We start from the raw sequence: 72,089 nt of genomic DNA, 5'->3' as shown, positions 1-72,089 counted from the left end.
CTTTATTTTGCTTCCCAACTCAGCCCACAACACCTAGTTTTCCTCCACGCGCCCTGCTTTAGTAACATTTAGATCCCTTCTCATTTCGAGGTGAAATGTTTACAGCAAGCACTACGCGCTCTCTCGTACCATTTGAACCCCTTTTGAATTTGAGGAGAAAGATTTACATCTTGCACGTACCTTTATTTAGGTGATATTATGTGTTAATGAAATAAATAAATGTATAAATTTTTTTTATGATTCTTTTTTTGTTAGGTATTGTTTATATTTAATTTTAAATAAAAATTTAAAATAATTTTTAACTGTACGAAATAAATATCGATGAACTGATAAGATGTGAAAAATGATCAAAATCCAAATTCAAATTCGAGGTCGAGGTGGCGCGAGAGTGTTGGGTATGGTTTAGGGGGCGAGTGGGTTTGAATTTTGGAAAGAGAAACTTGCAGAAAGAGAAGTCTAGGAAAATGCCCTTTTCCAGTGCAAACTATAAAGGCCTACGGACTACGACCTACGAGAGAGAAGGAGAGAGGAAGGAGAGGGGTGGGCCCTATCTTTTACACGCGGCACGATGAATGTGGGTTATGAGCAACAGGGTTTAGTCACGGACGGTTGTTCCAGATCTGGGAATTTTTTCCCTCTATATTCTCCCTTAAGGCTCTGTATGGCAGATCAGATAAAAAATTGGATAGGATTAGTTATACGGATTCAAGTGTTTGGTGTTCATTTGTACTTAATAAGTACCGGATTAATTTAACCGGTCGAATAGGATAACACGGTATACACCCGCTTAATAAAACCAACCAAAACGTTTGGATTATTTAGTCGGGGAAGAAGAACATGAGAGAGAAAGGGAGTGAGTTTGGAGGGTGTGGTGGAGAGAGCTGGGGAACAATTATTTGGGATTCTTCTGCAATGGGAAGAAGGAGGGTGTTTGGGGGTGCGGAGAGATCTAGGAACAAAAAAATGATTTCATTTTTTTTAAATTTTTTTTTTTTTTAAGTTTGATTCCTTTTATTTAGTATAATACCAAACACGGTATAAATAATACAGTCACTAGTCCGATACTGTACCAAACATCAGATTAATTTAGTCAGTACTATCCGGTGGCTATTTATCCTATCTGACAGAAATAGTCAGTACAGTCCGAACTGACAAATAAGGCCTAAAAGTCCTCAGCACCCCTCCTTTCCATTTTTTATTTTCTCTTTCATTCAACTTTGACTCTAGTGTCAATTTGGGACCTTAGGTTACTTTCTTATGATTTCATTCAAGTTTGTGTCTAACTTAGGGGCAATTTTAAGTCACCCCCCATTAAAATTAAAAAACCGAGAACCGAAAAAATCTAGCCAAATTAAACAAAATCTAACAGAAATGGTTTGATTTTAATGGTTCGAAAACCAAATCAAATTGAATCGAACCAAATTAAATATAATTACTTTTATTTATTTATTTATTTTTGTTGGATATTTATTTTCTAAGCCCAATTTCAAATCAATCATTAATATAATTTTAGGTCTGAATATGTTGAAAACTTCAAGTCAAATAGAAATCCCAAACAAGGAAAAGACCAAAACAAAGAATATTTTTCAGCTTTTCTCCTTAGCACCTGCAATTTCCCTCTCCTCAAGCGCGCTTGGAAAAACGAGTGGTGCGACCAAACGAAGAAGGGGCTACTAAGGTGGATTGGCAGAGCTTTCTTTGTAGGTATTCATCTGCAAGAAACTTTAATTATACACATGTTTTCTTGGATTTTTTTTTTATGCCTAATTGGATTATTAATTCTCGTAACGACGGAGTAGTTGGAAGATAGCTCATATGGTAAAAAAAAAAAAAAAAAAACCCAGGATTTAAGCTCCTATGGTCAAGTTTGTTAGGATTTATGTCCAAAATTGAAAATTCTATCAACTTTCTAACATGTGAGCCACACATATTAGGCTAAAACGGAACGCTCTGTACATATATTAGGCTAAAACAAAACTCTCTGCTAATTGTTAGCACGTGAGGCTGGCTCACATGCTAATAATTGATCGAAAGTTTACAGAATTTTTAATTTTGGGCATAAATCCTAATAAACTTCACCACGGGGTTATTTTCCAACTACCCTATCACCACAGAAACTATTAATTCAATTAAGCTTGTTTTTTATTTTTATTTTTTTATTATACCGGGAGATTTGGATGGTTGTGGCTCAATGATCTCCTCCATTGCCATTGAGTGAACAGCTCCATTACAGTTGAGTTCCATTTTTTTCCTACTCTCTCCCCACACCCCCCAAAAAAGCCACGTCTTTCTTCTCGTGAATTTTTAGATTTAAAAGAAAAACATCTTAAGGTTTATAAAAATAAAAATAAAAAACCGAACGGATAATAAACTGAAAAAGATCGAATCGAATCAAACAAAAATTTCGGTTTCGATTTTTATTTTGGCAAAAGTTGAACCGATTGAAATCAAACCCACCCCCATCACAAATCAATATAAAATATGATTTATATGTTGGAGGCCTATTTAACTGAAAATTATAGAGAGGGAGAGAGTGGTGCGACAAGGAATGGAGAGAAATTTGGTGAATCCTGATATGTATAATATCTCACTCCATTGTGCCTTGACAGCAGTAAGGAAGAGAGAATCCTTGCCTTTCAAGTAATACAACTGAAATAGAACAATATCCAAAAGATATTATAGAATCTTAATCGGATTTACACAATCATATTCTTAACTAAATTAGACTGCAACACTCTCTCTTGAGTGTGTAAATCACTCAAGATGTCGCATTAGGTCTTCAGCGGTGAAGTAAGTTCAGTTGATGATCATTCTAACGAGCGAATGTGAGTCTTAAATCATTGGGAATAATTCATAAGTAGTAAAACTAATAGAACCTCGCTATGGTTAAAACCATTATGGGAGAAAAATTCATAGTCTAAAAGAAACGTGAGAAGTTGTATTAAGGGTAGTACTGTTCACACACCACTTTTTACCTCTCATATATCCCTCGTTAATTTTTGTCCATTGTTCAATTCAATCCGATCCGATGATCGAAAATTGTGAGGTCGTGTGAGAAGTAAATGGTGTGTGTATAGCACAACCCTTGCATTAACCCTTGCATTTAGTCAAACTATACATCTTCAGAACGTAAGTACAACGTTGACAAGAATATGACCAACTCAGGATGTGTGCATTTTAAAACCTAGTCAAATAGCAAAAACCTAAAGGAAAAAGTGCTCCTAACCGTAGGAAAAAAAAGTACATTAAGATGGAGTGTGTATACTTCTAGATACTCCCCCCCGAGTTTGACAAAACTTCAAAATAAGAACTACAAGCAATTCAAACTAGATAATTTATTCTGTCGATTCCTTGGACAAACTTCTGAAAATTAGACTTTGGCAATGACTGGGTAAATAGATCGGTCAGGTTGTCCTGGGAATGGATTTACTTGAGTTCAATCTTCTGATTGCTCTTGTTGTTGATGTGAAAGAAGAATTTCGGCGCAATGTAGTTGGTGTTGTCTCCTTTGATGTATCCCTTCTTAATATGGTCGATACATGTTGTGTTATCTTCACAAAATATAGGTTTAAAAATCGCTTTGTAAAGAATATCTCTACAAAAAAAATCAACTTAAAATAAGTCGTTTAGTCAATCAACTGTAGCAAATACGTAGAGGGTTCATAATGTTTTTACCGTATTCGACTATTTGTTTTTATACATTTTGACGACTAAAGGATTTCATATTTAATTATTATTATTATTTTTAGTTTTTGTAAAAATGATATTTACATAATGATTTATATGATATGAAATGTGTTGATTATATGCACGAAGTTTTATAATATTGGTAAGAAAGTATCTTGAATTGTTTATGACACACCCCGACCCGGAATGTCCACTAGGACTCCGAATTGAGCTGTGTTGGGCGACACTTGGAAGGTGACAAAGCCATAAAGTATAATGATGTAGACAATGCAAATAAATTCAAACCTAAAAGTGTCTAGGGACCAGAGTGCACTGCGAGCGGGAACGAGCTTGTTTCACACACAACGTCAGAGCATAAGTAAAGTACAGTAGTGTGGGTAAGGATCATACCATCAAAGGTAGCCACCTATATTGAGATTTGCCAAAATCCTCATCGATACGAACTTCCAACAGCTAAAATCTAGCGGGGGGTAAAAACAAGGGTGAGTGGGCTTGAAAATAAAGTTTTTAATAAAAACCTTTTGAAAACATTATAACACCTCGCCGTGAAACCCGTATAATTTCCCAGAAAATAATAATACATACGTATATAGAAATCATGCTCGAGAGTAGTGATAACCAAGAATATGCCATGTTAAGTATCTTAGCAATGAAATAAGTAAGTCAGGTGAAATAAATCAATGTAAAATGATATGCCAGCCGGAGTCACCTAACGCGACCTGTACGACTCTAAATCTGCACACAAGTCGGAACCACCTAATATGGTCTGTACGACAGGCTGGGTGTAAATAAATACGCTCAAGTGAAGGCTATGCGAAGTATCGCAAGTGACCTACAAGTCGGAATCACCTAATGTGGTCTATATGACAGGCTGGCACCTACCTTGGATCTAAGGTTAGCGTACGGTGTGGGAGGTGAATGATCATGTGAAGGTTGGTCCTGACCTCGGGCGGAGCACTAACACGGGGGTGCATGATAATGAGTACCAAATGCATCCAGGCATAACCATATACATCACAACCACTAACTTCATAATGTACTCACATGTAGCTTACCTAGGCTCCACAACATCATGCAATATTATACAAGACTACACCAATGCATATACTAAAATATAACGCAAGTATGACATGGCATTTCAATCACATTTCATTTAAAACAATTTTTGGGAAAAACGTAAAGTATACATACATACATACATACATATATATATAGAAAACCAAAAACCCACTCACCTGGAGTCCGCGCTACAACTCCCTAGCACAACATCAAGGCGTCACAAACGATTGGTGTCTAGAACAATTATCAAACCATGTCTTAGAATTATTATCAATAGAACATATAACTTACATGTCCTAATTGGGAAGATCCATATGTCGGACTCCCGATTCGTAAGTTTCTAATATCCTCAAATTTTACGTATTATAATGTATCAAAGTTTGGTGACGATCCAATGGTCGGATCGTCGATTGCTATAATAATCAAGCGGTGAACTTTCATGGAACTACGTTCAAATGACGGAAATTCGTCAATTGGACTTCACCAATGGAATCAGAGTATTCAAATTTAACCTAGGAAGGTCAGGGGATGTCTCGGCCCGCGTGCTGCCTCAAGTGGCAGTCGGCCGCCCTGACTTGCCGGAAAATTTCAACTATTTCTAAAAATTACCAAATTTTATAGGAATGAAGATCTCAATGAGTAGAGCAACTTTCATACATGTAACTAAGGCCAATTTGGCCGGGAAAAGCCCCAATTTTACGAAAACCCGTCGGCACCCTAGAAATGGGTGGTTCTTGATTCGACTCCATACAAGCTCCGATGCCTCCAAGGTTGATTGGGCTTTGTTTCTGTGTTCATGGAGAGTCTATTGGTGGTGTTAATTGAGGAAAACATTTCAGGTTTGGTGGATCTCAGCCAAGGGTCCTCACGACACCCATGGTTCTGTCGTGATGTTTTCCCCAAAATACAACCATACCAAATCCATTATAATTTTAGGTGGAAAAAGAAGAGGGATGGTAGTAGAATGTTTTCCAGGTAATGAATGACGGTGATTCGCTGGAAAAATCGCTTGCAAAGGCGTCGGAAGGTGTGGAGAAGCCGGGTTGGGCACAGGTCAAAGAGAACTCGGTGGGTTCCCCTCCTTCTTCTTTTCCCTCCTTTCCCTCCTTTTTCTCTCTTCCCATTGGTCACTCTCTCTTTCTCTTCTTTCTCATTGGTCCGGTCCCCCCTCATTTCTCTCTTTTATATTTCATCTCCACCGTCCAACACTCTTACCTTTTAATCTGGGCCACACACGTGGCATTTTCAGATTTTGCTCCAAAAATCTGGAGCATTTATGAAGTAAACCAATTTACTAAAATGCCCTTAACTTTAAATGTTAATATCTCCTTCGTTATAATTCCAAATCACAATCTGTTTGTGCCCACGTGTTCGTGGCGACGAGTACTATGAGGATATGCCAAGAAATTGAACCTTATGTGACACGACACGGCAGTCAACAAAAGTCAACACTTTGTCTCGAAGGGCATTTTCGTAAATTCACATTTAAAAATTATAAAAATTGTAATAATTGGGGACGGGTCATTATAGTTTAGCTGGAGATCTTTAGCCTGCAACCAATTATATGAACTAAGATATTTGCAAATGAGTGAATGAATTTCGATTGTGTTAGTGTTTTTGTTAATATCTTTCACATCCCCGCCCCGGCCCCACCACATCCCCGGCTTGACTTCACAGTAGTATGATATTGTCCGCTTTGGGCCTCGACCACGCCTTCACGATTTTGTTTCTGGGAACTCACGAGCAATTTCCCAGTGGGTCACCCATCTTGGGATTGCTCTCGCGTGAACTCACTTAACTTCGAAGTTCCGATGAACTCCGAAACCAGTGAGCTCCAAAAAGGCCTCGTGCTAGGTAGAGATGAGAATATACATAAAAGGCTTACAAGATCCACTCCCCTGAACAATGTAAGAAGTTACAATATCCCTTACATATGTTGACAAAAAAAAATGTAAATATTTCTTATATATGAGTTAAGTTTTTTTTTTTGATAAATATATATGAGTAAAGTTGAAGTGGGATTTTAACATTGAGGATTAACTTCACCTCATCCATTGAGGAGCCAAAGTAATTCATTAAAGATCACCTAATTGATTAAACTTCTTTATTTATATTATCCTTGTTCAATACAAATATAACGTTATGAGAAAGGCTTGGCTCCTCAAGATTGAGGAGAACTTCCTCCTTAATTCACTCAGTGACCGATTTGCAGAATTTTGTGCTTATAATTGAAACTACTAATATTATAAATCATTCTGTAAGGATCATCTATATAAAATAATCAATTAAAACTAAATTTGCTTATCAATTAATTGTAGTAAATAGATAAATGGTTCATAATTTGTTTACCTAATCCATCTATCTGTTTTTATACAGTTCGATAACCAAACGACCTCATATTTAATTTTTTTTTTTTTTTTTTTTGCAGATATAATTTTTACATAATAAATTATAATACGAATGATTATGATCACAAATATAGAGTTAGGTGAATTAGCTACATGGTAATTGAAGAAGAACTCCTAATCATTTATTGAGGAGCCAGGTTAATTCCAAACTTTATACTAATGACAACGGGTTCGGTTGAAGAAAGTCCACCAGGTCACTTTCTATAAGCCTCTACTACCTCATATGCTAAAGGACGCCATGGGCCACATTAGGCAACATGTCTAGTTGAGGTTGGATATGTCAGTTGGGCCGTAACAACATGTTCAATATTCCTTTAATTAGGTTCTAGTAAATTGTCAGGATTACAAAGCCAATTTTGATCACTCTTGACAAATAACAAAAGTTTACCCTAAGTTTACCCTAAGTTTACCCTTAAGAGTAATGCTAGGTAGACTAAACTTACAAACTAAATAATGTCGGAATATTTGAAGTTAACCACATAATGAGCCATCAAAATAAATTTGATACCAAACTCGTCATTCACAAAAGTAGAATTAAAAAACTTACACTTATAAATAAAGATAAATAATGTTAGACTGTAATTTTGATCTCATAGTTTTTGGTTCAAAACCAATGTCAATGTCAACCCCTTGTGAAGGGCCTTATCAGTCTCAAAACCCTAAGACAGTCTCCAACCCTTGGCCTAAAACCTAAAACTTTTAGCCCAGAAAATTTAGGTATTAACCCAAAAATAGCTTTTTTGCTTTAACCCTTTTGGCCTAAAATTTTAGCCCCAGATTATTAAAGAATGAATTTTGGCTAATTTTTTTCTTAAAGTAACTTTTTTAAAAGAAAAAAAAAATTATGTAGACTATCCTAATTTAATTTTATGAGCATTTTAACCTAAAAATATTTATGTTCTGACAAATACTGAAAAATCATTAACCGACACCATGAAACTCGTTAAACACTATGAAAAAAATATGAAACACATAAAAGTTTTTTTTATATTACTTTAGCCGTTAAATTTAAATTTGGACCGTTAAATTTTTATTTTTGCTGTAGAATTTCATCAAATTAGATCTTAACCGTTGAATTCAATGAATTTATAAATATTAAACTAAATAAAATATACATATGGTGGGCCAACCCCACTCATATGCATATATTAGTTTTTTTTTTTGGTAAAAATATATATATGAACTCATAATGCCAGATACATGGAATTAAGCCAACAATTCCCATATTTGATATTAATATGCAATGAGTTTTTTAACAATAATGTCTTATTTTTTTTTTTCCAAAATCATTAACTTTCTCCTTACAATCTGCATATAATTAATTGTGCACATCAAATATGCAATAAGGGCATTTTATGCATCTAAAAAATGTAATGTGTAAAGTAATATGTAATTAATGAACTCACTTTGGTGGATCATAATCACTGGGTTTTTTTGAGTAAAAAAATTATGTTGGATTTTATATGAAAAAAATTGAATTTGAGGGGTTAAAGTCATATTTTTAGTAAAAAAAAAAAAAAAAAAAAAGATCCAACTTATATGTGTTTATTAGTTTTTTTATTTTTCGAAAATTATCTTTGATTAAACTGAAAAAAAGGGTTACACGGTACCAACCGAAGGAAGGCAGAAACCCGCATCACACTTGGTCATTCCAAATACACATATATAAATCCCAGCCAATAAGCTAAAAAAGACAAAAAATTGAAGACTCCAATTCCTATCATCCCAACGCAGGAACAGCAGCCGCTGCCGTCACGAATTCCTATCATGGATGGGGCAGTGAAGGACGATAATAGATCTGACATATCCATCTTCGATTCGTCACTCGTGAGTCTAATAAAAGGTTGGGGTAGGGATGGATTATGAGGATGGGAGGTAAAGGAAATAGATGGGGGGAGAGTGGAGGTTTGAGTTTACAAGGGGGCGGTGAGGAGATAAGAACGGTGCAAGCTAATGAAATAAAGCAACAAAAGTTGACGATAAACGCCAGAAAAGTGGCGATGAACCGCGATGATGCATGCCGCCGATTTTTAAAATGGCAACCGTAGGAGGCGATTGAGGGCAGAGCACAAGAAGGTGAGAGCATTTTAAAGAGAATGGGGGGAGGAGAAGACAAGAGAGAGGGAGAGGGGCACCAGGTTAAGTGGGAGGGGGCGGAAGAGACGAAAGGAGGACTAAAAGGCGGGTGCAATGGACTGTCGCTGACCCTGAGCAGTGAGCAGGAAGGGAATGCAATTGCAAAACGCAACACATTTCTCTAACGACTAGTTAAACTTAGACGGCTAACTTTCCTTTTAATATGAGGGTTCTCTCGTCTCGTCAAAGATATACGGAAACTGGGCACTCTGCGTGGCTCTCTCAGTTAATTTACTCTTTTAGCATAATTAAAATAAAAGGGAGAGTATTACAGGGTAAGTAGTAAATTACTACGGTAAATAGGACATTCCTCTTTAAATCTATTGCCCTCCAAATTCTACTCTTCTTGCCTTCCTTAGAGTTTAAAGTAATAACGTCGCTTGAAATTCTCTAAAAGAAAAAGTATTATAAGAATATTTGTTCCAAGGTTTAATTATATTTTTTTGGAATATATTTTTGCAAGGTAGTTTTACAAGAATAGATGAATGCACTTTTTGGTTCTCATTCTCATTATGCAATGTTGTTTGATGATCATAATCGTCTACTATTTAGATGGGAAAGGGACGGATCCCTTTCACCAAATCCACTAATCCGGACATTTGAAATTTGATCAAATAGCTAAAATTATTATAACTTTTAAAGGAGCCCTTGTGTTTAACCGTTGGATCAAATTTGAAGAACCTGAAATGATGAATTTGGTGAAAGGGATTTGGATAGGATCCCTTTCCATTTTGATGACCCTTTAAAAATCATCTATGCAAAAAATTAACCACATCCAAAATCGTTTAGTACTGGTTTGGGACTGCCCAACTTTTTTTTATAAGCACGGGTGAAAAAAGCTGTGCTCCAATTTGTGTTTGGTAACTCAAGGAAACCCATTTTTTTTTTTTTTTTGAAGTCACTGCCATTCAAAGTAGAAAAACGAAGAAAAGTGAAAGCAACATTTTGCTGCTTCTCAAAACCTCTCTTTTATTTTATTTTTTTTCAAAGTAAGGGATGAACACTACCCTTTAATGAATATTTTAAGATAGTGATCTTACCCTTGAGGACGAACCTCGCCAGAGCTTAAGAGGGGTTGGGAGGATTTCAGCAGCTGTAAACTCGGCTGGCTTTGTTTCTTCTTCCATTGGTGCTGGGTCGTTTCTGCCTTTATCTTTCCTCCTATTTCTAGTTCGTCCTCTCTCACTCCCACACCAACAAAACCACGTAGAGAAACACCACTGTTGGAACATTGTGTTCATTTAAAAACTAGTTATAATTTTATTCAGAAACTAGCTCTCCTATTTTTATGGATGACCACTTCTTTTCTATTAAACAGATTTTTGTATTGAAGACAAAAGTAAAGACCTAGTCTTCCTCAACTAGGTGATCACTTCCAGATTTTTTGGCTTGATTCTTAGGCCACATTTTCTTCAACCTCTTCAACTTTAACTTTGGGTTTTATGTGTAAATATAAGGACCTCTCTTTAGTCGAAGTATAAGGGATAAAAAGCTGGAAAAAAACCAGCTAAAAACACTGAGCATTCTGAGCAGTTTGAGGGTGATAGTTTTCAGACTTTCCTCAATGCAAGGGAGAGTTTAGACAGAAGGATTCTAGGCCGTTTTATCCTGGGGATGACGTGGTGTTGCTTAAACTGCTTGCACACATTAGGCAGAGCCACGAAACGTCTTAAAGATCGTGACATTGTCCGCGACTCAACCTAAGACAGATTTTCATTTTTATGTTCTTCATTCTTTGGTAATATTGTACTTGTTTTTATTGTGCAACATCATTAACAATTTTAAGACGTTTTGTTTCTGCAATGGAGAATGAAGACAACACATTCACTAATGATCTGAACAAACCTATCAAGTTTGAGGGACTCCACTTCAAACATTGGAGGCAAAAGATGTTGTTTTTCTTAACTACCAAGGAACTTGCCACTCACTGCACATCTGAAATGCCATCACTTCTTGATCAACCCACTGCTGAACAATTCAAATTGTTTCAATCATGGACTGACAATGACTTTCTTTGCAAGAATTATGTCTTGAATGGCTTGTGTGATGACCTATTTGATTATTACTCTTTCTGTAAGACAGCTAAAGAACTATGGGATGCTCTCCAGAAGAAGTACGATACCGAAGAAGTAGGAGAAGAAATTTACAGTGAGCCGTTACATGAAGTTTCAAATGGTTGATGACAAGTCGGTGGAAGTGCAATCACATGAGTTGCAGAAGATTGCTCATGAGACTATCACTAAAGCCATGAATCTGGATGAACAGTTCTAGGTTGCTGTGATCATAGACAAGCTTCCACTAAGTTGGAAGGAGTTCAAGAAAGATCTGCGGCACAAAACAAAGGAATTCTCATTGGAAAGTTTGATCACTCGCCTTCGAATTGAGGAAGAAGCTAGGAAACAGGATATGGGGGAGGAAGTGCTGGTTGTTTCAAAGAACAACAATCTCAGGAAGGCTCATACAAGGACTCATGCAACAGTAGTGCTCAAACCCACTAGTATATGAAGAATTCCACCAAGAATCGCAGCAACAACAAAAACCCTCCAAATTTCCAGAATGCTCAACGAAATCAGAATAGGAAGGTTCCTTCCTCACATGATGAAGCTGCTGTACCATTTTTATGCTACAACTGTGACAAACCTGGGCACTTGGCTAGGAATTGTTGCAACAAACGTTGGGTTACTCCTCAAGCCAATTTGACTGAGGATCAACTCATTGCCATGATATCAAAAGTCAACCTAGTTGACAGATCTGAGGGGTGGTGGGTAGACACTGGAGCTTCACGCTATGTCCGCTATAATTGCAGACTTTTCAAGTCTTATACTGAAGCTGAGGACATAAGGGTTTTGTTGGGTGACTCTCACTCAACGAATGTTGCTAGAACTGGTGAAGTGGAGCTGAAGTTCACCTCGGGGAAGACTGTGATTTTGAAGGATGTACTTCATGGTCCAAAAATAAGGAAGAACCTAGGCTCAAGCTATCTGTTCAACAAGGCAGGTTTCCCTTAAACTATTGGGGCTGATATGTATACTCTCACAAAGAATGATGTCTTTGTGGGGAAGGGGTATGCCACTGATGGAATGTTCAAATTGAATGTTGATGTTATGAATAAAGTTGTTTCTTCTGCTTACATGTTGTGTTCATTTAATGTTTGGTATGCAAGACTTTGTCAGGTAAATAAAAGGCTAGTAAAATAAATGAGCAACTTAGGTTTATTACCAGAATTGTCACTTAATAATTTTGAGAAATGTGAGTTTTGCAGTCAAGTAAAATAACAAAAGCTCCATATAGGTTAGTTCTTAGAGAAATTGAATTACTAGACCGAATACATTCTGATATTTGTGAATTCGATGGTGTAGTAACTAGAAATGGAAAGCGATACTTCATAACTTTTACAGATGATCATTCAAACTACTGTTTTGTCTACCTAATGAAACATAAAAGTGAAGCTCTAGACATATTTAAATCTTTCTTAAGCGAAGTAGAAAACCAATTCAACCGAAGAATTAAAAGGCTACGAAGTGATAGAGGACAAGAGTATGAATTTGGAGCTCTCACTGAATTTTTTAAGAAACTAGGAATTATACTATTGCTCCATATTCCCTAGAAATGAACAGCAAAGCTGAGAAAAAAAAATAGGACACTTTGTGAAGTGACTGTGGCTGTTTTACTTAACTCAAGAGTGCTTCATATTGGTGGGGTGAGATACTTTTGACTATAGGGTTCCTTCTTTGAAAACCAAAATTCCACCCTTGAAATTTGGAAAAATAAGGAACCAAATGTATCATACTTGAGAACTTGGGGCTGTTTGGCATATGTGAGAAAACCTGATCCTAAAAGATCAAAGCTAGCTAGTAGAGCTTTTGAATGTGTGTTCATTGGTTATGCATATAATAGCAAAACATATAGGTATTATGATTTGAAAAACTATGTTAGTTATTGAATCTAATGATGCTGATTTCTTTGAAGATAAGTTCCCTTTCAAGTTAAGAAATAGTGGGGGCTTAAGTTTTGTTAATATGGATGTACCTAGAGTTAATGAACATGTAAGATCCCACATCGACCAACGGAGAGAAGGTGATGTGCCTTATATATACATACTCCACTCCCTATAGCATGAGGCCTTTTGAGAACTCACTGGCTTCGGATTCCGTATGAACTCCGAAGTTAAGCAAGTTTGAGCGAGAGCGGTCCTAGGATGGGTGACCCACTAGGAAGTTCTCGTGCCGAGTTCCCAAGAACAAAACAATATGGGCTGGGCCTAAAACGGACAATATTGTGTTATGGCGAATTGATGCGAGATTTATACGCACACAAATTAAACCCTCTTTTTGTCAATTGTAGTATAAGTATAAGTAGGGATCGTTCTGGACCGGGGATTAGGAGGGATTGTTAACCACTTGGATTTGACTTCAAAAACGTAAAAACAATATAAAACACTAAACTAGACTCAAAGAATGTGAAAGTAAACGTTAAAACACTAAGACAAACCAAAAGACTCAAAATGCTTTAAAAACACAAACTAAAATGATTTCTAACTAAATTGAACAATAAAGTAAAGGGGGATTGAGTTTTGGACGGAATTAAACTAAATGAACAAATTGCAATTAAAACATAATGTAAATATGAAATTGATGAAATGGAATGAATGGATGCTAGCCAAGGGGTTCATCTCCACACATGTTACACTTGCATAATAAAAAGATTTCTAATTGCTTTTCAATAAACCATGAATTCTCAACGCCCCGGGTTAATTAGGTCCGCTTAAATTAACCGTCAAGTTTTCCTTAAGTTAATGAATTGGATGATTGCATACGACAATCCAAAGCATTCCTCACAAGTTCCCTACATGAATTGCATAATAGAGATACAAGCAAGAATCATTAAGCATCATGAAAACTATAAGTGTTGACGAGGTGATAGGAGCATATTTATGCGCCTTAGTTAGCTAGTTCTTATGCATTTTTGTTATGTTTTATTCGTTAAAGTAGTCTTTTAAGCTACTTTCATGTGTTTTCAGGTTTAAAGGACATATTACATGAAATGATGCAATTGGGAGCTTTTGGAGCAAAACTGAGCTGGAATGTGGTGTATGCAAATGGAGCACGAGGAATGAACGAGGTTGAAGGTCAAAGGAGCTTAAGAAATGAAGAAATGAAAGTGAAGAGCAAGGAAGTCGGAATTGGTAACCAAAGTTTCTAAAGTTGGAAGTTTCTATTCTTGGAGGTTTCCATTGTCGTGAGTTTCTATTCTTGGCTTTGGGCTTTTAGATGACCTAAACCCTAACCTTAGCCCATTTTAGAGCCATTGCCATGGGCTTTAGCCCAAGTCCTTTCCCTTGCCATGCAAGGGGAGGCATTTTAGGCCCAAATCCATGCATTAAGCCCTTCACCCTAATTGGCCCAAATCCATGCATTAAGCCCTTCACCCTAATTCTTCCTCCTAATTAGTGCATCCCACCATTCCATTCCATAATTTCCATTAGTGCATCCCACCATTCCATTTCATAATTTCCATTAGTGCATCCCACCATTCCATTCACACTTAAATGCCCATTATCCCATTTTTTTAGCTTTTAATTCCACACCATCCCATTATCCTTTACATCCACTAAACCATGCATCCACATTCACCTAAATAAACCCTAAATTACATCCACTAAACCATCCATCCACCATAATTCCCACCATCCACACCTTTTCCCATCCACCAAATACCTTAAACAAACATCCATTAACACCCATTCTCTTCCTATAAATACCCATTCATTCCATTCACCAAATCATCTCATTTTCCATTGTAATACACAAACACTTCCCCTTCTCCATCTTCTCCATTTCCACTCCATTCCACACTTCCATCCCCCCAACCAATCTATCCTTAAACCTTGTGCTACAACAACGAGGAAGAGAAGAGTGCTTAAACATTCATACAATTCAAGTTTGAGTTGTTGGAATGTTTAGGTGTTTCTTTGATTTCAAAGTTTCATTTTAATTCTCTTTGTTTTGTACGTATAAGGAATGGAAGAGAAGAGTGCTTAAACGTTCATACAATTCAAGTTTTGAGTTGTTGGAATGTTTAGGTGTTTCTTTGATTTCAAAGTTATGAGGAACTAAACCCCCTTTAGCTAGGGGGTGATTCGAAACTATGTTTATATTTGCAATATGAATTGATTAACTTTCGTTGGAATTTCATAAGTTGTGGATTCAATTTGTTTAACCGTTTGATTGATAACTTATTTATGAATGTTTATTAAGAATGCGCGCTTAATTTTCATGCATAAATATGACGCTAGAATATAAGTGAATTTCACCTAATCGTTATGAACTTATATTCACAAGTAGTGGAGGTTGCTTATAAACAATCGCGTTAAATGAATTCTTGGCACGAGTTTCATGCTCATCATAGTAACGAATGCCTCGTCAACACTTATAGTTTTCATAATACTTAATGATCTTTGATTGTATCTTTATTGTGCTGTTCACGTAAAGGACTTTTGGAGAATGTTGTGAATTGCGTTGCGCAAACCCATCCAATTCATTAACTTAAGGAAAACTTGACGGTTAATTTAAGCGGACCTAATTAATCCGGAGTGTTGAGTTTCATAATTTATCGAAAGACCAACTGAGAATCAATCTTGTATGCAAGTATAACATGTGTGGAGAAGAACCCCTTGGCTAGCATCCATTCATTCGATTTCATCAATTTCATATTTACATTATGTTTTAATTGCAATTTGTTCATTTAGTTTAATTCCGTCCAAAACTCAATCCCCCTTTACTTTATTGTTCAATTTAGTTAGAAATCATTTTAGTTTGTGTTTTTAAAGCATTTTGAGTCTTTTTCATCACATTCATATTTAAATTCTACCTTTAAATTACAATTTGTGCATTTAATTTATTTTCGTCAAAATCTCAATCCCCATTTACTTTAGTGTCCAATTTAGTTAGAAAGTGTCTTAGTTTGTGTTTATAAGTGTTTTGTATTCTTTGAGTCTTTTGATTTGTTTTAGTGTTTTAATGTTTGTTTTACATTTTTGAGTCAGTTTCCAAGTGATTTAGTAATCCCTCCTAATCCCCGGTTTAGAACGATCCCTACTTATACTTATACTACAATTGACAAAAAGAGGGTTTAATTTGTGTGCATATAAATCTCGCATCAAATTTTGGCGCCGTTGCCGGGGATTAGCAACTTTGCTAATCCCTTGGATTGTTTTATTTTCGTTTGTTTTTATTTTTCCAGATTCTTAAATTTGTTTTGTTTTTTTTGTTTTAGGTACTAGTTCATGACTCGGAGTGCTCATCCGATTCGTGAACATATCCTGGAGTGATTGGGTTCTTCGTCCGGCTGCAAGACGTAAAAGAAAGCGCTACTTGGGAGGCAACCCAATACAGTGAATAAAGCTTGTTTATTGATTTCCGAGTGATGAAAAAAAAAAAAAAAAAAAAAAAATACATGGCAGAAAGATGGAGCCTTTACAAAGGTTGTGTACGTGAGGCCCCACTACGTGGCAACACTCTCGGAGCAGGAGGCATCGGAACAGGAGGTCTCGGAGCAGAAGGCATTGGAGCAAGAGGCATCGGAGCGGAAGGCATAGGAGCGGGAGGTACCAAAGATAGATCATTCAAGGCCTCAAACCTTGGTGGAACGCTGGATGACCCAGGAAAGAGGTGCCTCTGGAAGAAAGCAGCAAGCTTTTGACGGTCATCAAGCTCATCAAGCTTCCTCTTCATGCCTGACGAATAATTGTTGGCAAGCACGTGCAAACTTCGGTTCTCGTACTTAAGCTGTTTGATCTCCTGCTTAAGACTCTCCACCTCCGCCATCAAGGATTCAACTTGTCGGGAGCGAGCAAGAAGGCGTTGGCCCATGTTGGACACAGAGCCAGCGCACTGAACGCTAAGAGCCAAGGACTCTTGAACGGCCAACTCATCGGACCGTCCAGAAAGCAGCTGACTGTCTTTGGGAGTGAGGAGGTTCCGAGCCACTATCGTAGCCGTTGTGGGATCCGTCATCACAGAGTCCTCATCTGTAAGAGGGCCATGGGAAGATAAGAAAGACGGGCACCATACCTTACCCTGACGAGACGCGACCGGATCACTGCTTAGACTCAAATCTAAGCAAAGGTTCGATGGGTTGGATGAGCTAGCCATTGTTCACGAAGTTAAAAGAGAAGGGGTGGACGGAGTAGATTTTCAAAAGGGCCGGAGACGAGTTTCAAGAATGGAAAATCTTCAGAGTGTGTAAGTTGGCGGTGATCGATAGCTCTATAAAAATGCCAAGGCAACGCGTCCACCAATTCAAAAAGCCTCGGCTTTTCAGAAATCGCGTTCAACACGTGGAGGCCATCATCGCAACTACACGTCTTTAGCCGACAAGCGCAAAGTTCGGCGACGCTTTATCTGCTTTTCAGAAAACGCGTGCAGCTTTATCGAAGAGGCGTCTTCAAAGATCGAAGAGTCGTCACTATTCCAAAAAGCCGGATTTGCGGGATCAAAATGTTTGTCGACAACGGTAAAAGAACAGTATCACCACTTGCTATTGAATTCCCTATATATGTCGACCTTCATTTTTTTTTGGCAAGACAGAACTGAAGAAAATGCCCAACTCTTTCTCATCTCTGAAGGCACACTCCCAGCAAAGCCTTTCGAAATACTCCATTCTTTCTTCTTCCCCAAAGATGATACCAGATGCCTGGAGTACAGATGACCCAGGAGGAAACAGCACCACAAATACATGTGCTGATTCATTCACCGCTTTTTCAAAAGCAAAGGTATCTCATATCATCAAGGGCAAAAGCAAAGGTATATCATATCATGCTCTTTCCCTGTCTTTTCCTTTGTCCTTGATATTACTTGCATGGCAAAGTGAAAGAAGCAATCAGCCGACACTTGGAGTCTATCTGGACTCTATTCCCTGGTTGCTTACCTAGCTTTGCTGAGCTATCCTCTAACCCTCTTCAATACGAATTGGAGAGATTGAACAAAGAAACAGATAAGAGGAGGAAGCTCAGACCTTCGGGGGAGACCAAAGGAAGCCTGCTGACCAGTTCAAGAGTAGCACAAAGGAAAATCAACGATGGGAGCAGCGCATTTCAAGAGTAAGCCTGTGGAATCACTCAAGATGAAGCCTCACTGCAATCACCAAGGAGAAGATGGAATTTACACTCCATAACCAGATTTGCATCTCTAAAACTCTTCTCTTTGATAGATACATTCTGCCATGTTTAGTATGTTTAGTTGCTGTTTTATATGTTTTCTTTTATTTGGTGTGTTTTAAGCTTAAAACATTGAGGACAATGTTTGATTTAAGTGTGGGGGGGTAACTAAGTATGTTGATGCAAAATTTGTTGGATTTTATCACCCATAACTTCAAGTATTGATCCTTGCTGTTTTAAAATGTTTTTAAACTGTTTTAATGTGTTTTGACTTAAAAATTCGAAAATCCCATAAAAATTTGAAAAATTGTTTTGAAAAACCCAAAAAGAGTTGTTTTTGTGTGTTTGTGTCGTAGGTTACCTTCCAACACAATGATGAGGATTTGGTTTTTAATTGCATGATGGTTAAAGAAAGTTACAAACATGGATGGACGTTTGATATACTCTTTGGTTTATGCTTGGTTGTCGTTATAGTTTACGAATTCACATGTAATCACAAATGATAAAAATTAGTTTTTGTAACATGCTTGAAGGAAGGAACTTAAACAAACGATACATCCCTGTGAGACTTGAGCCTAGACGTTATTTGGAGAGTAATAATCTGTGCGTCATTGTTTTCTAAAGTCGTTGCATGATCTCATTATTCTTTGCTTGGTTACTACTTAGAAGGCGTTTCATCACTTAGTTCCAAATGCTAGAACTCATGCCCATTTCATTCAAACCATGTCATTGATTTGCATACCACATATTCAAGATGAAGTTGTGTAGTGACCACCATCAAAGCCAAACAGCCATGTGCCCTTCACTCATTTTGTGTTTAAGTTTAACCCCGTTGAGCCGTGTTAGCCCATGTTCTTTGTTAACCCACATTATCCTCACCTAGCCTAGATTAGGACCATCCTTACCCTTGTTCTTGAAGCATAGTGAGCAATGAATTCCTTTTGATTAATGTGTTGCAGAAAATAAGTGTGGGGGAAGGATTATGGATGTGAGTTTATGTGCCATACGCATGGTTAAAAAAAAAAAAAAAAAAAAAAAAAAAAAAGAAGTGAAAAAGAGTTGAAAAGTATTGTTTGTTGAAGTAAGGGCCCAAAACAATGAATTAGGCCCTAAGAGTTGTTTGAATCTCCCCTATTTGTTTAAAAGTTGATTTCTGCATTCTAAGGGAATTCTAGGTCTTAATTTCATTACTTTACTTATTATTGCTTAAAGAACGTTTGTTTATCTTTACCTTCCCTTGTTAGCCAAAACCCCAAGCCCCGTTACAACCCTTGACTTCTATCTTGAGTGTTGTGCATTTCAATTGTGGAGTTTGAATTTGGTATGAGCATATGGTGTCACTGGTTCTCGCATCTAAGTAGTAGCATTCTATTCATGAGATCATATCTAAACATGCTTCTTAAACTCCAGAAATTGTGATTCTTTGTTATAACGTATGTGAGTACTAGTCTTTCATGTTTACATCAATCTTCTCACATATAACTAGTGTAGGGTGTGTAGTCAGAAAAATTTGAGTGAAAATTGAGTGCATAACGAGTGAGGAATTGAGGGAATTCTCTAAGGCATGTTACTACATTCAAAATATGTTTTAATTGATTAAATGCGAACTAGTGAATGGTGACTATGATTAAGTATGTGCTTAAGGGGAAGTAAGACTAAAAGCTATGTGAGTAACGATCTTTAACATGTAATGTGCATTGGAAATCCCTGAGGCGAACGTTGGAAGGTTTAGTTTTTGGTTTTGGTTAGTTTGTTTCGTTTTGTTTTCTTTCTTTTGTTTGTTTTGCTCGAGGACAAGCAAAAGCTAAGTGTGGGGGAATTTGATAGGAGCATATTTATGCGCCTTAGTTAGCTAGTTCTTATGCATTTTTGTTATGTTTTATTCGTTAAAGTAGTCTTTTAAGCTACTTTCATGTGTTTTCAGGTTTAAAGGACATATTACATGAAATGATGCAATTGGGAGCTTTTGGAGCAAAACTGAGCTGGAATGTGGTGTATGCAAATGGAGCACGAGGAATGAACGAGGTTGAAGGTCAAAGGAGCTTAAGAAATGAAGAAATGAAAGTGAAGAGCAAGGAAGTCGGAATTGGTAACCAAAGTTTCTAAAGTTGGAAGTTTCTATTCTTGGAGGTTTCCATTGTCGTGAGTTTCTATTCTTGGCTTTGGGCTTTTAGATGACCTAAACCCTAACCTTAGCCCATTTTAGAGCCATTGCCATGGGCTTTAGCCCAAGTCCTTTCCCTTGCCATGCAAGGGGAGGCATTTTAGGCCCAAATCCATGCATTAAGCCCTTCACCCTAATTGGCCCAAATCCATGCATTAAGCCCTTCACCCTAATTCTTCCTCCTAATTAGTGCATCCCACCATTCCATTCCATAATTTCCATTAGTGCATCCCACCATTCCATTTCATAATTTCCATTAGTGCATCCCACCATTCCATTCACACTTAAATGCCCATTATCCCATTTTTTTAGCTTTTAATTCCACACCATCCCATTATCCTTTACATCCACTAAACCATGCATCCACATTCACCTAAATAAACCCTAAATTACATCCACTAAACCATCCATCCACCATAATTCCCACCATCCACACCTTTTCCCATCCACCAAATACCTTAAACAAACATCCATTAACACCCATTCTCTTCCTATAAATACCCATTCATTCCATTCACCAAATCATCTCATTTTCCATTGTAATACACAAACACTTCCCCTTCTCCATCTTCTCCATTTCCACTCCATTCCACACTTCCATCCCCCCAACCAATCTATCCTTAAACCTTGTGCTACAACAACGAGGAAGAGAAGAGTGCTTAAACATTCATACAATTCAAGTTTGAGTTGTTGGAATGTTTAGGTGTTTCTTTGATTTCAAAGTTTCATTTTAATTCTCTTTGTTTTGTACGTATAAGGAATGGAAGAGAAGAGTGCTTAAACGTTCATACAATTCAAGTTTTGAGTTGTTGGAATGTTTAGGTGTTTCTTTGATTTCAAAGTTATGAGGAACTAAACCCCCTTTAGCTAGGGGGTGATTCGAAACTATGTTTATATTTGCAATATGAATTGATTAACTTTCGTTGGAATTTCATAAGTTGTGGATTCAATTTGTTTAACCGTTTGATTGATAACTTATTTATGAATGTTTATTAAGAATGCGCGCTTAATTTTCATGCATAAATATGACGCTAGAATATAAGTGAATTTCACCTAATCGTTATGAACTTATATTCACAAGTAGTGGAGGTTGCTTATAAACAATCGCGTTAAATGAATTCTTGGCACGAGTTTCATGCTCATCATAGTAACGAATGCCTCGTCAACACTTATAGTTTTCATAATACTTAATGATCTTTGATTGTATCTTTATTGTGCTGTTCACGTAAAGGACTTTTGGAGAATGTTGTGAATTGCGTTGCGCAAACCCATCCAATTCATTAACTTAAGGAAAACTTGACGGTTAATTTAAGCGGACCTAATTAATCCGGAGTGTTGAGTTTCATAATTTATCGAAAGACCAACTGAGAATCAATCTTGTATGCAAGTATAACATGTGTGGAGAAGAACCCCTTGGCTAGCATCCATTCATTCGATTTCATCAATTTCATATTTACATTATGTTTTAATTGCAATTTGTTCATTTAGTTTAATTCCGTCCAAAACTCAATCCCCCTTTACTTTATTGTTCAATTTAGTTAGAAATCATTTTAGTTTGTGTTTTTAAAGCATTTTGAGTCTTTTGGTTTGTCTTAGTGTTTTAACGTTTAGTTTCACATTCTTTGAGTCTAGTTTAGTGTTTTATATTGTTTTTACGTTTTTGAGTCAAAAATCCAAGTGATTAACAATCCCTCCTAATCCCCGGTCCAGAACGATCCCTACTTATACTTATACTACAATTGTCAAAAAGAGGGTTTAATTTGTGTGCTTACTTAGTTCGCATCACGAGGCATTCGTTACTATGATTGCATCAAACTTATGCCAAGAATATGTTTAACACGATTGTTTATAAGCAACCTCCACTACTTGTGAATATAAGTTCATAACTATTACGTGAAACTCACTTATATTCTAGCGTCAAATTCATGCATGAAAATTAAGCGTTCATTCTTAATAAACATACATAAATAGGATATCAATCAAATAGTTAAACAAATTGAATTCACAACTTATGAAACGTAATTAAAAGTAATCAAATCATATTACAAACATAAACATAGTTTCGAATCACCCCCTAGCTAAAGGGGGTTTAGTTCCTCATAACTTTGAAATCAAAGAAACACCTAAACATTCCAACAACTCAAAACTTGAATTGTATGAACGTTTAAGCACTCTTTTCTTCCATTTCTCATACGTACAAAACAAAGAGAATTAAAATGAAACTTTGAAATCAAAGAAACACCTAAACATTCCAACAACTCAAAACTTGAATTGTATGAACGTTTAGGCACTCTTCTCTTCCTCGTTGTTGTAGCACAAGGTTTAAGGATAGGTTGGTTGGGGGGATGGAAGTGTTGGGGAATTATGGAAATGGATGAGGATTGGTGGAAATGGAAGATGGTTTTTGGATTCTAAGGGAGAAAGGAATGTGTTTGTGGTGTGTTGTTGTGTTGTGAATGAGATGATTTTTGAATGAATGAATGCAAGGGTATTTATAGGAGGAGTGGAGATGTATATGGCTATTTGTTTAAGGTGTTTGTGGTTGCAATGATGAAGAATTGCATGTGGAAATAAAAGGGAAAATGTGGTGAAATGATGAAGTAGGAAGGTGGAAATGCATGTGAGATGTTGGAAAGGAAATGGGAATATGAGTAGGCCATGGCATGGGAGTTGTTTTGTTGGTGTAAATGTGCCATGGTTGCAATGATGAAGAATAAAGGGTGCATGTGAGGTGGAATTGAATGAATGCAAAGTGAATGAATAATGAAATGAGTTAAAGAGGGAGAATGTGGTGATAAATGAATGATATGTGGTGAGTGATAAGTGAATGGAAATGATAAGTGATAAATGGACTAGTTTAAAGGGCTAGGGTTTAAGCACATAGAATGGGCCTAAAATAGGTTGGTTTGCATGGCATAATATGTTTGATTGGGCTAGAGGTTTTCCATGGCTCAAAGGATTTGTTTGATTGGGCTAGGCCCTTTGTTTGATGTCCCCAAAGAGCATACAAGGCTTCAATTTCGTCCATCCTCTTTGCTCCATGATTAAGCTATCCAATCCATGCCCAAAAGTGCCCCAAATAGCCTCAAAATGCACTTTCTTGCTCCCTAAGCCCTTAGAACCTGAAAACACACAAAAGAAGCATAAAGGACTAAAATAACTATGAATTACCAACATAGATGCACGAAAACAAGCTAAGTAAGTCGCCTAAATATGCTCCTATCAAACTCCCCCACACTTAACTTTTGCTAGTCCTCGAGCAAAATAGAATAAAAACAAATAAACAAAACGACACTAAACACTTAAAACACAACCTAAACCTTCCAACACCCGTCTTAGGGATTTCCAATGCACATGACATGTTAGAAATCATCATTCTCACAGATTTTAGTCATCTTCACACTTAAGTACATTCTTAATCATAGTCACCATATACTAGTTCACATTTAAGCATTTAAAACCATGTTTTGAATGTAGTAACATGCCTTAGAGAATTTGCTCAATTCCTTACAAGATATGCACTCAATTTTCACTCAGATTTTCTAACTACACACCCTAATCTAGTCATATGTGAGAAGATTGATGTAAACATGAAAACGAACACTCACATATATATAGTATATCACAAAGAACGCAATTTTTGGAGTTAATAAGCATGTTTAGATTATGATCTCATGAATGGAATGCTACTACTTAGACGCGAGAACCAGTGACACCATATGCTCATACCAAATTCAAACTCCACAATTGAAATACATAACACTCAAGATTGAAGTCACGGGTTGTAATGGGGCTTAGGGCGTGTGGATAACAAAGAAGGGATATGGAAAACAAAGGTTCTTAAAGAAATAGTGAGCAAGGCAATTGAATCAACTTAGAATTCACTTTTGAATGAAAACTCAACTTTGGAACAAAAAGGGAGACAATTTAGGGCCAGAATTAGTGTTTTGAGCCCTTACTTCAATCACTCATTCTTTCATTTTTTTCAAGCTCTTTTTTCTTTCTTTCTTTCTTTTCTTTTCTGTTTTTCTTTTCTTTTGAAACTCAAAAACATACTTAAGAACAAGCATTCCTTCTCCCACACTCATTTTCTTGCATAATGTAACTCAAAAGGAATTCATTTAAGTCATGCTCACTATCTTCTAAGAACAAAGGTGTGGATTGTCCTAAACTAGGCTAGGTGAGGATAATGTGGGTTGACAAAGAATAAAGGCTAAGCAAAGCTCAACGGGGGTAAAACTTACAACATATACGAAATATGGGAAGTGAGGTTATTTGGCTATGGTGGCAACTACACAACTTTATCTTGATATATGTTATGTAAATCAATAACATGCTTTGAATGAAATAGGCATGAGTTCTAGCATTTGGAACTATATGATGAAACGCCTTCTAAGTAGTAACCAAGCAAAGAATAATGAGATCATGCAACAACTTTGGAAAACAAGAAATCACAGATTATACTCTCCAAAGAACGTTATAGGCTCAAGTCTCTCAGGGTTGTAGCGTTTGTTTGAGTTCTTTCCTTCAAGCATGTTACAAAAACGAAAAATTTTTTATGATTGCATGTGAAGTCATACATTATAACCATAACCAAGCATATACTAAGAGTAAATCAAACTTTTCTCTCTGTTTATAACTCTTTTTAACAGTCATGCAATTAGAAACCAAATCCTTATCATTGTGTTGGAAGGTGACCTACGACACAAAAACGACTCAAAACACTCTTTTTCGGCTTTTCAAAACATGTTTTTCAAATTTTTATGTGATTTTCGAATTTTTAAGTCAAAACACACTAAACACACTTAAAAACAGCAAGAAACAGCATTTGAAGTTATGGTGGATAAAACCCTACGAATTTTCATCAAAACACTTTAGTAACTCCCCCACACTTAAATCAAACATTGTCCTCAATGTTAAAAACCACACTACACATAAAGCAAACATATAAACAACAATTAAACATACTAAACATGGTAGAATGTATCTAACAAAGAGAAGAGTTTAGAGTTGCAAATCTGATTATGGAGTGTTCGTTCCATCTTCTCCTTGGTGATTGCAGTGAGGCTTGGATCTTTGTGATTCCACAGGCTTACTCTTGAACTGCGCTACTCTCATCGTTGATTTTCCTTTGTGCTACTCTTGAACTGGGCAGCAGGCTTCCTTTGGTCTCCCCCGAAGGTCTGAGCTTCCTCCTCTTATCTGTTTCTTTGTTCAATATCTCCAATTCGTATTGAAGAGGGTTAGAGGATAGCTCAGCAAAGCTAGGTAAGCAACCAGGGAATAGAGTCCAGATAGACTCCAAGTGCCGGCTGATTGCTTCTTTTACTTTGCCATGCAAGTAATATCAAGGACAAAGGAAAAGACAGGGAAAGAGCATGATATGAGATACCTTTGCTTTTGCCCTTGATGATATGAGATACGTTTGCTTTTGAAGAAGCGGTGAATGAATCAGCACATGTATTTGTGGTGCTGTTTCCTCCTGGGTCATCTGTACTCCAGGCATCTGGTATCATCTTTGGGGAAGAAGAAATAATGGAGTATTTCAAAAGGCTTTGCTGGGAGTGCGCCCTCAGAGGTGAGGAAGAGTTGGGCATTTTCTTCAGTTCTGTCTTGCCATAAAAGATGAAGGTCGACATATATAAGGAATTCAATAGCAAGTGATGATACTGTTCTTTTACCGTTGTCGACAACCATTTTGATCCCGCAAATCCGGCTTTTTGGAATAGTGACGACTCCTCGATCTTTGAAAACGCCTCTTCGATAAAGCTCCACGCGTTTTCTGAAAAGCAGATAAAGCGTCGCCGAACTTTGCGCTTGTCGGCTAAAGACGTGTAGTTGCGATGATGGCCTCCACATGTTGAACGCGTTTTCTGAAAAGCCGAGGAAGCGTCGCCGAACTTTACGCATGAACTTCCGGCTTTTGAATCGGTGGACGCGTTTCCTTGGCTTTTTATAGAGCTATCGATCACCGCCAACTTACACACTCTGAAGATTTCCCATTCTTGAAACTCGTCTCCGGCCCTTTGAAAATCTACTCCGTCCACCCCTTCTCTTTTAACTTCGTGAACAATGGCTAGCTCATCCAATCCATCGAACCTTTGCTTAGATTTGAGTCTAAGCAGTGATCCGGTCGCGTCTCGTCAGGGTAAGGTATGGTGCCCGTCTTTCTTATCTTCCCATGGCCCTCTTACAGATAAGGACTCTGTGATGACGGATCCCACAACGGCTACGATAGTGGCTCGGAACCTCCTCACTCCCAAAGACAGTCAGCTGCTTTCAGGACGGTCCGATGAGTTCGCCGTTCAAGAATCCCTGCCTCTGAGTGTTCAGTGTGCTGGCTCTGTGTCCAACATGGGCCAACGCCTTCTTGCTCGCTCTCGTCAGGTTGAATCCTTGATGGCGGAGGTGGAGAGTCTTAAGCAGGAGATCAAACAGCTTAAGTACGAGAACCGAAGTTTGCACGTGCTTGCCAACAATTATTCGTCAGGCATGAAGAGGAAACTTGATGAGCTTGATGACCGTCAAAGGCTTGCAGCTTTCTTCCAGAGGCACCTCTTTCCTGGGTCATCCAGCGTTCCACCAAGGTTTGGGGCCTTGAATGATCTATCTTCGGTGCCTCCCGCTCCTATGCCTTCCGCTCCGATGCCTCTTGCTCCAATGCCTTCTGCTCCGAGACCTCCTGTTCCGATGCCTCCTGCTCCGATGCCTCTTGCTCCGAGAGTGTTGCCACGTAGTGGGGCCTCACGTACTCAACCTTTGTAAAGGCTCCATCTTTCTGCCATGTTTAGATACAATTGTAATTTATCGAAAAAAAATCAATGAACAAGCAAAAGTTTTATTTACTGTATTGGGTTGCCTCCCAAGTAGCGCTTTCTTTTACGTCTTGCAGCCGGACGAAGAACCCAATCACTCCAGGATATGTTCACGAATCGGATGAGAACTCCGAGTCATGAACTAGTACCTAAAACAAGAAACAAAACAAATTTAAGAATCTGGAAAAATAAAAACAAACGAAAATAAAACAATCCAAGGGATTAGCAAAGTTGCTAATCCCCGGCAACGGCGCCAAAATTTGATGCGAGAATTATACGCGCACAAATTAAACCCTCTTTTTGACAATTGTAGTATGGATGTAAGTAGGGATCGTTCTGGACCGAGGATTAGGAGGGATTGTTAACCACTTGGATTTGACTTCAAAAACGTAAAAACAAGATAAAACACTAAACTAGACTCAAAGAATGTGAAACTAAACGTTAAAACACTAAGACAAACCAAAAGACTCAAAATGCTTTAAAAACACAAACTAAATTGATTTCTAACTAAATTGAACAATAAAGTAAAGGGGGATTGGATTTGGACGACTTTAAACTAAAAATGGAAACTTGGAAACAAAACAAATTGTAAATATGGATTTGACTGGAAATGAATGGATGGGAAGCTAGCTAAGGGGTTCATCTCCACATATGTTATACTTGCATACAAAACGATGTCTAATTGCTTTTCAATAAACCATGAATTCTCAACGCCCCGGGTTAATTAGGTCCGCTTAAATTAACCGTCAAGTTTTCCTTAAGTTAATGAATTGGATGATTGCATACGACAATCCAAAGCATTCCTCACAAGTTCCCTACATGAATTGCATAATAGAGATACAAGCAAGAATCATTAAGCATCATGAAAACTATAAGTGTTGACGAGGCATTCGTTACTATGATTGCATGAAACTTATGCCAAGAATATGTTTAACACGATTGTTTATAAGCAACCTCCACTACTTGTGAATATAAGTTCATAACTATTACGTGAAACTCACTTATATTCTAGCGTCAAATTCATGCATGAAAATTAAGCGTTCATTCTTAATAAACATACATAAATAGGTTATCAATCAAACAGTTAAACAAATTGAATTCACAACTTATGAAACGTAATTAAAAGTAATCAAATCATATTACAAACATAAACATAGTTTCGAATTACCCCCTAGCTAAAGGGGGTTTAGTTCCTCATAACTTTGAAATCAAAGAAACACCTAAACATTCCAACAACTCAAAACTTTGAATTGTATGAACGTTTAAGCACTCTTTTCTTCCATTTCTCATACGTACAAAACAAAGAGAATTAAAATGAAACTTTGAAATCAAAGAAACACCTAAACATTCCAACAACTCAAAACTTGAATTGTATGAACGTTTAGGCACTCTTCTCTTCCTCGTTGTTGTAGCACAAGGTTTAAGGATAGGTTGGTTGGGGGGATGGAAGTGTTGGGGAATTATGGAAATGGATGAGGATTGGTGGAAATGGAAGATGGTTTTTGGATTCTAAGGGAGAAAGGAATGTGTTTGTGGTGTGTTGTTGTGTTGTGAATGAGATGAGATGATTTTTGAATGAATGAATGCAAGGGTATTTATAGGAGGAGTGGAGATGTATATGGCTATTTGTTTAAGGTGTTTGTGGTTGCAATGATGAAGAATTGCATGTGGAAATAAAAGGGAAAATGTGGTGAAATGATGAAGTAGGAAGGTGGAAATGCATGTGAGATGTTGGAAAGGAAATGGGAATATGAGTAGGCCATGGCATGGGAGTTGTTTTGTTGGTGTAAATGTGCCATGGTTGCAATGATGAAGAATAAAGGGTGCATGTGGGGTGGAATTGAATGAATGCAAAGTGAATGAATAATGAAATGAGTTAAAGAGGGAGAATGTGGTGAAATGATGAAGTAGGAAGGTGGAAATGCATGTGACTTGTTTGTGGAATAAAGAATGAATGGTGGAAATGTGAGTGAATGATGTGCATGTGTGCGAATGCATGTGTTGATTTAAAGAATAGGTATGCATGTGAATTAGTTTGGAAAGAGGTGGGTGTGCATGTGAGATGAAATGCATATGTTTGAAATGTGTAGATGATTATGAGTATGATAAGTGATAAATGAATGATATGTGGTGAGTGATAAGTGAATGGAAATGATAAGTGATAAGTGAATGGAAGTGATAAGTGAAAGGTTTGATAAGTGATAAATGAATGATATGTGGTGATAAATGAATGATATGTGGTGAGTGATAAGTGAATGGAAGTGATAAGTGATAAATGGACTAGTTTAAAGGGCTAGGGTTTAAGTACATAGAATGGGCCTAAAATAGGTTGGTTTGCATGGCATAATATGTTTTATTGGGCTAGAGGTTTTCCATGGCTCAAAGGATTTGTTTGATTGGGCTAGGCCCTTTGTTTGATGTCCCCAAAGAGCATACAAGGCTTCAATTTCGTCCATCCTCTTTGCTCCATGATTAAGCTATCCAATCCATGCCCAAAAGTGCCCCAAATAGCCTCAAAATGCACTTTCTTGCTCCCTAAGCCCTTAGAACCTGAAAACACACAAAAGAAGCATAAAGGACTAAAATAACTATGAATTACCAACATAGATGCACGAAAACAAGCTAAGTAAGTCGCCTAAATATGCTCCTATCAAAAAGTCCAAAAACCAAAAAATTGCCTGATTTACCTAAAAATCATCTCCAAGACTCCAACCAATGGGTAGGTTATAATTCTATGGAGCCTACCAGAATATTATTTAGCCAAAGGGGCATTACGTTGACCAAGTGTAGCCCCATTCTTAGGCCATCTCCAATGAAGAGGGCTAAAGGTCCAAAAGCCAAAAAATGACTTGATTTGTCCAAAAACTCATCTCCAACCGAAGGCTGGGCTATAATTCTATAAGTCCAAAAACTCATCTTAGTTAATGTAGTAATTCAAGCTATTTTTGTGTGTTTGTATGTGACATCCCACATCGCCCAGGGGAGTGATCCTTATATGTATATTCCCATCCTGGGAGTGCTCTCGCGCGCTACTCGCTTAACTTCGGAGTTTCAACGGAACCCGAAGCCAGTGAGCTCCCAAAAGGCCTCGTGCTAGGTAGGGATGGGAATATACATATAAGGATCACTCCCCTGTGCGATGTGGGATGTCACAATCCACCCCCCTTAGGGGCACGAGGTCCTCGTCGGCACACACGCGACCAGGGTTAGGCTCTGATACCAAATGTCACATCCCAACCAGGGCGAGACCACTTCCCGGGCCCGACTCCACTACCGTAGCACGATATTGTCCGCTTTGGGCTCCGACCACGCCCTCATGGTTTTGTTTATGGGAACTCACACGAGAACTTCCCGATGGGTCACCCATCCTAGGAGTGCTCTCGCGCGCTACTCGCTTAACTTCGGAGTTCCAATGGAACCCGAAGCCAGTGAGCTCCCAAAAGGCCTCGTGCTAGGTAGGGATGGGAATATACATATAAGGATCACTCCCCTAGGCGATGTGGGATGTCACATTGTAGGTCCAAAGGGTTAAAGTAGCAAGAAAGTGCATTTTGGTGCATTTTGGAGCAGTTTTGGGCACTAAATGGATAACATATGTATGGGCCAAGATGGATAGAAGAATTTGGAGTTCAAAAGGCTAGGAATATGATAAGAAGATGAAGAAATTAAATTCAAGACAAAGAAGATAAGGAATCAGCTCAAAAGAGGAAACATTATTCAAAACCTTATTCAACCTTATCTTATCTTAACTTATCCTAATCTTATCATGCCTTAATCTTAGCTGCAAGGGGACCTAAGTATATATTTCTAGAAGCATTCTCTTCTAGAAGTCCCAAATCAGCCACAAAACACATTGTTTCTAGAAACCCTACAAATGTGGCGCCTATTCCCTTCTAGAAAGCCTTGCCTTGCCTTGCAATCCATTCTCCTTTCCCTCCAATATATGCCGCACCCCTCTATCCGTTTTCCCTTGTGGATTCTAATTTATTAGCCTTATTCCTTGTGGATTTGGGTTATACAAATCCTTTTTTGAAATTAATTGGGCCAAACCCTCTCCTTAGTGGATTTAATTAATTGAGCCGAACCTTAGGGCCCTAATACTTAAAATTTGCTAAGTTGTAATCTGATTAACCCTAGGGTTGGCCGAACCTATATATACATATTTTCAGCCACAATTTCGGGAGGAACCCTCATGCCATTTAGAAAGACCTTTGTCGCAACCCTGGACACCATTCTACATCATTCATTCAATCCATTCACTTCCATATACAACCTGCCACAACTTTTCACCCTCATCAGCCATCATTCATCATCCTAAGCAAGAATACACCATTCATCACCCTAAAACCACCAACCACACCTTGTGCCGCAGCAAGGAAGAAGGAGGAGAGCCCTTAGACGTGTCTGCCATTCGAATTGGAGTTGCTGGAACATTTTAGGTGTAATCTTTCTTGTGTTTTCAATGTTTAAATTCAATAATCTTTGTTTTGTGAGTATGAGGAACTAATCCCCTCTTAGCTAGGGGGAATTTTGAAACCATGGCTATATTTGCAATATGATTTGATTACTTCCAGTTGTGATTTCATGAATTGTGAATTCAATTTACTTATCTGTTTGAATTAAAACTTGTTTGTGTATGTGGATTGAGAGTGCGCACTTAATTTGCATGCATAAATCTGATGCTAGGATATAAGGGAGTTTCACCTAATTGTTGTGAACTTATATTCATAAGTAGTAAAGGTTGTTAGTCACAATCTTGTTAAGTAAATTCCTGTCATAAGTATCATGCGCTTTCATAGTTACGAACGCCTTGTCAACACTTATGATTTTCATAGAATTTAATGATCCTTGATTGTTTCTTTATTATTTGCTTTCATGTAGGGAACTTTTGAGGAATAATTTGATTGCGATGCGCTAATTCCATTCAATTCAATGACTTAAGGAAAATCTGAGAGTTAATTTAAGCGTACCTAATTAACCTGGGGTGTTGAGGTTCATGGTTCATTGAAAAAGCAACTGGAGATTGTTTTGTATACAAGTATGTCATGTGTGGAGAAAGACCTCCTAGCTAGCCCATCATCCATCTATTTCCACCAAATTCGTGCAAATCTGCCTAGTTTTAGTTCTTGTTTTGTTTACTTTATTTTCGTCCAAAACCAAATCCCCCTTTATTTTAGAGTGTCTAACTAGTTAGGATCTATTTTAGATCATGTTTTCAAGTGTTTTAAGTCAAGTTAAAACTAAAATTCGTCCAAAATTGTGTTTAGAGTCAGAATCTGCCTAGTTTGTGTTTTTAGGCAGTTTTGAGTGTTTTTAGCTTATTTTGAGTCTTGTGAACTTGTTTTGAGTCTTTTAAGTTTAGTTAAGTGTTTTAAAGCTTAGTTTTATCTATTTGAGTCAGTTTAAAGTGTTTTAGCAAACCCTCATAATCCCCGGTTTAAGAACGATCCCTACTTACATATATACTACAATTGTCAAAAGAGGGTTTAATTTGTGTGTTAAGTTAATTTTTGCATCAACGACATAGGTACGAAGAGTAAATACACAGGTGCAGTAAAAATAGAAGTATGCCATGTCACAATATCTCAGCAATAATAAATGTAAGCCAGGTGTAAGATCAATCTAAACTAACATGCCAGTCGGAGTCACCTAATGTGACATGTACAGCTGGACCTATTGCTCATTAGTCTATGCTAGCACACGAGTCGGAGTCACCTAGTGTGACCTGTACGATAGGCTGGGTGTAAATATGTACGCTCTAGTGCTACGATCAGGTGAAAGCTAACGCTATCCATAGGTCACGTATGAGTCGGAGTCGTCTAATGTGACCTATACAACAGGCTAGCACCTAACTTGGATCCAAGGCAAGCGTGTGGTGCGAGAGGTGAACAATCACGTGAAGGCTGTGCCCTGGCCCAGGGTGGGAGCACTAACATCAGTGTGTAGCAATGATGAGCTCTAAATGAATATATGCATGCTCATATAATTCAACCATCTCAATCACATAATAACTCACCTGAACTTACCTGCGCCTCTGTAGGATCATTTGGCATAACCACAAATCTCATCACAATGCAATATTTAAATATAACAAATTTAAATCATGGCATGCTACGCATAATCAATTTAATACATTTCTGGAAAATTGTTAAGTGTGTGTATATATATACATACTATAAAAAGGAAAAAGACCCACTCACCTGAAGTCTACGCTACAACTCCCTAGCACAAATATCGAGGCGTCATGAACGATCGGCGCCTAGAACAATTATAAATCACGGCTCAAAATCCTTATCAATAGAACATGTAACTTACATATCCTATTCGGGAAGATCCATACGTCGGATTCCTAATCCGGAAGTTTCTAATATCCTCAAATATTACGTACTACAACATATCAAGTTTGGTGACGATCCAACGGTCGGATCGTCGATTGCTATAATAATCAAGTGACGGACCTTAATGGAAATAGGTTCAAACGACGGAATTCATCAATTAGACTTCACATACAAAATTGGAGAATCAAATTTAGCCTAGGAAGATTAGGGGATGCCTCTGCCCACCCGCCACCATACACGGCGGTCGGCCTCCCTGACTTGCCGGAAAAATGAACTATTTCTGAAAATTCTCAAATTTCATGGAAATGAAGATCTCAATGAGTAGAGCAAGTTTCATACTTGCGGTCAAGTCCAATTTGACTGGAAAAAGCCTCAAATCGCCACGAACCCGTTGGAAACCCTATAAATGGGTGGTTTTGATTTGACTCCAAACAAGCTCTGACTCCCCAACCAAAGTATGGGCTTTGTTCCTGAGGTTGATGAGAGTCTATTGGTGGTGGTGGTTGGCTGAGTATGCTTCAGGAATGGTGGATCGCTGCCATGAGACCCGTCGCACCCACCGGTGCTATTCTCCACAGAATGAAACCAAATCTTGTTAAGTTTGGGGTGGAATTCATAGCGATGATGTCGTAGTGATGTTTACAGGTGATGGTTGGCCATGAAAAGCTAGGAAAACGCCATGAAAGGCGTTAAAAAAGCCGCGGAACACCGAGTCGAAGGCCGGATCCCGACATGGAAACAGGTCAGGGGTCCGATCGGCTACCCCCTCAACTATCTCCTTTCCCTTCCTTTTTCTCCTCTCCCATTGGTTCCCTCATTTTCTCCCTTTCCTAATTGGTCTAGTTCCCCCCTTCTTTCTCTCCCTTATCTTCCATCTCCATCGCCCATCTTTTCTTTCCTTTAATCTGGACCACACACTTGGCTTTCCAGATTTTGCTCCAAAAATCTGGAGCATTCCAGGAAATAATAAATTTACAATTTTTCCCTCGACTTCATTCGTTAATAACTCCAAATTACATTCCATTTGCACCCACGTGTTCGTAGCGACTAGTACTACGAGGATACGCCAAGAAAATGGATCTTACGTGACTCGACAAGGTGGTCATTAAAAGTCAATGCATTTGCCTCGAAGGGCATTTTCAAAATTTCACATTTTAAAATTATAAAAATACTTTTTGGGGGTAGGTCGTTACAATTTGCTTGGTATTAATCCATTTTTTTAATTTATATTTTATGGTCTAGTGTCTTAGAGAAAGTCGGGGCTCTGAAACTTCCTTTGTATTTAGTATCAACCGAATATGCAGGTTTGTAATGTCTAATGAACCTATATATCCATGAGGTTTTGTATTGTTAATAAACCTGGGTTTAAGGGTGATTAATTGAAATTAGTTCTTGCATACTAACACCAGGTGACAGAAAAAACAAGGTTTAAAAACCATTTGATAAATTAAGAACAAAAATATCCCCACTTATTAAACAACAATGGCTTACCCATTTGAGAATGACGACTAGTTAATAGCTACAGGTAGAGGTGCGCACGGTTTGATCCAGTACGGTTTTGAGTGAAACCAAATCAATTTTTTTTTGTGACTTGGATTAGTGCGGTTTTGAAGTTAAAACCAAAATGGAACCAAATCATTTGTTGCAATTCGGTTTCAAACGGTTTTAGTTTAATTTAGTTTCAAACTGTTTTAGTTTCGATTTCAAACCATTTGCAAACAAAATGCTTTATAACATTAATAACAACTCAAATTTAAAATTAAAAAAAAAAAAATCCTTGATCACCATACTAAAAATCAATTTGATATAAAGTTCGACATCAAAATGCCTTATAACATTATTTTAGTATTAAGTGTAGGGTCAGGAAAATATAACATAATGCTAACTTGAGATGCAGATGTTCGAGCCAGATTGAAACCTATGTAAGTGTACCAAATACATGACAGAAGAACTTGAATGGCTAATCAGAAGAACTTGAATGTTGCGGTCACTGGGTGGTTGTAATTGCAAATTGCAGTTGTATAATACTTGATTGGCCCATTACCTCAAATTACGAAAGTTTCAAAATCATAACATACAACGAACATTGCAAATACTACGATTAATAGTAATATGGATTCAACCAAATAACTAATTAGAACCCAACACCTAATTTTAGTATTAAATTAATAGTTCTTTAATTTTTGCAATCCAGTTCGATTTCGGTGCGGTTTCATATGATCAAAACTAAAACCAAACTATTTGTCTAGACTATGGTTCGATTTTACAACCGCAAAAACCAAACCGTTTGGTGTGGTTCAATTTAGTTTGTGTTTTGATTTCGATTTTCGGTTTTCAAGTGCCCACCCCTAATTAGGTGAGGTGTACTTGAATATGTAACTAGTGGAGTCTTTGCCTCGCTTTGCATATTAGTAGGAAAATGATTTACATAGAACAGGTTTATAGTCCTATATTCAATAAGACATTGTCAAGTACAAATTTTTCTCTACATGACAATGTATTATTATATTGAAACACCACATAAAGTGAACCCGTTCTATATAAGTTGTTCTTTATCAGTAAACATATCAAGCAAGTGAGGCTACGTAATCATGCTTATATTGTAATCCACACTCAACCAACATCTAGGGTAGCTAAATGAAGTTGGAAAACTATAAGTATTTCAAATTTTTAAGGAAAGATCTAAAGAGATTAATTGGGTGTCACATCTGGTATAAAAGTTGAAATCAGTTGTATAATTACTCATGTCTCTCTCTGTCGTGATGTACAACACATGATTATATATTATTATGTGACAACAGATCAAAGGTAAACACATAATTATGTGCAATCAGACTATGCATCCATACAAGGAAAAGAAAAATCTAATGAATAGAAACATTAATGGTGCATTTTCCTCGCCACCCTTAAGTGGTGGTAGGGTTCACACCCCATTCTAATGTGCGGCCTGTGGCCATGCCTCCAATTTGTTCAGGGAGGGCGGCGTGATCTTTGATGTTAAGATGTTCAGTTGACCTCTTAACCTTGAGAGGAAGATAATACTTATGAACGAGTTTAAATTTTAAAATTTATATTTATTTATTATACAAATTTCAAAATTTAAATCTTTTTAACGTAATATAAAAAAAATAAATAAATAAAAAACCCTATCCGCTCATAGTGGCTTTCACGTAGGCTATATGATAGCGCGACTAGCATTCTGACGAGGATTTGGCGACATGTCACTTTCCCCTATAATTTACTTTTATCTTTTAGTGGGATGCATATTTTATTCAGAAAACCAGCAACGCTAGTCAAGCCAGTTGGATCACAAGACAAGATCCCAATTTATCATAATATCGGGGATATATTCAAAGGACAAAAATTGTTTGCCTTTCCACCTCAGGTGTCCTCCCGTGCCTTCCTGTTTTGTGTGGTCATGGTTAAGTCACGTCAACACTTTATATTGTTTTTTTTTTATAGAAATAATAAGACAAAACTGAATAGTAATATAAAATGTTGACGTGGCTTAACCGTGACCACACAAAACAGGAGGGCACCGGAAGTGGGAGGGCGGACAATCCTTGACCATATTCAAATTGGTTTCTTTTTCTTTAGTGGTCAGTTGTTAGTGACAGTAGCCAAGTGGGTCTTCTTTTACAACAGTGCTATCAATGACTTTTTCAAACTTTTATTATTTTTTAATTATTTTTGTTTTTTTTTCCTAATTAATCTTATTAATTCATTAATTAGTTGAATAATTAAGGTTTTTAAGCCAAAATGGTTCCTAAGATTTGCATAACACATCACTTTGGTCCCTGATATTGAGAATCAATAAAAATGGTCCCTGAAATTGTCCACCATCCGTGATTTTGGTCTTTCCATTAAAAACTTCGTTAAGTCTCATGGTCGAAAGTTTGGACAATTTTCAAAACTTCGTAACTCAATCATTTCTTAACCAAATTCGACCCATAATATATCAAAATGAAGATAGGAAAGTGTACAACAAGATTATTTAGAAGTCCAATGGTTGCCAGAGATGGCCGGAAAATAGCCTCAAAATTGACTGGTCCACGGAAAAACTGGAAAACTCTCCTGAAACTAGGTAAACTTTAAACGTTCATAACTTCTTCAATACGCAACGAAATTGAGTGATTCAAAAACAAAAATCATACTTATTGATGAGAGGAAGAGAATGGTACCTTTATTAATGGCTAAATCTCCGTGGTTTGACTGGAAAACGGCTCAAAAGTTGCTAACTTATTTTCAAGTTAGCCACTTTCGAGCCGTTTTCGGCCAAACCATGACGAGTTATCGTCGAGAAAGATACCATTCTCTTCCTCTCGTCGAGAAGTATGATTTTTTTTTTTAATCACTCGATTTTATTGAGTATTGAAGAAGTTATGAATGTTTAAAGTTTACCCAGTTTCCGACGAGTTTTCCAGTTTTCTCGTGGATCAGTCAACTTTGAGGCTATTTTCCAGCCATCTCCCGCAACTATTAGGCTTCCAAATAGGTATAATATTGTTCTACACTTTCCTATCTTCATTTTGATATATTATGGGTCAAATTTGGTAAGCAATGATTGAGTTATGAAACTTTGAAATTTGCCCAAACTTCCGGCCAAGAGCTCCAAGACACTTACCGGAGTTTTTAACGGAATGACCAAAATGATGAATGGTGGACAAACTCAGGGACCATTTCTATTGATTTTCAATCTCAGAGACCAAAGTGATGTGTTATACAAATCTCAGAGACCATTTTGACTAAAAACCCAATAATTAATGACTAATCTCACATCACATGCCCAGGAAGACTACTTAAAAGAACAATAATAATGTTATGCCAAAAGTAACATCAAAATATGTATTAGGTTTTGTTGTACATTGTGCAGGAGAGAGATGCTAACGTAAACCCGAAGGAGAAATTTCATCATCCATAACAGTCCACTTTATTTTATTATTTTTTGAGGGTTTAGTTCGGCTAAGCTATACAATGGACAATCTAATTTGATATCGAATTCGCTATCCACGAGATTGGATCCTAAGACCTCTCATTTACAAGTGAAGAGAATATCACTATACCGTAGTACTGAGTGGCTAAGCTATACAATAAATAATCTAACTTGATGTCGAATTCACCTCTCACTTGCAAGTAAACATGTCACGTTATTGAGAATGACATTCTTTTCCTCTTTTTCCATATAAAAAAAGGAAAACTAATGAAAATGGCTTAAAAATGATAGAAGCATATTTATGCAACTTTGTTATCTTATTTCTTTGCATTTACTTCGTTAATTTCCATTTATTTTGGTAGTTTATGTTATTTTCATATTAATGTAGGTCCAATTGGTAAAGATGACAATAAATAGCTAAATAGAGCCATTTGGAGTAGTTTTGGACTTGGATTGGATAGCATGCGTGGATAGCATATGGACTGAACGTTTTTGGTGTTTAGATGGTGCTAGATATGTGCTAAAATCCGGAGGAATTAAAGTTGAGGCTTGGAAGGGAAGGAATTACACAAGAAAGAGGAATCCTAATAGGAGAGGAACATTATCTTATCCTATCCTATCTTATCTTATCTTATCCTATCCTATCTTATCCAACATTATCTTATCTTATCTCTAGTTGCAAGGAGGAATCCTAATCACATTCCAACACTTTTTACCTGATTTTTAGAGTCCTAAAATAACTCAAAAATGCCAAAACCTTTTCCTCCTTAGATTTGGCCATTTTTCCGCTATATATATGAAATTCCTGCAAAAAATTTAGAGTGTACCATGCCTACCATTCATCTATTGAAGTTGCTGGAATTTTCAGAGTTCTTTCTATCTTTGTTTTAAGTTTCAATGTTTATTTTAGATTGTTTTTCAATTATGATGAACATTTGTAACTAAGTTTCTTTTTACCTAGAGGTGAATTCGAAGCCATGATCATATGTTTTATATAAATTGATTACTGATAGGAGCATATTTAGGCGACTTACTTAGCTTGTTTTCATGCATCTATGTTGGTAATTCATAGTTATTTTAGTCCTTTATGCTTCTTTTGTGTGTTTTCAGGTTCTAAGGGCTTAGGGAGCAAGAAAGTGCATTTTGAGGCTATTTGGGGCACTTTTGGGCATGGATTGGATAGCTTAATCATGGAGCAAAGAGGATGGACGAAATTGAAGGCTTGTATGCTCTTTGGGGACATCAAACAAAGGGCCTAGCCCAATCAAACAAATCCTTTGAGCCATGGAAAACCTCTAGCCCAATCAAACATATTATGCCATGCAAACCAACCTATTTTAGGCCCATTCTATGTACTTAAACCCTAGCCCTTTAAACTAGTCCATTTATCACTTATCACTTCCATTCACTTATCACTCACCACATATCATTCATTTATCACTTATCAAACCTTTCACTTATCACTTCCATTCACTTATCACTTATCATTTCCATTCACTTATCACTCACCACATATCATTCATTTATCACTTATCATACTCATAATCATCTACACATTTCAAACATATGCATTTCATCTCACATGCACACCCACCTCTTTCCAAACTAATTCACATGCATACCTATTCTTTAAATCAACACATGCATTCACACACATGCACATCATTCACTCACATTTCCACCATTCATTCTTTATTCCACAAACAAGTCACATGCATTTCCACCTTCCTACTTCATCATTTCACCACATTCTCCCTCTTTAACTCATTTCATTATTCATTCACTTTGCATTCATTCAATTCCACCCCACATGCACCCTTTATTCTTCATCATTGCAACCATGGCACATTTACACCAACAAAACAACTCCCATGCCATGGCCTACTCATATTCCCATTTCCTTTCCAACATCTCACATGCATTTCCACCTTCCTACTTCATCATTTCACCACATTTTCCCTTTTATTTCCACATGCAATTCTTCATCATTGCAACCACAAACACCTTAAACAAATAGCCATATACATCTCCACTCCTCATATAAATACCCTTGCATTCATTCATTCAAATATCATCTCATTCACAACACAACAACACACCACAAACACATTCCTTTCTCCCTTAGAATCCAAAAACCATCTTCCATTTCCACCAATCCTCATCCATTTCCATAATTCCCCAACACTTCCATCCCCCCAACCAACCTATCCTTAAACCTTGTGCTACAACAACGAGGAAGAGAAGAGTGCCTAAACGTTCATACAATTCAAGTTTTGAGTTGTTGGAATGTTTAGGTGTTTCTTTGATTTCAAAGTTTCATTTTCATTCTCTTTGTTTTGTACGTATGAGAAATGGAAGAAAAGAGTGCTTAAACGTTCATACAATTCAAGTTTTGAGTTGTTGGAATGTTTAGGTGTTTCTTTGATTTCAAAGTTATGAGGAACTAAACCCCCTTTAGCTAGGGGGTGATTCGAAACTATGTTTATGTTTGTAATATGATTTGATTACTTTTAATTACGTTTCATAAGTTGTGAATTCAATTTGTTTAACTATTTGATTGATAACCTATTTATGTATGTTTATTAAGAATGAACGCTTAATTTTCATGCATGAATTTGACGCTAGAATATAAGTGAGTTTCACGTAATAGTTATGAACTTATATTCACAAGTAGTGGAGGTTGCTTATAAACAATCGCGTTAAACATATTCTTGGCATAAGTTTCATGCAATCATAGTAACGAATGCCTCGTCAACACTTATAGTTTTCATGATGCTTAATGATTCTTGCTTGTATCTCTATTATGCAATTCATGTAGGGAACTTGTGAGGAATGCTTTGGATTGTCGTATGCAATCATCCAATTCATTAACTTAAGGAAAACTTGACGGTTAATTTAAGCGGACCTAATTAACCCGGGGCGTTGAGAATTCATAATTTATTGAAAAGCAATTAGACATCGTTTTGTATGCAAGTATAACATATGGAGAGATGAACCCCTTAGCTAGCTTCCCATCCATTCATTTCCGTCAAATCCATATTTACAATTTGTTTTATTTCCAAGTATCCATTTTAGTTTAAAGTCGTCCAAATCCAATCCCCCTTTACTTTATTGTTCAATTTAGTTAGAAATCAATTTAGTTTGTGTTTTTAAAGCATTTTGAGTCTTTTGGTTTGTCTTAGTGTTTTAACGTTTAGTATCACATTCTTTGAGTCTAGTTTAGTGTTTTATCTTGTTTTTACGTTTTTGAGTCAGTTTCCAAGAGATTAACAATCCCTCCTAATCCCCGGTCCAGAACGATCCCTACTTATACTTATACTACAATTGACAAAAAGAGGGTTTAATTTGTGTGCGTATAAATCTCGCATCAAATTTTGGCGCCGTTGCCGGGGATTAGCAACTTTGCTAATCCCTTGGATTGTTTTATTTTCGTTTGTTTTTATTTTTCCAGATACTTAAATTTGTTTTGTTTCTTGTTTTAGGTACTAGTTCATGACTCGGAGTTCTCATCCGATTCGTGAACATATCCTGGAGTGATTGGGTTCTTCGTCCGGCTGCAAGACGTAAAAGAAAGCGCTACTTGGGAGGCAACCCAATACAGTAAATAAAACTTTTGCTTGTTCATTGATTTTTTTTCGATAAATTACAATTGTATCTAAACATGGCAGAAAGATGGAGCCTTTACAAAGGTTGTGTACGTGAGGCCCCACTACGTGGCAATACTCTCGGAGCAAGAGGCATTGGAGCAGGAGGCATCGGAACAGGAGGTCTCGGAACAGAAGGCATTGGAGCAAGAGGCATCGGAGCGGAAGGCATAGGAGCGGGAGGCACCGAAGATAGATCATTCAAGGCCCCAAACCTTGGTGGAACGCTGGATGACCCAGGAAAGAGGTGCCTCTGGAAGAAAGCTGCAAGCCTTTGATGGTCATCAAGCTCGTCAAGTTTCCTCTTCATGCCTGACGAATAATTGTTGGCAAGCACGTGCAAACTTCGGTTCTCGTACTTAAGCTGTTTGATCTCCTGCTTAAGACTCTCCACCTCCGCCATCAAGGATTCAACCTGACGGGAGCGAGCAAGAAGGCGTTGGCCCATGTTGGACACAAAGCCAGCGCACTGAACACTCAGAGCCAGGGATTCTTGAACGGCCAACTCATCGGACCGTCCAGAAAGTAGCTGACTGTCTTTGGGAGTGAGGAGGTTCCGAGCCACTATCGTAGCCGTTGTGGGATCCGTCATCACAGAGTCCTCATCTGTAAGAGGGCCATGGGAAGATAAGAAAGACGGGCACCATACCTTACCCTGACGAGGCGCGACCGGGTCACTGCTTAGACTCAAATCTAAGCAAATGTTCGATGGGTTGGATGAGCTAGCCATTGTTCACGAAGTTAAAAGAGAAGGGGTGGACGGAGTAGATTTTCAAAGGGCCGGAGACGAGTTTCAAGAATTGGAAATCTTCAGAGTGTTTAAGTTGGCGGTGATCGATAGCTCTATAAAAAGCCAAGGCAACGCGTCCACCGATTCAAAAAGCCGGAAGTTCATGCGTAAAGTTCGGCGACGCTCCCTCGGCTTTTCAGAAAACGCGTTCAACACGTGGAGGCCATCATCGCAACTACACGTCTTTAGCCGACAAGTGCAAAGTTCGGCGACGCTTTATCTGCTTTTCAGAAAAAGCGTGCAGCTTTATCGAAGAGACGTCTTCAAAGATCGAAGAGTCGTCACTATTCCAAAAAGCCGGATTTGCGGGATCAAAACGTTTGTCGACAAGGGTAAAAGAACAGTACCACCACTTGCTATCGAATTCCCTATATATGTCGACCTTCATATTTTATGGCAAGACAGAACTGAAGAAAATGCCCAACTCTTCCTCACCTCTGAGGGCGCACTCCCAGCAAAGCCTTTCGAAATACTCCATTCTTTCTTCTTCCCCAAAGATGATACCAGATGCCTGGAGTACAGATGACCCAGGAGGAAACAGCACCACAAATACATGTGTTGATTCATTCACCGCTTCTTCAAAAGCAAAGGTATCTCATATCATAAAGGGTAAAAGCAAAGGTATCTCATATCATGCTCTTTCCCTGTCTTTTCCTTTGTCCTTGATATTACTTGCATGGCAAAGTGAAAGAAGCAATCAACCGGCACTTGGAGTCTATTTGGACTCTATTCCCTGGTTGCTTACCTAGCTTTGCTGAGCTATCCTCTAACCCTCTTCAATACGAATTGGAGAGATTGAACAAAGAAACAGATAAGGAGAGGAAGCTCAGACCTTCGGGGGAGACCAAAGGAAGCCTGCTGCCCAGTTCAAGAGTAGCACAAAGGAAAATCAACGATGGGAGCAGCGCAGTTCAAGAGTAAGCCTGTGGAATCACAAAGATCCAAGCCTCACTGCAATCACCAAGGAGAAGATGGAACGAAAACTCCATAACCAGATTTGCATCTCTAAACTCTTCTCTTTATTAGATACATTCTGCCATGTTTAGTATGTTTAATTGCTGTTTATATGTTTGTTTGTGTTTAGTGTGGTTTTTAACATTGAGGACAATGTTTGATTTAAGTGTGGGGGAGTTACTAAAGTGTTTTAAATGCAAATTCGTAGGATTTTATCCACCATAACTTCAAATGTTGTTTCTTGCTGTTTTTAAGTGTGTTTAGTGTGTTTTGACTTAAAAATTTGAAAATCACATAAAAATTTAAAAAACATGTTTTGAAAAGCCTAAAAAGAGTGTTTTGAGTCGTTTTTGTGTCGTAGGTCACCTTCCAACACAATGATAAGGATTTGGTTTCTAATTGCATGACTGTTAAAAAGAGTTATAAACATAGAGAAAAGTTTGATTTACTCTTGGTATATGCTTGGTTATGGTTATAATGTATGACTTCACATGCAATCATAAAAGAAAAATTCGTTTTTGTAACATGCCTGAAGGAAGGAACTCAAACAAACGCTACAGCCCTGAAAGACTTGAGCCTATAACGTTCTTTGGAGAGTTAAAATCTGTGCATTATTGTTTTCCAAAGTCGTTGCATGATCTCATTATTCTTTGCTTGGTTACTACTTAGAAAGCGTTTCATCATATAGTTCCAAATGCTAGAACTCATGCCCATTTCATTCAAAGCATGTTATTGATTTGCATAACACATATTCAAGAAGAAGTTGTGTAGTGACCACCACCAAAGCCAAATTGCCATATTTCCCAATTTTATTTGTTTTGTAGGATTTAACCCCGTTGAGCATTGTGTAGCCTATTTTCTTTGTTAACCCGCAATTATCCTCACCTAGCCTAGAATATGACCATCCTTACCCTTGTTCTTGAAGCATAATAAGCAATGATTTCCTTTTGATTAAGGTATTGCAGAAAATAAGTGTGGGGGAAAGAGTGTTTATGTGAGTTGATGTGCCATAGGCACGGCCAAAAAGAAAAAAAAAAAAAAAAAAAAAAAAAAGTTGAAAAGTATTGTTTGTTGAAGTAAGGGCCCAAAACAATAAATTAGGCCCTAAGAGTTGTTGAATCTCCCCCTTATGTCTAAAAGTTGATTTCTGCATACCAAGTGAATTCTAAGCCTTAATTTCATTACTTTGCTTGCTATTGTTTAAAGAACTTTTGTTTATCCCTACCTTTCCTTGTGAGCCAATACCCCAAACCCCGTTACAACCCTTGACTTCTATCTTGAGTGTTGTGCATTTCAATTGTGGAGTTTGAATTTGGTATGAGCATATGGTGTCACTGGTTCTCGCGTCTAAGTAGTAGCATTCCATTCATGAGATCATATCTAAACATGCTTATTAACTCTAGAAATTGCGTTCTTTGTGATACATATATGTGAGTGTTCGTTTTCATATTTACATCAATCTTCTCACATATGACTAGATTAGGGTATGTTGTTAGAAATTCTGAGTGAAAATCGAGTGCATATCTTGTAAGGAATTGAGCAAATTCTCTAAGGCATGTTACTACATTCAAAACATGGTTTTAAATGCTTAAATGTGAACTAGTATATGGTGACTATGATTAAGAATGTACTTAAGTGTGAAGATGACTAAAATCTGTGAGAATGATGATTTCTAACATGTCATGTGCATTGGAAATCCCTAAGACGGGTGTTGGAAGGTTTAGGTTGTGTTTTAAGTGTTTAGTGTCGTTTTGTTTATTTGTTTGTATTCTGTTTTGCTCGAGGACTAGCAAAAGTTAAGTGTGGGGGAGTTTGATAGGAGCATATTTAGGCGACTTACTTAGCTTGTTTTCGTGCATCTATGTTGGTAATTCATAGTTATTTTAGTCCTTTATGCTTCTTTTGTGTGTTTTCAGGTTCTAAGGGCTTAGGGAGCAAGAAAGTGCATTTTGAGGCTATTTGGGGCACTTTTGGGCATGGATTGGATAGCTTAATCATGGAGCAAAGAGGATGGACGAAATTGAAGCCTTGTATGCTCTTTGGGGACATCAAACAAAGGGCCTAGCCCAATCAAACAAATCCTTTGAGCCATGGAAAACCTCTAGCCCAATCAAACATATTATGCCATGCAAACCAACCTATTTTAGGCCCATTCTATGTACTTAAACCCTAGCCCTTTAAACTAGTCCATTTATCACTTATCACTTCCATTCACTTATCACTCACCACATATCATTCATTTATCACTTATCAAACCTTTCACTTATCACTTCCATTCACTTATCACTTATCATTTCCATTCACTTATCACTCACCACATATCATTCATTTATCACTTATCATACTCATAATCATCTACACATTTCAAACATATGCATTTCATCTCACATGCACACCCACCTCTTTCCAAACTAATTCACATGCATACCTATTCTTTAAATCAACACATGCATTCACACACATGCACATCATTCACTCACATTTCCACCATTCATTCTTTATTCCACAAACAAGTCACATGCATTTCCACCTTCCTACTTCATCATTTCACCACATTCTCCCTCTTTAACTCATTTCATTATTCATTCACTTTGCATTCATTCAATTCCACCCCACATGCACCCTTTATTCTTCATCATTGCAACCATGGCACATTTACACCAACAAAACAACTCCCATGCCATGGCCTACTCATATTCCCATTTCCTTTCCAACATCTCACATGCATTTCCACCTTCCTACTTCATCATTTCACCACATTTTCCCTTTTATTTCCACATGCAATTCTTCATCATTGCAACCACAAACACCTTAAACAAATAGCCATATACATCTCCACTCCTCCTATAAATACCCTTGCATTCATTCATTCAAATATCATCTCATTCACAACACAACAACACACCACAAACACATTCCTTTCTCCCTTAGAATCCAAAAACCATCTTCCATTTCCACCAATCCTCATCCATTTCCATAATTCCCCAACACTTCCATCCCCCCAACCAACCTATCCTTAAACCTTGTGCTACAACAACGATGAAGAGAAGAGTGCCTAAACGTTCATACAATTCAAGTTTTGAGTTGTTGGAATGTTTAGGTGTTTCTTTGATTTCAAAGTTTCATTTTCATTCTCTTTGTTTTGTACGTATGAGAAATGGAAGAAAAGAGTGCTTAAACGTTCATACAATTCAAGTTTTGAGTTGTTGGAATGTTTAGGTGTTTCTTTGATTTCAAAGTTATGAGGAACTAAACCCCCTTTAGCTAGGGGGTGATTCGAAACTATGTTTATGTTTGTAATATGATTTGATTACTTTTAATTACGTTTCATAAGTTGTGAATTCAATTTGTTTAACTATTTGATTGATAACCTATTTATGTATGTTTATTAAGAATGAACGCTTAATTTTCATGCATGAATTTGACGCTAGAATATAAGTGAGTTTCACGTAATAGTTATGAACTTATATTCACAAGTAGTGGAGGTTGCTTATAAACAATCGCGTTAAACATATTCTTGGCATAAGTTTCATGCAATCATAGTAACGAATGCCTCGTCAACACTTATAGTTTTCATGATGCTTAATGATTCTTGCTTGTATCTCTATTATGCAATTCATGTAGGGAACTTGTGAGGAATGCTTTGGATTGTCGTATGCAATCATCCAATTCATTAACTTAAGGAAAACTTGACGGTTAATTTAAGCGGACCTAATTAACCCGGGGCGTTGAGAATTCATAATTTATTGAAAAGCAATTAGACATCGTTTTGTATGCAAGTATAACATATGGAGAGATGAACCCCTTAGCTAGCTTCCCATCCATTCATTTCCGTCAAATCCATATTTACAATTTGTTTTATTTCCAAGTATCCATTTTAGTTTAAAGTTGTCCAAATCCAATCCCCCTTTACTTTATTGTTCAATTTAGTTAGAAATCAATTTAGTTTGTGTTTTTAAAGCATTTTGAGTCTTTTGGTTTGTCTTAGTGTTTTAACGTTTAGTATCACATTCTTTGAGTCTAGTTTAGTGTTTTATCTTGTTTTTACGTTTTTGAGTCAGTTTCCAAGAGATTAACAATCCCTCCTAATCCCCGGTCCAGAACGATCCCTACTTATACTTATACTACAATTGACAAAAAGAGGGTTTAATTTGTGTGCGTATAAATCTCGCATCAATTACATATAGTTATTGTTTCTTAAAACATGAATGTGATTTACTTATCTGCTTTATAGAGAACTTATTCTTGTATGTTTATTAAGGATGCATACTTAGTTTGCATGTAGGGATTTGATGCTAGAATATTAGGGAATTTTACCTAATCGTTATGAACTTATATTTGCAAGTAGTAAAAGTCACTAGTCATGATTGAGTTAAGTAAATTCTTGGCAGGAGTACCATGCTTTTCATAGTTATGAATGCTTTGTGAATGCTTATGATTTTCACAGAACTTAATGATCTTTGAGATGTATCTCTATCATGCTTTTCATAGTTAGGGAACTTGAGAAGAATAATTTGGTTCGTCCCTGAGTCCAATTCAATGAACTTAGGAAAATCTGAGAGTTAATTAGTGATGTTCACAATTAATTTGGGGCATTGTCATTCATGGTTTATAGGAAGAATAACTGGAAATCAATTATTCGTGTGTGGAGAAGAATCCTTTACCTATCATTTCATCCATATTTCATTCAAACCTTAATTTACTTGCTACTTTTGTTTTAATTGAATTCGTCCAAAATCCCCCCAGTCATTGTTTTGTTGTTACTTTAACTTAGTTTTTAGTTTTATAAGTTTAATTTGTGTTGATTAGCATCCCTTCTAATTCTCGAAATAGAATGATCCCTACTTACTCGTACTACGATTGCATAATTTATATGGTTTAATTTGTGTGTTAGCTTCTACCACATCAAAAAACTTTGCATTTTAATGAAAATGACAAAATAAAGGGTAAAGTGAATAGTACTTGACACACCCTAACCAAAATCAAGGCATGTTGGCCTTCACGTGAAGGTGATGTAGCCATGTGCGCAGTGCGGAAATGATAATGATATAAAGAAATGTGAATAACTAAGAACCAAGCTAACTAATTTACACTAAGCAAATAAAAGTGCAATCCCGATATTTAAGTGTGGTTACACAATAATCAGAGCATAGATAGCCAAAGTGCAATTCAGTAGGACAAGTATTAATTATACAATACCAGAGATGGTCCTACATTAGTGATAATTTGTCAGAATCGCCGTCAACTCGTCGTAAGCCACCAACAAGGACTCCTACCTAAAGCCTGGAAGGGCGCAAAACAGAAAATATGAGTGCGCAAAAACAAAGCTTTTCAAAACCATTTCACTTATCAAAGGTAATAACCCCTTGTTGTAAAACTTGTATAATTTCCCAAAAAATAGAATACATACGTATATCAAAACCATGCTCGGAATAGCAAAATCCACATATATGTCATGTCAAATATCTCAGCATAAAATATGTAAGCCAGGTGATATAAATCAATGCAAATGATATGTTAGCCAGAATCACTTAATATGACCTATACGACTGAATCTATAGCTCATCCATCTAACTGGAGTCACCTAATATGACCTGTATGGCTCAACCAATAGCTCAACAAGTATGCCTAAACACGAGTCAGAACCACCTAAAGTGGTCTGTACGACAAGACTGGTTGTAAATAAATACGCTTAAGTGCTACGATCACGTGAAGCCTGTGCGAATGACCGCAAGTCACCTACGAGTCGGAACCACCTATAGTGGTCTGTACGATAGGATTGTGCACTTAACTTGGATCCAAGGTGAGCGTATGGTGTGGGAGGTGAACATCACGTGGAGGACTGTGCCCTGACCACGGGCAGGAGCACTAGGTTTATGAGCTATAACACATCTCAACATAATCATGCAACTCACATCCACAATCTATAAACTCACCTAGCACTTACTTGAGCTTATGTAGCGTCAAACATAAATATGTGCAACTACTAAAAGGATATTCTAAAAAATATTTGGCACGGCATTTCAAAACATAAGTCCATTTAAATGAGTTTTTGGGAAAAATACCAAGCATATATATATATATATATATATATATATATATATACTGAAAACCAAAAGCCCACTCACTGATATGTGGCAGGGTCGTAACCCCCAAGCCTCGCTTGACTGCACTCGTCCTCTGGAAACGTCTCACCTATATGTGAAACAACTATCTTAACGTTATTTTAAGCACATAACAAAAACTAGGTAATAACTTCTCATACGTTACTCAATTGAGGTATTTGAATTTACCATCGTGACCTACTCAACCCTACGAGCATCCCCATATTTTTAGAATAATTTTCTAAGTTCCCACGCACCCTCACGCTCTAGCCAAGGCACAGCCACACGCGTTGCCCATGCGCAGGCACGTGCCTGGCACACTGACGGATTCCCTAAAGTCGTTAAGGAATATTCCATTAAATAACAACATATACCGTTAATTTTACCTGATGCCGTTAGCATATTCCGTCAAAATTGACAGAATATTCTCCTTCTTCTCCGATGGTTCGCCGGATTCCAGCGCCGGCCACCTCTGCACTAGCAGATTTCTGGAAAAACTTAAAACTTGAATATCTTCGCCATTTCTCAACCAAATTTCATGAAATTTACCAAAATGAAGTTCAAAACGAGTAGAACTAGTTCTTACCACTTTTATGTCTTAAACCCAATGGAAAATGGCTGGAAAAATCCTTGAAAAATTTGCTATTCCTGCAATCCCATAACCAAGCTCATTTCGACGTCCAAACTTAACCAAAACTAGCCTAACATGCTAGAGAAGATGAATTCTTACCTTCTTAAGTCTTAAATCCAGCTAATATCTTCTCGATCACACAGAAGAAAATTCCACTCCTTGCCAGAGCTTGGGCATCTCGAGTTCTACTAGTCTTTTCCTCAAACCAAAGGCATAGCTCGACTCCAAGGCTTGCAAGGAGTTCAAAAACAACCTCTGCTAGCTCGATTTGTGAAAGATGAAGCTGGTAGAGAGCTTGGACGTATGGATTGTACGGACGAGGAAGACTCGAGAGAGGGAGAGAGAGAAGTCTATACGTGTGTGTGTGTCCGGATTGGGTATCCATATAAAATCCTTAAGCCCTAATTGGGCTACCAATTGTAGGCTAAGATTCATCCAAAACAATCCCAAGTTTCAATTGGGTCCAAAGAATAATACATTCACAACCCAACACTCAAGGGTAAAATAGTCATTCCACGCTATCAAGGGTAAACTATATTATATTTCGGAACGGGTTGTCACAGTACTAGGATTGACTTTTTGATGTAAAAATGTGGTTTTTCGTTAAAGTAAATAGTACCGAAAACTTTTCGTTAAAGTTCCCTATAAAAAAAAAAGGTTAAAAGAAACCACATTATTGTAGAACACTTTGTTAGAGAGATAATAGGACCCACTTGTACTGGTAGCCTTAGCTATTTCTAATAGAAATGTGATACATTGTAACAATGGTTGTAATACTTTCCAGATTCTTTTTTATGATCCTCATCTCTGGATTCTTTTTATGAGGATTCTCACATCTTATCCGTTTATCATATATCGTGTGATAAAAAATTATTAGGTACTGTTTGTGTTTAAATTTAAATAAAAATTTCACAATGATTTCTAGCCACACGATTTTTAATGAATGGATATGATGTGAGGATTCATAATATTCTCACAAAGAAGATTCAGATGGGATCCAAATCCTCAGCATAAGCCCTCAATTTCTGAGAAGCCCCTGAAATCTTCATCCTCCTACATTACTTTCTAATAAATTTAATAAAATTAAAATTTTCAGTTTATATATGTCATTGGATTATTTTTCAGTCAATTCATTTCACAATTAGTTAAGTGGAGCCTATAATTTTTATAATAATTTTTCATTTTTTTCTAACAATAAAATATTAATTTGTATATTCCTTTCTCTCATAGAAACAAACGTATTTTCGTATTTCTCCCTTTCAGTCATGAGCGCTCTTTTTGTTTTACAACCAAAATCTTAATTTGATGGCTGTTGTAAGAAAGAAAAATCTCAATTAGAAAGACTGTTGGAGTGAGATGTTGATTTTCATTAAGTTGGAATTTTGCACAAATACATTGTTTGAAATAAATTTTTGCTAGGCTCTCAATATTACGATATGGTCATATTTCTTTTCACTTAAAAGTGAAAGGTCTTAGGTTTGAATCTCGTGGGTGGCGAATTCAATACCAAATTGGGTTGCCTATTGTGTGACTTAACCAAACTTTTCCTCCCCTTAATATAAAAATATCGATGTACTAAATTTTTTTTTTTGCAGAAGTACCCTTGTACAATGAAAATATATTAAAAGTAATCTTTGAAAAAGGAAAAATCTATGACACTTTTTTTTATGTAAAATGAAAATATATTAAGAACCATCAAGAACACACATAAGGTTAACATGCCAAATGTAACCAATTAAAGATGTTACACACCCCAAAAGAAACACAAAAGCTTTATGATTACAAATTCATTAAGAATACAATAGAATACAATTTTCCATCCAAAGAGAACCCACATCTAACTAACATGAAAGATAACACTCGTGAAGAGTAAACATTAAAAGACGCATAACTACAACAAAGGAATCGTGCAAAAAAATACTGCACCGCTCTACGATCACCTTGCAATCGTAACTAAAAGAAGTAATGTTATGAGCAATCTCCTCATAATCCTTTTCTATGCACACATACCACAAGAAACACAAAAACCTCCATCTCAACTCTTAACAAGTCATCCATTCATAAATATGAGTTTGAGATGTAAATCATAGACAATACAAAAACTCTCATCGATAAAGTGACCAATGACCACAACTATGAAAACTCTTTTCACCAGAGCGAAAGAGGAACCACAACCAGAGGAGATTATAGGTGAAACGAGACAGGAAAAATAGAAGGAAGAGAACGAGACAAATTGCCCCCGACCATAAACCAAAGATAGGCGTGGAAAATTTCTCACAAAAATTTATTTAGAAAACCAAAAAAAGCCATTATTCATTAATTATTGAAATAAATGCCCAAAGGGGATTACCCAGCCAAATAGAAATAGCCGTCCCCATCCATCCATAATTCCCGATTAGAATTGATACCTTTCTTCCAAAGTAGGACCACATAGAGCTCACGTTCAAACGCAATGATAGATTTATATGACTTAGGTACACTACTACAGTAATGTTTCGTGCCAATAAAATAAAAACATGTGTAAATTTGTATTCATATGTCGTCATTTTATTAGTATGAATCGTTATGTGGTGTTGTAACTTTGTCTTGTAAATTGTTTTTTGAAATGTAGGTCCATTTTGAAACCTAGAAAAAGAAAGAGGTCCGCTAAGATTGTGAAACCCATTTTCTAGCAAAGGCTTATCACGATAGTATTTTTTTAAGGACAACGTAAAGAGGTGTCATCTTTTTATATCATATTTTATAAATGGTGATAGTTGAAGGTTGACAATTAAATTTTATTTTTAATAATATAGAGAAAATATTAAATCGTCAACTATCATATTGTATAATATATTTTAAAAAAAAATGATCTCTCTAACATCATCAATAATTTGTCACTTAATATTACGATGTAGTGATATTTCTTTTTACTTGTAAGTGAGAGGTCCTAGGTTAGATTATTATCAAAGACGAATTTGAATCATATTATTACTAGTTTATTGTTAAACTTAATCCACTCTCTAACTCTTTTAAAATAAATAATATTGTTTGTTAAAAAAAAAAAAAAAAAACTACCCGTGACTTGGCCCACTCTGTCACTGATTTGGTTTAAAGCAATTTCAAGCCACGTACTACTACTCGAGACAATGAGCACTTTCCCCCTAATTATAAAATCCATCTTTATTTCACGAGCTTATAAAACTAATGAATTATGGTGATATATTGACCACAATACAGTTTTATTTTATTCTGGCTTTTTAAATTTGGTGCCTTTGAATTGATAGTGAAATGATTCTGACCTTCTCGTGGTCATGTGGGGACCTATTGAATGTAAAAGAAAAAGAAAAGGAGAGAATAGGAATTTTATTTTGGAAAAATTAGGTTTCACAATGTAATTTGACTAAATTGGATAATGATAAGGAAATTAATTTTAGAAATAAAATATTGTAAACTAAATAATATGAAAATTGATGATTGAATTATTACTTGACTATTGCTAAACGTGATTATTCCTATTGGTCACACATCATTTAGTTTGCAAAGTTTGCTTATAAATTTAATCTCTTTAGCATTATCCGACTAAATTTTATTGGTTTTCTAATCTAAACTATATATTAATAAAACTTTTTTTGTCAACTAAAAGTGGGTGAAAAAATTATTTAGTATTTTATCACAACAAAAAAGTTAAGGGTAACGTAATTTCACAAAACAAAATTTTATTATTTTTTATTTAATCCTCATCTACAAGTGATTTTAACATCTCCAATTTAAAAAAATTAAATTAAAAATTAATCTCTCTTCCTTTCTCCCATTCTCCTATTTTCTCTCTCTTCCTTTCTCATTCAATTTTAAAAACAAAAATTAAAAAATTTCCCACACACTTATGACACACCCCGACCCAGAAAGTCCACTTGGACCCTGAATCGAGCTGTGCTGGCCGACACCTGGAAGGTGACGAAGCCATAAAATGTGATAGTGTATAAAAAGTGAATAAATTTGAATCTAAAAGTGTCTAAATACCAGAGTGCGCTACGAGTGGGAGCGAACTCATTTCACACGCGATGTCAGAGCATAAGTAAGGTGCAGTAATGTGGGTAAGAATCATACCCTCAAAAAATATCCATCAATACTAAGATTCGCCATAGATTCTTGTCGATACAAACTCAGCAGCTAAAACCTGGAGGGCACCAAACAGAAGGTGTGAGTAAGCAATAAAACCAAGCTTCCCAAAGTTACTACCTCTAAAAAAGTAATGCCCCTAAATGTAAAACCCGTATCGTTTTCCATAAAACAGTACAACATATATACATATATCCAAACCATACTCGGAAATGACCAAAACCACGGTTTGCCAACACATCCACCATACATTAATAAGTAGGCCAAATGAACTAAATCAATACAAAGTGATATATCAGTCAGAGTCAGCTAAAATGACATGTACAACTTATCCGTATCTCATCAATCATGGCTAGCATATAAGTCAGAGTCTCCTATAGTGACCTGTACGACTTATCCATATCTCGTCAATCCTGGCTAGCATATAAGTCGGAGTCACCTATAGTGACTTGTACGACTTATCCATATCTCGTCAATCCTGACTAGCATATAAGTCGGAGTCACTTATAGTGACCTGTACGACTTATCCATATCTCGTCAATCCTGGCTAGCATATAAATCGGAGTCACCTATAGTGACCTGTACGACTTATCCATATCTCATCAATCCTGGCTAGTCAATAGCTCAATAAGTATACCTGCACATGAGTCGGAACCACCTAAAGTGGTCTATACGACAGGATTGGGTGTAAATAAATACGCTCAAGTGCTACGATCACGTGAAGACTGGGCGAATAATCGCGGGTCACCTACGAGTCGGAACCACCTAAAGTGGTCTGTACGACAGGACTGTGCACCTACCTTGAATCCAAGGTGAGCGTAAGGTGCGGGAGGTGAACATCACGTGAAGGACTGTGCCCTGGCCACAGGCGGGAGCACTAACACCGAGGTGCAGGTTTATGAGCTCTCAATGCATCTCAATATAACATGTGCAACTTATGGCAACCAGTACGACCGTATCGAAGTTGCCTAACTCATAACTGTAGTCATGCTATAACGCAATCGATTCAACTAGTACCATAAACTCACCTGAACTTACCTGGATATCCTGAGTTCACCTTTGCACTTGAAAGCATTCCCAATAATTATATGCAAGTAATATACATATGGATATATCATGATGCAATCTACTACTCAACCATGTCGTAGCATGTTCAATTATAAACAATATAGTGTAAAGTGTACAATCAATAACGCCCTACTCCCAAACTACTTATTTTCAAGGATAATTATTCATGACAACCCAATTAACACTAATTTAACTAACTAATTCATAAAACTAAAACTTGCCTTAACCAATTTCCTTCGCATTACTCAATTTCCCAAGCAAGGCTTTTGTTTCAAATATTTTATGGCTGCATCTAACGTCTCGTTAGACTGCCTACGTACCCTAAACAGGGATCAAGCCATTCGTAGTTCACATAGTACTTCAAGCATTCACAATAATTATATATGAAAGTAATATGCCTAATCAATTTAAAGGTGTCGATAGAACTCTCAATAATATGTACGATAAAAAGGAAAAGATGCACTCACCTGGAGTCCACGCTATGATTCTCTAGCGCACGCATCGAGGCGTCCTGGATGATTGGTCCCTGTGACCAATTATCAAATCACATCTCAGAACTCTTATCCGTAGAATATGTAATTCACATAAAACACAACCTCAACGACATTCTAAAATAGTTTGAGACCCATTGACCACAAGTCAACCGTCGATCAAAGATCGACGATAGGATTTACAACCCTATATAACTTGACCCGGAAGATCCGCATATCAGATTTCTAATCCGCAACTCCCAACGATCCACAATATGTTTCTAGAATAACATATTAAGATTTCATTACGATCCAACAGTCAGATCTCTGCCAATTGCCTAAAACAAGTGGCCGTGAACATTTATTTTACTAACTTACAAATCCAATTCAGGAAGATCCGTAAGTCGGATTCTCGATCCATAAATTCCTATGATCTTTAAATATTACGTATTATAATGTATCCAATTTTGGTGACGATCCAACGGTCGGATCATCGATTCACATTTTTATCAAGTAACGTATCGTAACGAATTTAGGTTCCAACTATCAACCTACGTCATTCAAATGAAAAAATTGAATTCAAGACATTTAACATAGCCTAAAAATAGCATTGGCGGCCCACTGGCCACGCGCCGCCCCGGCTCGCCGGAAAATCCAACTATTTCCAAAAATTCTCAAACTTCACAGAAATGAAGATCTCAGTGAGTGGAGCAACTTTCATACCTGCCACGAAGTCCAAAAGTGGACGGAAGATAGTCAATTTTGCCCACGAAGCCGGCAGGTGCCTAAAACTTCCCGACGTCGATTCGTCGTCTACGGTGGTCCAACGGGGTCAAGGTTGGTTGGGTTTTTCTCCTGGGATGATGGGCTACAAAGCCCAAGTGGTGGTATCGGCCATCGCTTTGCCGATTTGCTGGAAAATCGAAAAGGGTGGCCGGAGTACCATTGATTTTCGTCAACTTTCGTGGCCTCAAACCTCCACATCCCATGGTTAATCAAGGTGGTTCTTGGGTGGGTTTTGTAGAGGGGAATGAGAGCTTCAAGATGGTGGTGGTGGCATCGAAAAACTCCACCGGAGTTGGCCGGAATCGGCCTTGGAAGATGGACTCGCGGTGGTGCGGGTATGGGTGCACGGGAAGCTTTCCTCCCTTTTTTTTTTTTCTTTTCTTCTCCATTTCTGATTGGGCTTCCCCCACAAAGTGGGGATTTAATTTAAATAAACCCTAACCTTGAATAACCAATTTCGAACATCCGTAACTATACCGTTATAATTCGGACTCGCAAACGGCTTTCGCCTATAAGTTCGTACCAATGAGTACTACGAGGATATGCTAAAAGAATAAGTCCCACATCTCTCAAGTCGATGGTCAACGGAAGTCAAAGTCCTTGCCTCTAGGGCAATTTCGTAAATTCATGCTTTTAAAATAAAATAAAAACATAAAATTTGGAACGGGTTGTTACACTTAGATGTGGGCGTATAGTAGTTTTTATTAAAGTCCTTTGACTTTGTCCGCATAACCATTTTATTTGCCAACTCAACATTTTATATTAATTGTGCTTAAGGCCAAGGCCAAGGCTATTGTCCTAGCTGTGCAAACGGTCATCCAAAATAACATGGCTAATGTCATCTTTGAATCTGATTCAACCTCTCTAGTTAATTGCGTTAATGGTGACAAAAGGATTGCCAATTGGTCCATCTTCCCACTACTTCGTCAAATTTGGAATCTCCAACACAGCGTTCTCTCCTCTAAGTGGTGCTGGACTCCCCGCCAAGCAAATTCGGCAGCTAATTAGGTTGCTTCGTGTTGCAAAAGAGGGATGTGTCTAGAAGTTCGGGTTCTCAGACCCCCATCCGCTCTAGTTCACATCCTTTTCATCGATGCCCTCCTGTGTCCTCATTAATGCCTGACGGGAAATCTCAATCTTTTGGGTGGCGACTCGGGCTCTATTGCTGATCTTTTTACCCAACCTTAGGGTCGCGATTCCCTTTAGCGGGTCTTTGTTTCGCTGTTGGGGTCCTGGAGTGTATATCGGGACCCTTTTCTTCTTGTAGTTCCTGTTTTTTCTTATTGAAATGGTATTCAATAAAAAAAAAACCTAAAATTTAGTATTTATCTTCTAAATTTATTAAATTTTAATCTTACATTTTATTTCTCACGTTCCTTCTGAATCATCTCCATCTATTCTTATTTCCTTGTCTTCTACATGGTTCTGACTCCCCTGTTCAGCACCTCCACCCTTTCCAGTCATCAAATTTTTTCTTCTTTTTAGTTATTTTTAAAATATTAATATTTATTGTTCAATATGTGGTTGTCCACACACACACACACATATATGTGGGTACAATGTTTTTGGGTTGTTTTGGTATATGTTCCACATAATAATATTGGTACAATTTCATTTGGTGGTTGCATTTTCTGTACCCATATGCCTACATATCATTATATGTATATTGTTTTTCGTCGTAATATGTACCCATTTGTCAGTAGGTCACTTTTGGTACATTTTTCTCCATCTTCTGTGAGGAGTATAGGTACCTTACAAACACTTTTATGGGCACTGTATTTGTTATGGTTATGGGTACATTCTTTTTCATTGATTTAAGAAACTATTCATGTAGAATCGTTACGAGGGTTTTTGTTTAAGAAATCATCCATGTTTTTGGGTTTGAAGAATCTATCAATGTTTTGTGGTACATTAATTTTTTCGTTGATTGATGAATGTACCCATAGTTATAGCGAGGGGATCATTGCCGAATCCTTTTTGTGAGGATCCCAAGCATCCTCAAATCACATTCGTTCATTGTACATCGTGAGGTCAGAAATCATTATAAATTTTTTTATTTAAAATTGAATATGAACAGTACATGACGAAAATTGGCAATACGATATACGATGAATGGATATGATTAGAGGATCCTCAGGATCCTTACAAAGAGGATCCAGTGAGGATCCTCTCTCATAGCTATATATATACATACATTATTTTCCTTATTTTTTATATGTACATAATTTATTTATGGCAGACCATACTTTAAGTTTTTGATCGGCCTTCTTCCTAGCCTAGTGGTTAATTGAAGCATGATTTCTTAAGGTTTTGGTGTTTGAAGCTGATATGAAGATGGTCAAGATTATGATGATTTTTAAGTTTCTAATTTATCTTTAAAATGTTTTAAATTCTATAAATTATGTGTTTTATTTAAAATTTCATAAATATGGATAACTGCAAATTATAATTTTTAAATTAAAAATTAAAATAGATGACATGGAAATACATTTAATATTAATATGTTGAGGTGTTGTTTGGGCCCAAAATATTGGTGTGGGCCGAGTTAGGAGTTGCTCTCGGCCCGACAATATGTTTCTAGAACCATCGCGAATTCTTGTTATTATAGGCCGCTTGGTTAAGATCGGCTGAGTCCTAGCATGAGGCAGATTGATGGGGTAAGTCGAATCCTAGTATAATAAGGAGTCTCAATGGAATGAGGATGCTGAGATTCGAGAAGTGAACGTGGCCGGATAAACAGGTTGGTTCGAAGTCCTAATGGAGGTAGGGTTGGTCGAGACCTGGTTAGATTAGGCTAAAGAATCCTAATCCGAGTGTAGTTTTGGTTCAGCCATGATGAGATTGGCTGCTATAAATAATAAGGGGGTGCATCATTCTAAACCTTTTTCCAATTCAACACACAAACTGCCCGGAGCAAACTCTCGCTCTACGCGAAACCTCTCAACAACCTTGAGATTTTTATTTTCTTTTTCCACCGCACATCTTCAGTTTGGATAAACAACACTGTTGCTGTAGAATTAGTTAACCCCGAAGCACCTTTAGTTTAGATAAACAGCACTGTGTCCATTAAACAACACTGTTGCTGTTACAGATTACTAGGCTTGGTACATTAAACATCGAGTTGTTTTATGATTTGATACTCACAAGTAAGTTTTAGAGTTCGGCATTCTAACGGTCGAACCATGTTTACCATCAAGACATACATTTTTTTTGAGTACTTGTGTCCATATAATTGGGTACCGGTTCGGGGTCCTTATACTCTTACGAATATAATCACCGTGACCGAACCCAGCACCAACGATCCATGAACTTTGCATGATCAGTGACTAACCTTCCACATATGGTCCAAAACCCAAATCATGATGGCATGTTAGAAGCACAGAATCCTACTGCTGCCATCACACCCGAAGCCACAAGTGCAACATGCCGAGAAAAAGAAGTTAGCCTCGGGGAATAGGCTCGTGATGCAGAGATCACCACTAGAGCAACAAAGCAATTTTTGTCGAAGGAATAATTGAGGACTGCAATGAGGATGATGGCGAAGGTTCTGATCCACCGACTAGATTGTTTCTCCAAAGAAGACTTTAAGAGCAATCTCATAATTTCAGTCGAGAAGTAAAAAGCATACTTAAGGTGATATGTAGTAATGGTGAGTCACACAACAAATTGCTCGAACTATTGGTTAGTAAAGTTTACGAAGGTGGGCCCGTTGATCGTTACTGACAACTTCCACTTAAGAGTAATCCGTTATTAACGATAGAGGCCGAGATAGGGTTTGCCCAGCTCAAAACGATAGACTTGGAAAAAAGATGAGGATCAAGCAGCAGATCATATGGATCAGACCAGAGAGTAGAAACAACTTCCGTCGGTATAATTGAGGTCCAAAAAATGATCGATTCGGCCTTGAAAAAGGGACTGAAGTTTTCAAAATTCATCCATCCATACCCAACTTATGTAGAGAAGTCCAAATATCCTAAAGGTTTTAATATCCCAGATTTCAGCCCTTTTGCTGGAGAACCGTCCTTGTCCTCGTTAGAACATGTAGCTTGGTTCACTGCATAATGCGGAGATGTTAATAGTGACTTCCATAAATTATGACTATTCAACTTCTCATTGACAGGCTCGGCATTTGCGTGGTACATCAACATCTCACCTAATTCCCTCCAAAGTTGGGAGGAATCGGTCAAAAAGTTCCATGAACAATTCTATCGGCCGGGGATGGCAATGTTAGTTTCATCACTGGCTAGGATGGCTTAAGCATCTAACAAGTCGCCAATGGAATACTTAACGAGGTTCAAGTCGGCCAGAAATTGGTGCCGAGTACCTCTCCTTGAAGTTGAATTCATCAGAATCGCTTTAAACGGCCTGGATGTGGAATATAAAAAGAAATTCTTGGGGGCAAACTTCCAAGATATATACGAACTGGCCCAGCACATCGAGTAATATGATTATTTTCTTTGAGAAGAAAAGTTCTCGAAGTCCTCATCTCGGGGAATGATTGATGCGAGAATTATACGCGCACAAATTAAACCCTCTTTTTGTCAATTGTAGTAAGTACGTAAGTAGGGATCGTTCTGGACCGGGGATTAGGAGGGATTGTTAATCTCTTGGATTTGACTTCAAAAACGTAAAAACAAGTTTAAAACACTAATTAATGCGAAGAATGCAAAACTAAAAGTAAGAAAGACTAAGACTTAAACAAAATATGGGGGGGGGGGATTTAGGTTTGGACGAGATTAAACTAAAATGGATAGAGTGCAAAGAAAACAAATTGTAAATACGGATTTGACGGAAATGAATGGATGGGAAGCTAGCTAAGGGGTTCATCTCCACACATGTTATACTTGCATACAAAACGATTTCTAATTGCTTTTCAATAAACCATGAATTCTCAACGGCCGGGGTTAATTAGGTCCGCTTAAATTAACCGTCAAGTTTTCCTTAAGTTAATGAATTGGATGATTGCATACGACAACCCAAAGCATTCCTCACAAGTTCCCTACATGAATTGCATAATAGAGATACAAGCAAGAATCATTAAGCATCATGAAAACTATAAGTGTTGACGAGGCATTTGTTACTATGATTACATGAAACTTATGCCAAGAATTTGTTTAACACGATTGTTTATAAGCAACCTCCACTACTTGTGAATATAAGTTCATAACTATTACGTGAAACTCACTTATATTCTAGCGTCAAATTCATGCATGAAAATTAAGTGTGCACTCTCAATAAACATACATAAATAGGTTATCAATCAAACAGTTAAACAAATTGAATTCATAACTTATGAAACGTAATTAGAAGTAATCAAATCATATTGCAAGCATGAACATATCTTTCGAATCACCCCCTAGCTAAGGGGGGTTTAGTTCCTCATACGTACAAGACAAAGAGAATTGAAATTAAACATTGCAATCGAGGAAAAGCAACACCTAAAAATTCCAACAACTCAAACTTGAATTGTATGAACGTTTAGGCACTCTTCTCCTCCTCTTCGTTGTGGCACAAGGTCTAAGGATATGTTGATTGTTGGATGGTGTTTTCGAGAGATGGGAAGTGGTGGAAATGAAAGGAGGATGCTGGAAATGAAAGTATAACCCACGACAAAGGATGTTTGGTGGTGTGTTTGTGATGAGTTGTGTATGGAATGAGATGTTGAATGAATGGGAATGCAAGGGTTTTTATAGGGAGAGAATGGGTGAGAATGGCTGTTTGTTTAAGCATGCAAGTGGCTAGTTAATGATGGAAAAACAGCTAGGAAAGCATATGAAAGCTGCAATTGCATGTGAAGGTGTGTGTATGTGCTGGAAATGCATTGAAAGCCCACGGCAAGGATGTTCTCTTGCTTATTTTCTGTCTACATGATGAAAGGTTAATGAATAATGCATGTAGGTGGCTGCAATGATGAATAATGAGAGCTGGAAATGAAAGGGAAAGCTGGAAAGTGTGTGAAGATGCTGGAATTGCATTGAAAGCCCATGGCAAGGAGTTTGGATGATGGGTTTGGGGTTGTGATGCATGTGAATGCATGTGATTGGTGGGAACAAAGAATGTATAAGGGGTACACGACACAAAGGAGTTGTTGTAAAGGGGAACATGGTGTGTGTAATTGCATGTGTGTGAATGTGGGTTAAAGTGATGCACGGCTAGGAAATGTGAGTGAATGATGTGCATGTGTGTGAGTGCATGTGGAATTAAGAAGAGTATGGAAGTGAATAAATCATAATAGGGCTAGTTTAAAGGGCTAGGGTTTAAGTACATAGAATGGGCCTAAAATAGGTTGGTTTGCATGGCATAGAATGTTTGATTTGGGCTAGAGGTTTTCCATTGCTCAAATGATTTGTTTGATTGGGCTAGGCCCTTTGTTTTATGTCCCCAAAGAGCATACAAGGCTTCAATTTCGTCCATCCTCTTTGCTCCATGATTAAGCTATCCAATCCATGCCCAAAAGTGCCCCAAATAGCCTCAAAATGCACTTTCTTGCTCCCTAAGCCCTTAGAACCTGAAAACACACAAAAGAAGCATAAAGGACTAAAATAACTAGAGAAACATAACGTAAATGCACGAGAACAAGCCATTTAAGTCGCATGAATATGCTCCTATCAATGATTTACAATAATCCCATAGTTAGCTACGTATCGGCTGAAGGCGAGGCTTCCCAATATGCCAGTGTGGACGCGGCCGAGGTAGTGATAGATAAATCGTATGTATGCAAGGCATTGGCTCAAATTAATTCCAAGGATGCCAAAACCCGCTCGGCCTCTGAAGAGACAATTAAAACATCAAAAGTTTACACTTTTGATATCACCAAGGCCGATGCAATTTTCGACTAGTTGTTGCTGGCAAAGATCATCAAACTTCGGCCAGGACATAACATTCCCAAGGCTGAAGAGCTGAGAGGGAAAACGTATTGCAAGTACCATAACTCGAATAAGCATACCACAAGCAATTGCGTTGTGTTCCGTGATGTTGTTCAAAGCTAGATTGATAAAGACAAACTAAAATTTCCTGAAAAACAAATGACTTTCGATGTTGATCCCTTCCCCTTGGCGACAATTGGCATGATAGATGCTCATTTTCCTAAGAGCAAAGGGAAAGGGAAGGCCGAGTTCATTCAAATGAACCACCTATAGAGTTTTTGAGACCAGTCATAGTTGAATCTATGTCAGACTCTAGTACAGAAGTAACTGATGGACCAATGATTTTATGCAGCCGTTGTAAAGTACCTGTCGTCCTAACCGAACCAAAAGAGAAACCACCTCAGGCTCCAACACCATATTAACCATCCACGGCAGCGGCAACACTTTCAAAGGTACTTGGCATAGGCCAGCGCAAGAAGGTGTTCAATAGGCTTGGCCTTCAAATACAAATGAACGGCCCAATCTCAGCCAGACGACGTCTTGATTTTGACAGGCTATTTTATAATGAAGATTATTACTCGCTTAACTCCAGTAACTGGAGTTTATCGACGAATCAAAAAACCTTTAAGCTACCTGAGCCACACGACCAACGTTGGTATAGTTACAATTCTCCAATTGGCATGTATACCGCATTATCCAAATCTCAGAAACGTCGACGCCAGTGGATAGACTGCATGGCTTGACGACAGGCAACATAGGCTACTTTGGCTACCAAATGGCAGTCGAAAAAAGCAGCAGGAAATGGAGATGACCGACAACCCCTGCAATCATGACCGAATTACTTCAAGGGAAAAAGGTAATTGATCGTGACTTTGAAACCACCATTTAAGAGTCCGAGAAGCGCATCAAATTCCTCTTTCGACCTAAGGTGATGAAAACTCGTTTCGAGCAAGAAGTTAAAAGCAAGCTTCCCCCATTACCTCTGTAAGAGCCGTTAATAAGAGTTCGACGAAATCTACACCCTCTATTCCTCGGCGAATCCTTGGAGTACATGCGAGAATTTCACAAGAAACATTCTGCCAATGATTTGTACGGCTTACCTAAGGCGTGTTAAGAAGCTCTCGACCTGGCACTAACTTACCCTGATGCTGAATAGATTATCTAGAAAATCATTGACCTAGCAATGAAGGCCAGGTTCCAACATATATGTGAAGCTCGGGTCATTGGCTTCAAGGTCGGCCCATATATAGACATAAATACTATCGAGCTCCCTTTTTCTTTTGAAAACCTTCATTATTTACGATATCATTTCGAAGTCTTCTCGATCGTACCTCTCTTCGGCCTTACGACCAATGAGAAGGATCGTGTGGCACATTTAGATGCCTACTTAGACACATGGGATGCCTGAATCGCCTATGGAGAACGAGTCCATAAAGCACTACAGGGACAAAATCAAACCCCATCAACGAACAAGCTCGAGGACGACAACTAGAATAAAACAAGTTCAGTTGACATACCACAAGAGCAAGTACGCGATGAGGTAAAAGATGATCAAGTCGAGGATGCTCCAGAGTATGATATTGCACTCGATAACCCCGAGGACGATGACCAAGACCCGATGGGCCCTTCAATCCTCGAAAATATGGAAATCAGCATGGTCCATGTTCTACCTGCTAAATTTCAACCAACTGCACACCAACCAAATTTCTTGGATGAGGACGTGGTTGCTGAGGACGTAGAATTTTTGATGAAAGGAGTAAGTAGACACCTGACATTTAATATCTTCCTGGTTTAGAATTCTAAGGCAGAAGAGTGACCAAAGGAAAACAATAAGGATACTTACAAAGGCCGAAGTAGCTTTTTGGGGGGGGGGGGGAGGATGCCAAGGTCTTGATCCAGCGAATGGGTTAGTGTCTCCGCTGACGCTTTAGGCTCGACAAAAGGCATTTTTCCACGATCAACTGATAGGAGCATATTCATGCGACTTAAATGGCTTGTTCTCGTACATTTACGTTATGTTTCTTTAGTTATTTTAGTCCTTTATGCTTCTTTTGTGTGTTTTCAGGATCATAAGACGTGTTTGACGAAATGATGCATTGTGGAGTGTTTTGGGGCCTTTTGGAGCATTATTGGGCTAAGGATGGATAGCTTATGCTTGGAGCCCAAGTGTTGGATGAAATTGAAGGCCTTGTATGCACTTGAGGACACAAAACAATGGCCCTAACCCAATTACATTCACATTTCCATGGGCTTAACACAAACACCATTCCTTGCCATGCAAGGGGGAGCAATTTGGGTCCATTTCATACACTTAAACCCTAGCCCAATTACACACCATTGCAGCTAAATCCATTCTTTGTCATGCACATTCACCACCAATTCAACCACATGCACTTATTCCTCCATCATTGCACACCAATGCAGCCACATGCACAAAACACCTTCCTTGCCGTGCAAACACATGCATTTCCCTTGCCATTTTCAGCCATCACACTTCATCATTGCAGCCACCATTCATCCTAGTTGTCAATCACATACTTTCCCATTGTATAATTCATCCACATGCATCTTTAACCAGCAAACAAATCAGCCACAATGCACCAAAACACCCATGCCGTGACCTTCCTAGCCATTTCCAGCTTTTCCCTTTACATTTCACATGCATTCCATACTTTTCCTAGCTGTTTTCCATCATTATTTCAACCTAACATTCACCCACATGCACCATTTAAACAAACCCAAACATACAGCCACATATTCCACCCTTTTTGCCGTGCAAAACATCTCCATTTCAGCACACTCCACATGCAATTCCAGCTTTCCAACCTAGCCACATTCACATGCATTCACTCATAATCATTCACCAAACTTGCAGCCACATTTCCACCTATTCCTAGCTGTCATGTTCCCTCTCATTTACCTATAAATAAGCATTCATTCACTCCCCATTGATTCCTTCCATTCACCACAGAAATTCATACACAACACACCAACACAAAACTGCCCATTCTATGCCGTGCATCCCCTTCCATTTTCTGCATTTCTTCTCCTTCATTGCAGCCACTCCAACCATTCCCCACTCTATTCCACATACACCTAAAAGCCCTAAACATCTCCTTAGACCTTGTGCCACAACGAAGAGGAAGAGAAGAGTGCCTAAACGTTCATACAATTCAAGTTTGAGTTGTTGGAATGTTTAAGTGTTTCTTTGATTTCAAAGTTATGAGGAACTAAACCCCCTTTAGCTAGGGGGTGATTCGAAACTATGTTTATGTTTGTAATATGATTTGATTACTTTTAATTACGTTTCATAAGTTGTGAATTCAATTTGTTTAACAGTTTGATTGATAACCTATTTATGTATGTTTATTAAGAATGAACGGTTAATTTTTATGCATGAATTTGACGCTAGAATATAAGTGAGTTTCACGTAATAGTTATGAACTTATATTCACAAGTAGTGGAGGTTGCTTATAAACAATCGCGTTAAACAAATTCTTGGCATAAGTTTCATGCAATCATAGTAACAAATGCCTCGTCAACACTTATAGTTTTCATGATGCTTAATGATTCTTGCTTGTATCTCTATTATGCAATTCATGTAGGGAACTTGTGAGGAATGCTTTGGGTTGTCGTATGCAATCATCCAATTCATTAACTTAAGGAAAACTTGACGGTTAATTTAAACGGACCTAATTAACCCGGGGTGTTGAGAATTCATGGTTTATTGAAAAGCAATTAGAAATCATTTTGTATGCAAGTATAACATGTGTGGAGATGAACCCCTTAGCTAGCTTCTCATCCATTCATTTCCGTCAAAGTCATATTTACAATTTGTTTTCTTTGCAATCTATCCATTTTAGTTTAATCTCGTCCAAACCTAATTCCCCCCCCCCCCAATATTTTGTTTAAGTCTTAGTCTTAATCTTTCTTACTTTTAGTTTTGCATTACTTTCGTCCAAAACTCAATCCCCCTTTACTTTATTGTTCAATTCAGTTAGAAGTCAATTTAGTTTGTGTTTTTAAAGCATTTTGAGTCTTTAGTTTGTCTTAGTGTTTTAAAGTTTAGTTTTGCATTCTTTGAGTCTAGCATAGTGTTTTATATTGTGTTTTTACGTTTTTGAGTCAAATCCAAGTGATTAACAATCCCTCCTAATCCCCGGTCCAGAACGATCCCTACTTACACACTTCACTACAATTGACAAAAAGAGGGTTTAATTTGTGTGCGTATAATTTCTCACATCATCAACTACAAGAGGATCTACCTGGTCAGTCACCTCAACCACAGGTGGAGGATTAGTGGTAGGGGTTTAGTTGGTCAAGGACGACTCGTTAGCGGGATTCCATCGCTGTCGTCATCCTGAAATAAGAGTTGTTAGTACTCGAAATCTAGTCGAGGGGAAAAGTTGCCAGTAACATAATCATACATCTTCCTCCAGAACGACCACTAGTTTTGCTTTTGGATTCGGGGGGGGGGGGAGATTTTTCTCGGCTAAGGTGGCCACTTCCTCCAAGACAGGAGCAACGGCTGGCTTTGGAGTTGCAAGTCCCTTGATTACCAGATTAACGAGTGGCTCAACTAGGGCTTGTTGAATGGGACGAAGCTCAGTTCCTTGACTGGTGAGAGGTTTTTGTTGCGTGTCCGTCGAGACTTGAACGGCAAGAGCGCAAAGAGACTTAGTGGTTGCTCCTGTGGTTTGGCTGGAGATAACATGAATCTCATACTCCCATTTTTCGTCAACTTCTTGACGCGTTTTTTAGAATAGGGAGCATCGCCAGTCGTCTCAACCTCTAGGCGAGACCGTTTGCTTGACAAGGTCGGCAAACCGATCGCGGTTTTCTTTAGCAAGAGGGCAAGTTTTTTCTTGGCCACCGTCGCAACTGCCACATCCGTATGATTGCCTAAAAATGCAAAAATCAAATCATAAGGGAATTTGAACAAACAGCCAAAGTGAAATGATAGATGTAAACAGATGCCTTAAGCTGTCTCTTTGGATTTTGGGGCAGGAGTCTTCTTTGGACGGTCACCAAAAATCTTCTTGATAACGTCTTCAACCGGCGCGCCAAAAAAGTCTTGAGTGTATACAACCCACTAGCTAACAAATGTGGCAGTATTAAGAGTCTTAGAGACGTTCAGCATGAGGCGGAATTTCTTGCATTTTTCCTGAAATTCCTGCTTAGCCTCCCTGCATTCTCTCTCTAAAGAACCAGAGACGCATCATCGGCTTAGGAAAGAACAGGAGGTGAGTAGAGGTATTGGGCAGCCTTGGAGGTAGCCGAGTTGCCGTGTGGTGAAGTGAGGTTGGTAGGTTTCCCAACTTGCGCGCTTAGCATCGCAGCCGAGAGGAATGTTACGAGTTAACACAAACGATCCACAGTTTTTTCAGAGGTCAGCATCTTCAGCTTCACTCCATGGCGAGGATGGAAACTTGATGGAAGGGGGATATTCTTGACGACGACAGATTAGAAACTCATCGTTGGAAAGGTCTTCTAGGCCAAAAAAATATTTAAAAGCTTATGATAGGAGCATATTTAGGCGACTTACTGATAGGAGCATATTTAGGCGACTTACTTAGCTTGTTTTCGTGCATCTATGTTGGTAATTCATAGTTATTTTAGTCCTTTATGCTTCTTTTGTGTGTTTTCAGGTTCTAAGGGCTTAGGGAGCAAGAAAGTGCATTTTGAGGCTATTTGGGGCACTTTTGGGCATGGATTGGATAGCTTAATCATGGAGCAAAGAGGATGGACGAAATTGAAGCCTTGTATGCTCTTTGGGGACATCAAACAAAAGGCCTAGCCCAATCAAACAAATCCTTTGAGCCATGGAAAACCTCTAGCCCAATCAAACATATTATGCCATGCAAACCAACCTATTTTAGGCCCATTCTATGTACTTAAACCCTAGCCCTTTAAACTAGTCCATTTATCACTTATCACTTCCATGCACTTATCACTCACCACATATCATTCATTTATCACCACATATCATTCATTTATCACTTATCATACTCATAATCATCTACACATTTCAAACATATGCATTTCATCTCACATGCACACCCACCTCTTTCCAAACTAATTCACATGCATACCTATTCTTTAAATCAACACATGCATTCACACACATGCACATCATTCACTCACATTTCCACCATTCATTCTTTATTCCACAAACAAGTCACATGCATTTCCACCTTCCTACTTCATCATTTCACCACATTCTCCCTCTTTAACTCATTTCATTATTCATTCACTTTGCATTCATTCAATTCCACCCCACATGCACCCTTTATTCTTCATCATTGCAACCATGGCACATTTACACCAACAAAACAACTCCCATGCCATGGCCTACTCATATTCCCATTTCCTTTCCAACATCTCACATGCATTTCCACCTTCCTACTTCATCATTTCACCACATTTTCCCTTTTATTTCCACATGAAATTCTTCATCATTGCAACCACAAACACCTTAAACAAATAGCCATATACATCTCCACTCCTCCTATAAATACCCTTGCATTCATTCATTCAAATATCATCTCATTCACAACACAACAACACACCACAAACACATTCCTTTCTCCCTTAGAATCCAAAAACTATCTTCCATTTCCACCAATCCTCATCCATTTCCATAATTCCCCAACACTTCCATCCCCCCAACCAACCTATCCTTAAACCTTGTGCTACAACAACGAGGAAGAGAAGAGTGCCTAAACGTTCATACAATTCAAGTTTTGAGTTGTTGGAATGTTTAGGTGTTTCTTTGATTTCAAAGTTTCATTTTAATTCTCTTTGTTTTGTACGTATGAGAAATGGAAGAAAAGAGTGCTTAAACGTTCATACAATTCAAAGTTTTGAGTTGTTGGAATGTTTAGGTGTTTCTTTGATTTCAAAGTTATGAGGAACTAAACCCCCTTTAGCTAGGGGGTAATTCGAAACTATGTTTATGTTTGTAATATGATTTGATTACTTTTAATTACGTTTCATAAGTTGTGAATTCAATTTGTTTAACTGTTTGATTGATAACCTATTTATGTATGTTTATTAAGAATGAACGCTTAATTTTCATGCATGAATTTGACGCTAGAATATAAGTGAGTTTCACGTAATAGTTATGAACTTATATTCACAAGTAGTGGAGGTTGCTTATAAACAATCGCGTTAAATGAATTCTTGGCAAGAGTATCATGCATTCATAGTTAAAATTGCCTCGTCAACACTTATAATTTTCATAGAGCATAATGATCTCTCATTGTATCTCTTCTATGCATTCATGTTGAGAACCATTGGAGAATGATTTGAATTGTCGCATGCATCATCCAATTCAATAACATAAGGAAAATTTGAGAGTTAATTAGTGCATCACGGTTAACTTGGGGTGTTGAGCATCATGGTTTATTGAAAAGCAATTGGAAATCGTTTTATATGCAAGTGTAACATGTGTGGAGATGAACCCCTTAGCTAGCTATCCCATCCATTCTATTCCATCAAATTCGTTTTACAATCTGTTTTGTTTCCAAGTTTCTGTTTTAATTTCAAATTCATCCAAAACCAATCCCCCTTTACTTTATTGTCCAAATTAGTTAGAAAGTGTCTTAGTTTGTGTTTATAAGTGTTTTGATTCAATTTGTTGCACAAATTCGTCCAAATTCACCAAGGTGCTCAAAACTGCCCAGAAAGTGTTTTTAAGGCAGTTTTGAGTGTTTTGGGTGATGTTTGAGTCTTTTGGTTTGTTTTAGTATTTTAAGCATTTAGTTTTGCATTCTTTGAGTCTAGTTTAGTGTTTTAAACTTTATTTTACGTTTTTGAGTCAGTTTCCAAGTGATTTGCAATCCCTCCTAATCCCCGGTCCAGAACGATCCCTACTTACGTACTTACTACAATTGATAAAAAGAGGGTTTAATTTGTGCACGTATAATTCTCGCATCAAATTTTGGCGCCGTTGCCGGGGATTAGCAAACTTAGCTAA

This window comes from the organism of the source record quoted next, unplaced genomic scaffold (genome assembly GCF_019419815.1).
Source record: "Pyrus x bretschneideri cultivar Hongxiangsu unplaced genomic scaffold, Pyrus_bretschneideri_v1 Contig202, whole genome shotgun sequence".
Classification (NCBI taxonomy): Eukaryota; Viridiplantae; Streptophyta; class Magnoliopsida; order Rosales; family Rosaceae; genus Pyrus; species Pyrus x bretschneideri.
The sequence above is the reverse complement of the archived record's forward strand: the minus strand, read 5'-3'. Positions refer to the sequence as shown.